The following is a 72089-nucleotide window of genomic DNA, read 5'->3' on the forward strand; positions in this document are numbered from 1 at the left end:
CTAGTGGTGGAAATTGATCCTTTAGCCATCTTTTTATTATTAATTGTTTCTTATTTAATTTTGAGAATTGTTTCTTTAATTTTCTCTTTAATTTAAGTTACTTAAGTTTAGAATTCAAAAACCCCCTTTTATTTATTCACAAAATTTATTACTTATTAGTTAAAAATTAGTCCTCTGCGGGAACAATCATTACTCATTGCTAAACTTAATAACCACGATCTAAGTAAGATTAATTTGAGGTTCCACTAGAATTCCATCGGAGGGTTTTTTTTTTTTTTTTTTTTTTTTTTTTCTAAATATTTTTCCCTAAATAGTTCTCCTTATAAAATATGAGAACTCTAATTGTTTTGATTGACAATCAAAGCCGTAATATTACAAGGGAATGGAAAATAATAATTAATAATAATAACACATTTTCTGTTAATTGAATTTTAGTTCTTACCTTAAGAATCGAATCCAATGCTTTAGACCTTCAAAAGAAAAAAAAATCCAATGATTTAGGTGATGTTTGGTAGAGAAATTCGTTTTCTGATTCGAATCATAATTCGTGATTCGCTACAATATTTTCTCTTATAAAAAATACACGTAAATCAAAAATAATTCTAATCACATTATTTATAAACTAAACAGACTCTTAATATTAGTTTTAGTACTAGACTAAAAGTACATGCTTTACTTGACAACTCTCGACTGGTTAAAACTGAGTTCAAGATATTTATGGGGTGCCACATGTCATTCCACGTATGTCTTGTTGCATAAAACTCCTCATAGCTAATGGACAAATTTCTCTTTTATATCCCAAGAGGAATGAAAATAATGGAATCTGAAGCCGCATTTGGATGAGCATATCGTAATCCAAATGCCACCGCGTAAGAAGACTAGGACAAAACTTCACAAATGACCCATTAATCTCATTAACAAACAAAAATATGGTTCATGAACCGATTTCTTTGGAGAAATGAGGGGTATTACAGTCAGGAAAAGTACGACCAGCAGAAACGACACGGTACAAAGTTATGGAGCCCACAATTCAGATGCCATTCCACAAAGTACTACATATAAAATTCCAATGGTAAATTCTACGTCATACAAAATTACACTAAACTAATTTTTCCGCCGGATTTTAAAATTCCTACACAACGTCTAAAATCTGTCAATCATTTACAACCTGACAAAACTACGGACCGCCTCATTTTTGTCGGCTTCTGTATGCACTTTTGCAGTATTGCTCTGGTGTTTTGTTCAGCTATAATGTAAGCTTTCATTGGGCAACGGCTTTCTAATTAATATGCTTCAATTAGAAAGCCTACATATGCTTTTGCACATTAATTTACTTGTTTTAGTTGTATTGTTAACTTGGTCAGAATATTTGGAAGTCCAGCTAAATTCCTAATTCTACAATTTGGAAGTCCAATATATAGGTAATAAGGTTTTCTCGTTCTATTTATTGAACAAGGACTTTCTGAAAATAAAGGGAAAATGGTTTGCTTCTTTTTATTTTATTTTATTTTATTTTTTACTCCTGCGTAATGGCATAAATTTTACCAAGCCAAGAGCAAGCAAGTTTCAATACGTCATGCACACGGTGTAAGTATTGAAAAATGTCCATAGGAAAACAACAAACAACATACATAATTGTAAAAATGGTTTTCTCAAAAAATAAATAAATAAATAAAGGAGTCAAGATGGTATATATATGCCTTTACATGCTATGCGCTCATCAGTACTTATTGGGAAGCAACCTAGTCTTAGCTTTATATTACATACATAAACAAACAAGCACACACATATATATTTATATACGTGGTATATATATATAGAGCCAATTCCAAACCACATTCTTCATATCCTACTACTTTAACTGTACTACTTTTCTCTCACTACCAATACAAATCGGTAAAACAAACCGAATTAAGCCCTAGTTTTCAATATCAAAAACTCTCAGCGATATTTATAATGGCAGGGCCAGAAGCCACAACAACGGCAACATTCACCGTAACCACTACCACGACGCACCAACCGCGCCGGCCCGCCGCTAGAAGGTTTGTCGGAGTCCGGCAGAGGCCATCTGGGAGATGGGTGGCCGAGATTAAGGACTCGTCGCAACGAGTAAGGCTATGGCTGGGGACATACGACACCCCAGAGGAAGCCGCAAGAGCCTACGACGAAGCCGCCCGAGCCCTGCGTGGCGAAAATGCCCGGACCAACTTTGCAGTGCCGCCGGTTTGCGCCGATACGAGCCCGTTGGTCTCGTGCCAAAGTGACGGCCGGCACAGCCTCATGAGCTTCTCTTCGTTGAAGGCCAAGCTGAGCAAAAATCTACACAACATCATGGCTAGGTCAAACGAGATCAATAACAAGTCAACGTCCAAGAGTAGGGTCAGTGATCACTTCACTTTCGCGAGTATATTCCATTTCAAGAAATACCACTCTAATAATCATCACCAATACCAAAACCCCATGATTGACATGAGGCCTAACATAGAGAAATTAGCGGTGCAGCCTAGTATTGTCGTGCCTTCACATGTGGATACGATGTCGTCTTCATCGCCTTCTTGGGAGGCCTCGAGCATCTCCGATTCTAGCGCAGAGTTGGCGGGGTTCGGGCGGTTTGATTCCGACGGATCGGAGGACGTCGGTGAGGGGTTTAGGGAGCTGAATCCGATAATGGGGTGGAATATGGATAGCCCGGAGGTGAGTGTATGTAGTAGAAGCTGTGAGGGTTTGGTAAGTAAGAGGTTTAGGGTTTCTTCTTCTGTGGTGGTACCTCCAACTTTCAGTAGCTCCTTGTTGTCATCATCAAGTGATGGTGAGACTATCAATTGAAAAATCAATTGAAAAAAGTGACCTCGTGTTGTATTAAAAGAAATGGTAAGCGTTGCATTTTTGTTTTTTGAAAAAACAAATTTTGACTTGTTTAGTTCGCTGATTCGAGTTTTTAATTTGAGTTGAGATGTGATTTTATGTAAGAGTTTTTTACTGTAGTAAAAAAATTAGATGTGACTGTTTCTGAAAGCTTTTTACTATAACAAAACTCGAATTCTAAACTTAAATCAGTAAAATAAACGAGGCTTATAATAGCCCGAATGTACTGTTCAAAATGCTAGGTACGCAGTAGTCCAAAAATAGGAATCTTTTAGGCGTTGCATCTAAGGCATAGAGAAGTGCTAAATACAGGCTCCATTACAGAGTCTCTTTCAAATGTTAGTTTATTTTCTTATCGTGTGTCATCCCACTTTATTAAAATAAACAAACTTGATAACAAGTCAATTCTTTTAACTATAAACAAACTTTATGAACTAAGTCTAGAATTACAGTCACATTTACTTTGTGCACCTTTTTCTTAGCCGGAAAACATATGGAATACTTTTTACACCTATTATTTTTTTACGTGTTGTTTACGAGATAATATTACGTATTTATTTTTGTTTTTGTTTTTGTTTTTTTTTAAAGTATCTGTTGTATCACAATAACAAAAGGTATATTTATGTCTTTCAAAAGAACAAAAAAAGGTATATTTGTATGTATATATAACATATACATATAGTATAAATTAATTATATTACGTATTATGCTCGTAGTTTACAGATTAAATATATATTTGTATATCTACGTCATATAATATATAAATATATATATATATAACGTAAGAGAAAAACCACAGTTACGATTACATATATATGTTATTATATTATATTTATATATCATATACATATGTATGTATATGTATATATATAAGTAATGAATTATAACGTTTTCTTTATACATATTAGTAAAAAAAAATACTTGTTTTAATTTAATATTAATCGGCTTTGGAGTTTTCAATGTTTACATAAAACTGAATTGTAATGTTGTAAATAATAGGTGAAAAAATAAGGTTTCAATCTTTTAAATAATAAGTGAAAAAAAGTAAACATAAGTATTTGTAAATAGTTCCAACATTAAAAACTATGAGATTGAAGAGAAAGTGGCACTCTTGTAATTATAGTTAAAAGAAATGATTCATTGTTAATTAGTTTGTTTGTTTAAAAAAAGTAGAATGACACATGTCAAAAAAATAAATTAGTATATGAAAGAGAGTCTGTAGTGGAGTCCGTATTTATAAGCACTCCTCAAGGCATATTTACACACATTAATACGGTTTGAGAAGTGGTCAACCGTATAGATCAGAGCGTGAGAGCTGATTTGCTGTTCGGAGTGATATATCAAGCTCTTCAAAGAAAAAGGGCGAAAAACTTCCAAGAATTAATGTACAGAAAAAGAGAGAATTGATGGATGGACAGAATAAAGGAGAGATTTATAATGACCAAAGTTGTTTGCTATATTTGTACGACAAAGGGCTAAAGTCTAATTAATTATGAAGTAATATTTTATACCTCTATGCGTGCTTTGGGATGTATGTATATAAATAGATGAAGACATGTACAGTGATACAAATTAACTACTCACTGATGATCAGCTCGTTTGTTTCCCAAACAAGAAAATGAAAAAGGAAAAAAATAAAAATAAAAAGGAACTTAACGTTCATATTGTTGCAAATAGTTCGCCAAACTTATAAGAATAGTGATAACTGTTCTAAGTATAAGATCTAAATTTGTATTTTGGAAATATTAACACAAAATTATGAGGTTTTAATTTACAAATTGAGAAAATGACAATTAGTTAAATAACTTATAGGGTGCGTCTATAGGTGCACTATATTATTAGAGTACATGTGTCAAACAGTGAATGTATTGAGTGACAAAAAAAATACAGAAAGAATGATGCTAACATTTCTCATTGGTATTAAGCTATATAGATTGAGATTGTCATTTGGCTTATTTTCTTTCTTTCTTTTCTCTCTTTCTTTATATAATTTGGAATACGCAGATGCACATATTAGAGCTTAAATCCTGATTCCTGGCCAAGGGTTTTTGTCAAAATTTTTGACCAACTTCGTAGATTGGAATTTGCTAAGATTAAATTTTCTTTATTAAAAAGAATTTTAAAGGAAAAAAACACATGCTTTTTCGTGGAGAGACTCTTTTATATTGAACTTCGTCCCTATTTATTTGGGAAAAAATAGAGCATAATAATTTTTAGAAGGTAATAGTCTTTTTTTCTTTTAAGAAGTGGAGTGTAATAAGTATTTTTTTAAGATACTTTTGTCTACAAAAGTAATGTTATAAAGGGTTTTTAGCACAATTGTTCCTGAACTTGTTGTAGTTTAGTAAATTGTCTCATAAACTGTTAATTTTGATAATTAACCCCCGGCCTTATAAAATTATTGTTTCAATATGCCTCATTTTATTACATTTAAGGGACTAAAAGTTAAATAATTGAAAGATTTGTGTTATATTCAAATTGGGATGTTAGAATTTTCGTCGAATGTGTTTTTTCGACAATAATTTTTCACAATCATTATCAGAATGGGGTATATTGTAATAATTTTACAAGTTAAGGAGACAACATGCCAAAATTGAAAGTTTAGACGGTAAATTGCTAAAGTCATACAAGTTTAGAGGTAAATGTATAAAATACCCTTTTATTATTGGATAATTTGGTAATAGCAAATTTTATTAAAATGGGGTATATAAAAAGTAGAATGAAAAGTGTCAATATATGCACCCTGATAAGTCCATAATTATATATATGGAAGGCCCATTCAAACCTATTTAAACCTAATTACTGTAGTATTTAAAACAATGACACTTTACTTTATTTAGTTTTGTATTTATTTTATTTTATTGGTTATTTGCACTATGTTTTGTAGGTGGGAGAGTGATGGAGAGAGAGTCTCCATATATTATTTGGTCATAGGGAAAGGAGTAAGAAGATGAGAGGTGGAGGGATGTAGTCTCCATCATGACCCACCAAATTGGATGGATTTAAGCAATCCATCATATTTTAACTTTAAAAGACTGTTTTATCCTTTCAATAAATTATTAACAAATAGTTTAATAGACAATATAGTAATTTAACAAATAATTATTAATTTTTTTAACTCTCTCTATCCTACCAAACAACATGAAGAATTACTAAAATATTTTCTATCTTTTATACTCTCTATCGCCCCAACTCTCTCCATCCCTTCAAGAAAGCATAGGGCCTATTTGTTTCCGTTCTTGTTTTCATTTTTCACGATTTTCGAGGATGAAAAATGAAAATGGTTTTACAAAACGTGTTTGGTCTAATAATTTTTAAAAATTAAAAATAAAAACATTTTTGTCATTTTCTGAAAATCTGAAAACAGTTTAAGTCCATTTTCATTTCTTCATTTTCCTTTTCTCTCTTCTCTTTGAATTTTTTTTCTGCCTTGGTGCAAACACCAGATCTCGGCCTCGCCGCACCTTTTTCTCTGCTAATTCCCATCGTCGCAAAGCCCCTCTTTCTCGCCAAATCTCTGCCTAGCCACGCCTCTCCTCTACGAAATGTGGCCATCGCAACGCCCCTCTCCTTCGCCAGATCTTGGCCTCGCCGCGCCACATTCTTCGCTAGATCTCATCTTCATCACGAGCTTGCTCTTTGGAATTTTGTTCTCTTGGATTTTCTGGTTTTAGCTTGGGTCATGGTTGCTTCTTTTGTTTTGAATTTTGTGATTTTTCTGGTTGGATTTAGATTTGATTTTCTGAAACTTGTGAGTTTTTACTTATTTTTTTTTTTTTTTCAAATTTTTTGGGTTTTGGTTGTTTAGTTGTGTCGTGGGAAGGAAGGAGAACAGTTAATCGCATGGGAAAGAAGAAAACCATTGTCGTCAATCAATAACGAAATTTACTGTGGTCTGTAAATTAATTTATTGCCCCATTTAGTATGCAGAAGATAACCATTGAAGATTTTAATTTGTCTTCATCCCCTTTAATCTACTGAAGATCTCCATTGTCTTCAATCAGAAACGATTTTTTTTTTTAAAGAAAAGCAAATTAATTGGAAAATGCAAGAGAGCCTTTGACGAAAAGCAAATTAATTTATTTGCAAAATATTATCTTGATCTGAGTTTGTGATTTTTTTAATATATTTTAATTTTAAATATTATTATATGTTTTTAAAAATTAAACCACCAAACACAATTTCAGTTTTTTTTAAACTGAAATCAATCTCGGAATAAAACTACCAAACACATTTTCAGAAATGATTCCAAAATGAAAATAAAAACATTTTCGTTTTCATTTTTATACAAAAAATAAAAACGTTTTGAAACGAATTTCAAACGCATTACCCATCCTAGAAATTTAATTTTCCTTATTTGTGTATTTAAAATATGTGAAAGGGCTTAATTGAAAAGTAGAATCTTAAATGGGGTTAAATTTATCAAGAAAAAGTTAAAAGATAGAAAATCGGCTTTGGAATTCGCCAAAGCCCACACCCTTGATCGAGAGTGTAAAAAGAAGCGACAATCTCTATATCTGTCGTCGGATCGAGGCCCAGAACCATCCAACACACAAGAGAGCCCACGTCCCACGGAGGCGCATTAAAGCGAATGAAGTAACAAGGGTTAGGCCAATCAACGTGCACCACGTCATGTGGTTGTCTGCCACTCTCCGCAACACCCTTGATCAATTGCTCCACGGCCCATCGAATCGCCCATACACCCTTGTGCTCGACCAGTTGCAGTGTGCCATTCGTCCAGTACTTCCATCTACCCAATAGTGCACCATCGCGTGTCTGTCTTAGTCAGGAGATGCGCTCCAGCTGTGCGAGGAATGAGAGAAAAGGACAAAAAAAAAACTTCGTTCACTTCGCTGATTCGAGTTTAGAATTCGAGTTGAGATGTGATTTTATGTGAGAGTTTTATACTGTAGTAAAAAAATTAGATGTGATTATTTGTGAGAATTTTTTACTGTAAAAAAACTCAAATTCTAAACTCGAATCAGCGAAATAAACAAGACCTAAGAGAACTTTTGAACCCAACCAGAGAGCTTCTTTAATGGAGCCAAGGGGCTTCATTCCGCGAAGCAGAGAGCTAGCGGTTTTGATATAGGATTTTGTTTGAGTTTCAGTTTAGGATTTTTATTTTTAACAACCGAAAGAATCAATTTCATGGAGGAGAGATGGAGAGCTTGAAGATGGGATATTTCTTCCATAAGTGTTTCTAACCCTTACTCTCTTTAATTTGTGCTTAAATGTTGTTTAATTTCTTTGGGTGTGAGCTGTAATTTTGATTATTAATTTATTTATTTTTAATCTAGGATTGCAATTAGCCCTATTGATGGATTTTGGATGATTTTTTTTTCTGTGTACATAAACCTGAACAACCTATAAATTTAATCTATTTCACCCTAATTCAATTTGAAAAAGGTAATTTATAGTATTCTTTTTTATTTTTCAGCCCACCAAATGTCTGGCATGAGGTGTTTGAGGCGGTTTGTGAGTTGGATTTATAATAACCCATATATCTTAACTCAACTTGCACAAACATGCCTGATAAGGAGTCTATGAGTGTGGACTGATAAGGATAGCTGCTGTTACAATGCTTGCTTTAGATAGATTTGAATTGAGCCTCTAATTTATGTTTGTTTTATATTTGATGTTGGATGGACTACTTTGCTTCGTGTTTAATGTTTGATTGAACTTTGAATTGCTATGTATTTGATGATGGACTAATCAATATTATTTTTATTTGATGGTGAACTTTAAATATTGAAGTTATGTTTGATTATTATTATTATTTATATTTGATAATCAATATTATTTGATAATGAACTTTGAATGTTGGATTGAACTTTGATTCTTTGAATGATGAACCTGACCACCCAACCCAACCCACCCCGCCCCGCCCCAACCCAACTCAACCTAAATATCATTGGATTGTAAAATTTTTCTAATATCGTTGGGGCTAAATATGTGCAACTTGTATCTTTTGAGGTGGGATAAGAAAAAATCTTACTCCGTCCTAACCCAACCCATGTACAACCCTATTTTTTCTTATTTGAGTTTTACTTGATTAATTGATATTGTCTATTTTTTAAGAATTTAATGCTCCTAATTACTTGGCTAATAATTAGGGGAATTTTGATGATTATGGAAGAGTGATTCTAAATTTTTACGTAATAGCAGGATAATATATGTGAATATAGAATATGAATATATCTATATAATTACATGTGTAGTCATAATGAGTGCCTTATCTTAATGAATTTATGCTACTATATGCTTCATAGGAATATAGGAGTATAGTTAGTATAAATGTATCTACTTGTTTTATGGGAAGAGGCAAGTAGAGAGTTTAGTGCACTTGACTAACAATTTAATTAAAATTACAATTAATCGATTAGAGGGTGAAATCAATTCGAATGACATTAATCTGGTGAAATTGTAGTTCTAGAAATTTTATTTAATATTGTTTATTTTTAGTTTGGTTTATTTTATTTCCCCTTTAATAACTTTTAGTTTCCTCAAATGTGTAGGAAAGTTGGTGAAAAAATGAAAATAAATAAATTAAAAAGTCATTTTTTATTTATCTCATATTTTATATTAAATTTAAAAAAATATTTTTATTTTTATTTTTTATCTTTAATTGTGTCAAATATAGTTTTAAAATTATTTTTATTTTTAAAAAAATGTGAAAAATAAAAATAAGAATAATTTCAAACATGCCAAATATGTCAACGATTCAAAATTGGAAACCACAGCTCCAGCACCAATCTACGCTAGCCATGCTTCAGCACTCCACCAATCCACTGCCGCCACGTGTTAAAATTGCACAGCGCCTTAAATTGGGTTCTTTCTATTTCTTTGTGTTGCGTGGAAATAATAGCCTTTGACCAGCAGAATTAGAGAGACCCCTTGGAAGCATTCCCTCGCGCAGAGACTTGGAGAAAAGCCCCATCGGAAAGAAGAGCCGAAATGAAAATTTTGGGGAATTCTGTCTAGGAATTTTGGGGTTGATTTATTCTATTTTTATTTTAATTATGTTCTAATTTATTTTATCTGGAGAAACGATATAGCTTTGGCTTGATATTATGTATTTTTATTGTTTAATTTATTTTAAGAGATTTTTCACTCAATTTATTTATATTATCATGCTCTTAATGTTTTTAATTTACTGACCATAGATTATGATTTAGTATTTAAAATCCGACACTCAGAAGAGGGGATTTTAAATGTGACTGTTGGATAATGTAACCTAGGATTTTATAGAGTTTGAGAGACTTATAATTCTTTTGAAGTTTTTTTGGAAGAACCATAGAGCATAATAAATGTTTATTTTCTTGATTTTGAATGGGGATATTGGAATCAAAATTTAGGGATTATTTTTCACTCGACACCCCAGGAGAGTGAGTTGAAATAAATTTGGGTTATTGGCTTATAAACTAGGAGAATTAATTAGTGATAAGTTGACATTGAAAATGCATAATAGACGGCTAGGTAAAATCGAACATCTAGAATTTTCTCATATAGGCCTTTTATTTATTTAAATTTTCTTTTATATTTTGTTTTATTATTTTTTCTATTTTATTTTTGGTTACTCAAATAGTTCTAGAGTTGACCAATTTCAGTACTTAATAAGAATAAACACAATTCTTGTGGTATCGACACTATGTACTCACTCTTATTATTTGTCTACAATTTTGTGCACTTACGGATCTTTTACGACATGTCACATCCTCCAGATCTATCAGACCCAATAATAATTAAATTAATTGTGAAAAATATTTATTTAAGTTTTTACAATAAATGTTAATAAATTTCAAATTAAACTTTGATCTTGGTTATTTAACATATACGATTGTTTTATGAAAGGAAATTGCAAAAAGAAATACAAAATTTGACATATGGAGTGCGCTACACTCCTACTTAAAGGAGGGAGTGTGCGATTTTCACATGTATGTGAGTTTGGGGCTTTTCCCAATCCAAGTTATATTTCAACTACGTTTTTGACTTCATCAAATTTTTTTGTTTTTGTTTTCTTACCTTTAGAGATTAGAAAGTCAAAGCCACGAGCAATGTTTCTACACAGTAGTCAATTTAATGAGAGATAATGACAAGGAAGGTCATATGGTTCTAGAATGTTTCATCATCTAGAGGTTTTTGAGCCCGTTCACTTCGTTGATTCGAGTTTGTAATTTGAGTTGAGATGTGATTTTGTGTGAGAGCTTTTTACTGTAGTAAAAAAGTTAGATGTGACTGTTTACGAGAGCTTTTTACTGTAATAAAACTCGAATCGACGAAATGAATGAGCCCCTAATAGTTGAGATCAATTATTTGATAATTATTTTATATATCAACATAGATGGTTATACGGTTTTAAGAAATATTGTGGCCTCATTTATTTTATCAATTTGAGTTTAAAATTTGAGTTTTATTATAGTAAATTTTTTTTAAAAATAGTTATATTTAATTTTTTATTACAATAAAAAAACTTTTTAAATAAAATTACATCTTAATTTAAATTAAAAACTCAAATCATCCACAGATAAAAACTCATTCCGACTCGTTCTTTACTTTTCGGCTTTGTAATAAACCAACATATCACTATTTTTAATACTTTTACCTCAGAGGAGTACAAGAAAAAAAAAATATATATATATATATATATATAAATCTAGGCCCCGTTCATTTTATAAATTCGAGTTTAGAATTCGAGTTTTGTTACAGTAAAAAGCTCTCACAAACAATCATATTTAACTTTTTTACTACAATAAAAAACTCTCACATAAAATCACATCTCAACTCAAATTACAAACTCGAGTCAGTAAAGTGAACGGGCCCTAGTCTCGTCATACTCAAGAAAAATTATTACATTATAGCCAAAAGACGGGCCCCACCTGGTGGGTACCACGTAAAAAATACTAGTATTATCATGTTTGAAAAAAAAAAAAGAAAAAGTAATCATATTTCAAATTTTTACATTTGATTATTTTTAATTATTTTTAATTGATGTATTTACTTTTTTTTATTTAATCGTCATAATATTATAATTTTCATAGCATTTTAAAATAAGAAATTTGCTTCTACAATTTTCAAAACTAATTATGACAAAACATGCATATAACATTTAAACTAACTTTATTAATAAATTATAAGTATAATAACACATTAACAATATCATTTTAACATTTAATATGATTGACATTGACATTTTTATTTAAAAATGGATTTAACATCGACGTTATAGTTCTCTTAAAAAAAACCATTTAAAATGGAGGAGAGCCTGATTAGTTATCCCAAAAAAGAAAAATTTATTTTCTAAATTAGTTATCCTGAGAAGGGAAAAAAAATTAACTCCTTGTTTAATTTAACAATCTGTATTGAAAATTCCAATTCAAATGATGCTCAAAGTTGGAATTAGTGTTTGATGCGAAATTTATGAGACATTTGGTTCATGAATTAGAACTATTTTCGATTTACGTGTATTTTTTATGAAAGAAACTACTGTAACGAATCATGAATCATGATTCGAATCAGGGTACGAATCCCCTTACCATTTTGGTTCATGGATTAGAATCATGTGATTAGAACCATTTTCGATTTACGTGTATTTTTTTTGTGAGAAAAAACACTGTAGTGAACCATTAACCATGTTTCAAATCATGGTTTGAATCCTCAAACCAAATGTCCCCTAAGATTCCGTTCATTTCACCGATTCGAGTTTTATTACAGTATAAAATTCTAAAAAAATAGTCACATTTAATTTTTTTGCTATAGTAAAAAACTCACATAAAGACACATATTATATCGAATTAAAAACTCTAATCAGCAAACTAAACAGACCTTAAAATTAGGGCTGACAATTCGTGTTCGCGGGCCGTGTTCGGGCCGACACGATTACGGCACGACACGATTATAGTGAGCACGAACACGACACGATTAATAACGTGTCAGAAACCCAAACACGAACACGACACGCTAATAACACGGTTAACACGACACGACCCGCGAACACGATTATTAAACGTGCCGTGACGGGCCGACACGAAAAAAACACGTTTATGACCCGTTTATGACCCAACTAGCAAAAATAGTGAATTTTATATTGTATTCAAAACTATATTAATTGACTACTTATTATCACTTATAGTTAAATTCATGCATAATAGCCAACACACATTAAAATATCTAAAACATCACTTATGACATATGTTTTAAAACATACCAGTTACTAAACATCTAAAGAAGTTTGAAAACATAACCAAGTACATTTAAATAAGTTTAAAAACATAACCAAATATTTGAAAATTTAAGTGCATAAAATATAATCAACCATCTACAAGTCCATTGGCATATTTAAGTGCATAAAGCATAAAACATATTTAAAGTTTAGGTTTATCCATTACAAATCATCCATTGGCATTTTGTAATCAACCATCTACAAGTCCATCTACAAATCCATTGGCATTTTGTAATTTTATCAACATGCCATAACTTATTTAAAAGTTAGAGTGCTAAATTAAGTTAACCCTTTTATCAAACACCCTTCATGCAAACAAGAGAATATAAATAAAACGGGCTGTGAGAGAATGAGAGAGAATGAGAGAAAGAGAATTAGAGAAGCTAGGGTTTTATCTTAAAAATATATATATATATATATCGATTAATAAACGGGTCGGTTCGGGTCGTGTCGTGTCGGCCCGATTACGGCCCGTATAACTAAACAGGTTAAGCGTATTAAACGGGCTGGCACGAATCCAACCCGTTTATTTTCGTGTTATTCATGTTAGCCCGTTAACGACCCAATTAATAATCGTGCGGTCTAAACCCATTTATCTCGTGTCGTTTTCGTGTCGTGTCTGAAATTGCCGGCCCTACTTAAAATGACGTTTGGTTGATGGATTCAGAATCATAATTCAGAACTATTATCGATTTACGTGTGTTTTTTGTGAGAGAAAATAATGTATCGAGCCAGGAACCATGATTCGAACCATGGAATGACTCCTTGAACCAAACACACTCTATCCCCTATATTATGATAAACCTATATGATAAAATAAAAAAACATCCCTTTTATTTATTTTTCTCTCTCTTTCACCTCAAACTTTAAAATTATAATCTTGTTTATTCCATCGATTTGAGTTGAGAATTTAAATTTTATTACAGTAAAAAGCTCTCAGAAACAATCATATCTAATTTTTTTATTATAGTAAAAAACTCTCATATAAAATCACATTTAAACTCAAATTAAAAACTCAAATCAACGAACTAAACAGACGCATAACATTTTCTTTTCAACTCTGATCGAAAGTTTTCAAATCTAAGAAAAAAAAAGTTGAAATCAGAAAAATAAACCCCGGGAAAAAAAAAATCCCGCAAAACAAACAGAACCATTTTGGACGGCGTGAGCCAAATGGAGCCCCTGCCCTTGTTATTCTCCCGCGTGAAGTATGCCCACTCGACAACCAAACACCACCCATACGAATATATTATATTAATTCCAATACTTTTGTTGGTCTTGAGAAAGAAAGAAAGAAAAGGAAAGCCCAAGCGCCGTCTTGGGATTCGCGTTTCTCTGATTAGTCCCTGCTAGTGCCAGACCTAGGGTTTCTCTGATCTTCCGATCGCTCGGAAATCCTGAGGTAACAAAGCTTGGATTCCTGCACAGATCTAGCTTGGTCCCCTTCTTGAATTGATTTATCCTGTCCTCTTTCTTTTTCTCTGTTGATTTTTTTCTTAAATTAATTGTTGTTATACGCGATTTATTCTGGTAATCAAATGCTTAATTATTATCTTTTTTGATCTGTTTGTCAAATTTGATTAATTTTGTTTTTTCGTAAGGTTAGTTGCAATTTGCAAATTTATGAATAGTTTGAAAATTGAAAAAAATGGGGATAAAGAGACTTTAACCCTATGATTTTCTGTGAGTAAATTCTGGGCAACGATGAAAAAGTGTGGATAAAGTATAGTATTCGAAATTACTCTCTTGTGTATTTGTTTTTTAAGGGTTGAGGAAGACTTGTCCTTTTAGAGATTGAAGAAAATGAGGCCAATCTTTTGCGGGAACTTGGAGTTTGACTCGCGCCAGAACGACTTGGAGCGGCTTTTTAGGAGATATGGCAAGGTTGAGAGGGTGGATATGAAGTCTGGTAAGTTATTTTTTATGATTTCGTTATTTTGGTACTGCATTACTAGTAATTCAATTCTCTATGACTTAATAAAGACAATGTTATTTGTTCTGGTGTTCACATTGGATGCTCAAGTTTCATTTGCCGTTGATTTGTTTTTAGTTATCTTGTTTTTGTTGAATGGAGTTGTTACTTTGTGGATTTCGGAGCTGTTGTAAAGTTCTTTTTGTGGTTTCTGCCATAAGTTGAACACTTTGCAAATCCGAATTGAAAGAGGTTGTTTTTGAGCTTATATATGCCCTGTTCAAATTATACGGATTGGTGGTTTTCAAGTTCGTGTTGTCTAGCAAAGCTTCTGGGATCGATGCTTTCAGTTTCAGATGAAGGGAGTTGCAAATCCGTATTGCTTCAGCAACTAAGCATTCAGAGTACAAGTTCCGGGAAAATGACGCAGAATTGCAGAAAGCCTTGGAAACATTTTGGAGCTTAATAACATGGGCATTTCATCTTATGTTGAGTCATAGTGGGATTCTGAAAGTAAAAATATTGTGTACAACCATTGAAACTTACTCATATGAGACATAACTTATTGACCCTTGTCACCCTTCTGCCTAGTAGCAAATTATAACCACAATGATCTGGTTTATGATTATTGATCCCTAGTACTTCAAATAGAGATTATTTGATGACTTGCCGTTTTAGGGAGGATTGCTCTCGGAAGTTTTGACCCACAGAAGTTTTAGGGAGGATTGCTCACAGAAGTTTTAACCCACACCCACTTTTATTGATAGATGTGGGAAAGGGTATGTGAATATCCATGCTAAAGAAGCTTTAACTTGTTCTCTTGGACATAGCATTTGAGTGTATTTAAAATATCTAATGTGTTCTCTGCTTCTGAACATAGAGATTATGGAAATAATCATGGAGTAGTTTATAGGAAAAAGTATCTCGGCTAATTTACAAAAGGGTCAATAAGTTATTCTCTATATATTTCTTTTTAAATGGCTGTATACATTGTCTCCCCTTAAGAGAAACAGGTTTTTTATGCGATGTAAAACCCCACACTCAACAATTTCTTTGGCGCAGGATTACTTGGAACTTCCTTGTTCCTCTTGGATGGGTGTGCTTCTCTGCATTTCTTTTCTAGCATGTGCCCAAGCTTCATCTTCTTGTATTTTCCCAGAAGATTAGTCTGATCTGCCCTAGTCCCGCCATACCACATTCCCTCAGACCATTGCTTTTTCATTCCTCATGACTTTTGCTCAGTGTTCAATTTCCGACATGTTTCAACATTGTAACATCATGATATTGCAGCCAGTGGCAGGTGTTGTGTTACTACCCATGAGTACATTTTGAGAAGTCTAGATTTCCTCATATTTAAGAATGCCCGTCCCATAATGTTTTTGGTAGAAAATAATGTTTAGGTGACTGGTTTTCCTGCACTATTTTCTTAACTTTTTGGTCGTATAGGATTTGCTTTTGTCTATATGGAGGATGAGCGAGATGCTGAGTATGCAATTAGAAGACTTGACAGGACAGAATTTGGTAGAAAAGGGCGTCGACTTCGTGTGGAGTGGACTAAGGTAACTGGATAAGTTTTTACTGTTGTGTTCAATCCCGTAGTTGGTTTTTTAAAAAATTGATAGTAGTATTATCTATTAGAACTAGCTTCAGTTCAAGCATCATGTGATCGCCCTTATCCTCTAGCTACAAACACATAACTAACAGCAATCAATATCATGTTTAAGGTCTGAGACATGAATTGTTTCCTAAACAAATACTGTGGAAATCTGAAATCTTGTCTTGTCAATGATTACTATCTCCTCCACCCCTTGACCCCCTTGCTTTATCTATCAGCTGCGGTAGTGAGCTGACTCATTTAAAAGAGTAATATGATGTCTATCTTCATTAATATTCTTTCAGACAATAGATTCTAGGGGTAAGCATATTGAGACATGCCTCTTAGTAGAAAATGTATGATGAGGAAAAGTTTTATTTTTCTTCAGGGTCAATAACTTGATTATTTCATGAAGTTTATAATTGTTTAATCCCATACAATTTATGGCTTGCAGCAAGAACGTGGGAGAAGGTCTGGAGATTCAAGATCTTCAGCTAACACTAAACCTTCAAAAACCTTGTTTGTCATTAATTTTGATCCAGTTCATACTAAGACAAGAGATTTGGAGAGGCACTTTGATCAATATGGGAAAATACTAAATGTAAGGATCAGAAGGAACTTTGCGTTCGTTCAGTTTGAATCGCAGGATGAAGCTACCAAAGCGCTAGATGGAACAAACATGAGGTTGTACTTTCCTGTTGCAATTTCTTCTACATAGCTACGTTTAGGGTTTAGGTATTAGGTCATAGTTTCTCATTTCCCTCAGCTTCACTATTTTGGATGTCAAAACTGAAATATGCTTGTTAATTTTTTTTTTTTTTTAAAGAAAATCCTAATTTTAAATATTTTTGTGGTTTTATTTTCAACGCGCAACTTTCAGCCTTCTCTTATTAGTATATGGATCTTATAGACAATTATATAAATCTTGACTTTTTAATCTATTTTTGAATTCCAGCAAGTTAATGGATCGAGTTATTTCCGTTGAATATGCTGTTCGTGATGATGACGATAGAAGAAATGGGCACAGTCCTGATCAGAGAGGTCGTGATATATCTACTGATAGAGGCTACGATCGTGGCCGTGGGCGATCCCGTAGTCCACACCTTAGAGATAGGACTAGTCCTGACTATGGCCGTGGATCTCATCCAAATTCCAGACCTCAACCGAGAGGAAGTCCCAGTTATGATAGAGCTACAAGTCCAGATGATGGTAGATATGACAGGTAAGAGAGTGGCCACTTGTTTCTGCATTCTGCGGTCATTTTTTATTTTTTATTTTATCCTTTTCTTTGGTTAGTTTCGCCTTTTGCTTAGTCGTTTATATAGATCAACAAGGAAATACAACTATTAGTACGTATAATGAAACCCTTTTCTCTTGAGGAAACATCAGAAAGAAAATAGAACCCATTAACAACTCTCTTTTTAATTTGATTCTTAAATTGGCTATAATTATAAAGACACTGCAATTACAGGCAGCTTAACACTACTTGTTTTGCTGAAATGCAGCCCGTCGCCACTGCCATTTACAAGGGAAAAATCACGGTCCATGTAGCGTGACAAAGTTTTATTGTAGTGCTTGGTAGGTTTTATATTCTGCGGTTGACATTCTAAATCTTGTTTGTTTGACTTGTTGGTAAGTCTAAACTCTCAGGTGATGAATTTGAATCTTAATGCACCTTTGAATCACGAAGTTTTTAATCTGTGTAGCTAGTCTTGTTTCTGGAGCTTCAATTCGTTTTGCAGGATTGGATTTCTTGATTTTTGAACTTGGCTATTGTTTGGTGTGAATACCGTGATTTGTTTCCTCCCTGAAAAGTCTTTTTCTCGGAATCCCAGCAAAATATGCAAAATAAAATAATAAGGGATGATCTTTTATTTTTGAGAAAAAAAGGGATGACCTTTTATTTTATATTATTTTTTTCTGGATTTGCTCAATGCGAGTTTACTTTTGTCAATTTCCACCCTTGGGGTTCTTGGGTTCTGTTTTGATAGCCACTAGGATGTTCACTGCATTGTATCATTTTTTTTTATAAGTGCGTTATATCATTGTATTATCATGTATTGTTTCTCATAGATTTGATGCGGTTTTAAATTTTGAACGCCCGTAGGATCTGTCTTTGTGAATGGCGTACATAAAATATCTTATTGAGAAGTCATTTATATGCAGTTGTACACGTTAAGAAAACACGCACAAGTCAAATGGTTTGAAATTTAAATATTCGTTTTAGCTTTAAATTATATTTGATATTCTTCGTCATTCATATAGTTCACCTTCAAATGTAGCTTGCGTTCAAAACTGCTAATCAAAGTATTTATTAGGAAACAGAAATATTAGATCGAATAAAGAATTGGGTAAAGGGAAGAAAACAGAGAATTGCAGGAATTGTGAAAACTCCTCGTCATGCTTTCCATCCACTGTGTTGCCTGAGCAATATTTGCTCTTGTTATCCTTTTTTTTTTTTTTTAAATTTTAACAAATATCCCTTAAAATGGTATTATTAAGAATTTTTAAGTCTCAACATTAGTTTATTAAATTGTCTTTTTAGAGGAAGTAATTCGACATAATATTATTGATAATTTGACAGATATTATGAGCGGTGGGTCTATTTATCCGTGACGAACATAATTTAATAGATTAGTATTTAAAATTTAATAAATTATTATTTAAAAATTTAACAAATTATTATTTATAATTTGATAGATTATTATTAAAAAGATAGTGTATTACAGTAAAAGAATAGAATTCTAAGAAAGATGTCAGTTTTTGTAATTTTTTTATCTTTTTTTTTTAACATTGTTTTGTAATTGTCTTGTGTTGTAATAGATATTTTTTCCATTCTACTAACACAAGTTTTCCAAATATAAATTGAAAACCAAAAGTGGCGATAAGCCGGACGGATTATCTTCTACCAAAAAAAAAAAAAAATTATAGAGCCGTGGAATATCAAATCAAAATGAAACAATTCAGGAAAAAAAATTCAAAATGAAATAATTCAGAAAAAAAAATTCAAAATGAAACATTTCAGAAAAAAAATCAAAATGAAACAAAATGGCGGAAGTGGAAAAAGAAGACAAATAGGCAAGCCGACAGGAAACAGCGTCACGTCCAGGCACGCAAGGCCAAAACACCACGGGATCGTTCTTTTATATTTTTAAATTAAGGTGATTTGAGTGATAATATTGAGTTTAGTTTAAATTATAATTTGAGTTGAAGTTATAATTTGAGTTTGTGTTTAGATGTACATATTTAAGTTATGATTTAAATTAAGAATTTTTTTGAGTTTGTGTTCAGGTGGGTTAAAATTTAAATTTAAATTTATATAATATTTTAATAAAAACTCAATGGTGATGAAAAATTTTAATAAGATATATGAGTGAGATTTTATTCGTCTTTTCGTTGTGAATGCATAAAAAAAATAATCTCAATCAGAATTAAAAAGAAAAAGTTATGACATTTTTAAGAATAAAAAATTTTTGTTCATTAACTTGAGTTTAAGTTTATGAACTAGAGTTGAAAGAGAAATTTAAACTCAAATTTAGCTCTAAACTCGAGTTCAAATTTAAATTTTATAAAAAAATATGAACTTAAATAAAGTTGTAATTCAAGTTTAAATTTTTTTTTTAGTTTCGTTATAAAATGAACAACCCACGCGACTCGTTGATCCGTCCCCAACCCAATATTCCATCACACAATCCAAGGCACTGCTTTTGCTTTCTACTACTCTATTCCGCAGATATTTGACATTTTTGTAAATAGCATCACTTAAAACAAGTCAGTTTCCATTAAAACCGTAACCACATTAGTTTACTTTGCCTTAGTTTACTAACCAAGTAAATGCCACAAAAGAAAACAAGAAGAAAAAAGGGCCTTTGTCCGTGTCTTTTTGGTTTTTTATGCTAGTGGGTTTGAGTTAATAGTTTTTACTACCACGAGTCTCAAACTATCCTTTTTTTTTTTCTTTTTTTTTTTTTTTGCTTCAATCAAACAACGCAAGCGGTGACCACAACAGGGGCCGAGTCCTGAATGGGAATGAACCCAGAGGTTGAAGACTGCCAAGCCCAATTACAAAAATTATGAGCACTTTGGTTCCTGGATCTAGAGATCCACTTGAAGGAAACACAAGTAAATCTAGAAGCTAAACTACGATTACAATCAACATATGAAAGGCACCACCAGACAATAATATCGTTCAAGCAGTCTATCCCTAACTTGGAGTCACTATAAATTGATACCTCCTTCCACCCTCTCTGAAGAGCCTCCTTGATGGCTGAGAGCTCAGCATGAAGAGCGGAGAAACAAGAAATTTGAAGACAATGAAGATGTATCACTTCTCCCCCTTTCCAGCAAACAACGCCTGTTGACGCTTTTGCCCTCCTTCCACGCCGCGTCCACCGTCAACACATAGGAATTCTGACCCTCCTCCTCGCACGGTCTCTGCAAATCAGAAGACAGGGCCAGAGGAACAATAGAATGACGCCTAAGAGAGAGAGAGAGAGAGAGAGGGCTGCACCCTATTCACATAGCCACACGTCTCTCGGAGCCTGAGCATGATTGATCTCAGCATATCATGCGGTTGAGAAAGAATCTTATCATGCAACGCAACTATAAATTCAAATTTTTAATTTAAATTGAGATGTGATATTTTTTTAGAGTTTTAAATTTTTAATTCGAGTCCACACGTTATATTTTCTTAAAATTTTTGACTGTAATAAAAAAAAAATTAAATGTAATATTTTATAAAAAATTTTAACTATAAAAATTTAAAATTTAAAATTTAAAATAATAAAATAAACGATGATTGAATTTTTTGCCCTCCAAACTTGATCCCAGCAAAGAGCACCAAAGAGGATAAATTCATTACGATCAGGTGCATTGATCCTAAACTCAGAAGGAAATTTTAAAAGCCACTCAAAGAGATCATTACTCGATGCTATCTCAATTCCATACCAATGAATTGACCACTTGCTCGCAAACCAGATATGGCCCCGTTTATTTCACCGATTCGAGTTTAAAATTTGAGTTTTACTACAGTAAAAAGTTCTCAGAAACAATCACATCTAACTTTTTTGCTACAGTAAAAAGCTCTCACATAAAATCATATCTCAACTTAAATTACAAACTCGAATCAGCGAAATGAACGGGCCCTAATGACCCTGCTTTATGCAAAAAGATGGCGCACCGACTCCAGATGCTCGTCACACAAAAGATAGGTTATACTATGCTCGTTCTCCACCCAATACATCTCATCCCTAGTAGGCAGGGAATCCGTTGCTAGTCTTTATAAGAAAATTTTCTGGACGTGTTTAGAACTCATTCTAAAATAATTTTATTTTTTATATGAAAATAAAAATGAAAATATTTTTAATCTCAGACATAAATTATTTTTAAAAATGCGTTTAGTAATTTTATCAAGAGATTATTTTCAGTATAAAAAAATTTATTAATGTCTCTCTCTGCTATCGAGAGGAGGAAACAAAAACAAAAAATAAAAAATGACTAAAAATTATTTTTTATTTCTCTCTTATTTCACACTAAATTAAAAAATTATTTTCATTTATGTTTTTTATCTTTATTACGCCAAATACTGTTTTAAAAATGTTTTTATTTTTTATTTTTTTAAAAAATGAGATCAATTCTAAACACGATCTCTATATTTCATGAAGAGGTGCCTTCCAAAGAGTTTTCCAGCACTCCTGTTTAGAGAACATGTCCGCATTTGCTACCCAATAAGCACTTTTTGTTAGGAAATTTTATTTTCTATTATTTATTATGGGTAATATATTAATTGACAACTATATTACTACTATTTAAATTGATTGGACAAATTAAGTGGTCAATTTAAGGAAGTTTAATAAGTTTTTTAATTGGGTATGGACTAAATAGATAGATATTAAATATTGATCTAATTAGGTTAGTGGATGTCTAATGTAACAATATATTAATAAACTTATAATATGATTCTCAATAGGTCAAATCATATAATTAATAAAGAAAACACTCATTCAGAAATCTAGTGATTTGATTGAAGAAGACAATAACTTTAATAACACGTTGTTGAAGAAATTTTTTGTTAAAGATTAAAACTGTACTAATGAAGACTGATATTTATTATAACATATTTTCTTAATAATTTAGTGTGATGATTTAGGTGGGTTTAAGGATTAAGGCTAACACTTTTGACGGAGAAATCATTTGAGCCGGGACCAATCCACACCGCTTTATCTTCTCCCGGAAATAATAGAGGGACAATATTCAAGATCCGATCTGCCACCGGCATATCAAAAGCAGTTCGCACAATATGTTCGCTCTAAAAGCGGGTGTTAGAAAAAAAGAGCGAGGAGACAAAAGAGGTGGGAAGGTTGTTTGTTGGGCTGAAAGGAGCCTTTCGCACATCTCTTGGTCCCCAAGGCACCCAAGGATGATTCCAAAGGCCAACACTGTCACCGAACCAGATTATGAAGGCACACCTTTTGAGAAGGAGATCCCTTGATGACAAAATACTCTCCACACATAAGAATCTGAACCATTCCCTTCCACACACCAAACATCCACTGAATGGCAATATTTTGATTGCAAGGCTGAACCCCAGAGCGCCTCTTTCCTGGAGACTAAGTTCCAATCGAGTTTAGCAAGCAGAGCGAGATTCATGTCTTGGAAGCGTCTTATCCCCAGACCCCCACAACTTTTTAGTTTGCAAATCTCCTTCCAAGCAATTATTGCATGACATTTACTGCATTCTGAGGAACCAGTCCACCAAAACCGACGAACCACCGCATCAAGACCCTCACATATAGCAAGAGGAATCTTAAATGTAGACATAACATAGGACGGGATCCTCCGAACCATAGATTTCACTGGGGTCGTTCGTCCTGCACGGGATTACAGTTTTGACTTCCATCCCTCGAGCCTAGCCAGCACTCTTTCTTAAAGAAATTTTAAGTCCTGGATTCTGCTTTTAGAGAAGAAAAGCGGATTTCCAAGATACTTCTCATTGCCCTACATTATAAGCATATACAAACTAGCTGCAATATCCCTCGCCAATGAGCTCTGAGTGTTCTTAGAGAAAACCAGAAAGGATTTTGCGACATAGGGTTCGAATTTCCGAAAGGTTAGCACGCCCAAATAAAAAAGTATCATCCGCAAAACACAAATACGAAATCGGCGAGCCATTTCGAGAGATCTAAATACCAGATAACCGGCCCGCAATTTGTATTCTCAAAATTAGCTTAGAGAGAACTTCACTGCACAAAATGAACAAATATGGAGAGATCAGGTCCCCCTGCCGAAGGCCTCTGGAGCTTTTAAAATGAGTTAAGAGGGCTGCCGTTAAGAAGAACCGAAAAGGACGCTGTCGAAACACAAGCCATAATTAATGAGCAGAAATTATCACTAAACCTATTAGCCCGTAGCATTCATTCCAGAAATGGCCACTCAACACGATCATAGGCCTTGACATATCAAGTTTTATACCCATGGGTTCTTGATTTTTTCTTCATAAGCTGCATAATCTCCTGGACTAGCACCGAATGTTCAGCAATCCATCGGCCCGAAACGAAGGCAGATTGGAAGGGCGAAATGGGTTTAGCGAGCACCTTCCTGATCCGGTAGCTTTGAGAGAACCTTATAAGAAAAGTTACATAGGCTTATCGGCCTGAAGTGATCCAAGTTCACCGAGCCTTCCTTATTCGGAATCAACACGACAAACGTGTGGTTGATACTATTGACAAACTTGGCCGAGGACAAGAAATCCTGAATGGATCCCACCACTGATGGGCCAACAATATCCCAGTAGAAAGCCCCTACCATGCCATCCGAGCGAGGGGATTTCAGAGGATTCATGTCCTAGACAACCCTTTTAATTTCCGCCGCAGAGGGCACACGACAAAGCTCTACATTGTCCTCTTCGGTGATCTTTTCATCGAAGAGATCTTCTAATTCGTCCCCAATAACCGGATGGGCGGAAGAGAAGAGCTCTTTGAAATTCAAATTCACATGCGAGCCAATAAGAGCCCTACCCCTAAGCCAAGAACCATCGTCCCTTTGAATTGCCAATATATGGTTGCGCTTTTTCCTGATTATCGTAGAGGCGTGGAAAAAACGTGTGTTTCTATCATCTTCCTTGAGCCAAATTTCCCTAGAATTTTGCTTTCAAATGCCTTCTTGACAGTTTTGGACCTCCTCCATTTCCATCTGGATTGCAGCTTCCTCTGCTAAGCTTTCCGCAGAGATAGGTTGGTTCTGGACTTCGACAAGTTTATGTTCAAAGAACCTTAGCATGTCCTTGTAAAAACCAAAGATCGTCTTGTTCCAAATTCTAAGAGCGAAACCAGTGACACTTGTTTTCCTCGTCAGGCAGAATCTTTTGGATCCAAGAACAGGGACGCTCCATGCATTGACATTATACTTAAGCCTCGTTCACTTCGCGATTTAAGTTTTCAATTTGAGTTGATACGTGATATTTTTTAAAATTTTTTTATTGTAATAAAAAAAGTTAGATGTGATATTTTTTAAAAATTTTTTACTGTATAAATCTAAAACTAAAAATTTAAATCACTAAATGAACGAGACTTAATGATATGAAAAAAAGAAGTAAAAAGTGCATTTATTTTTCCTTTTTGTTTGTTTGTTTTTGTTTTTGTTTTTGTTTTTTATTTTGATTTTGATTTTGTTTGTTTTTGTTTTTGTTTTTGTTTTTGTTTTTTTGTTTTTTGTTTTAATGCTAGAGTGTTTGAGTTGGATAATGGCTAATAAGCATTTTGAACTAAGCAATGGAAGTACAAGTTTTTACCCTTGAAAATGGTCGAGTCCGGATAACTAAAGACTGGAAAGTAGAAGAAAATAATATACGGTCTATTTTGATGATAAATTGATAATATGCAATTTCAAGAGTTGGGTTTTCTTCCAAAAAAAATATCAAAAGTTAGGTGTACGTTTCCTAAAAAAAAAAAAAAAAAGAAAGAAAGAGAAAGAAAAGAGGTTAGGTGTACATAATATAATTATGGCTCTTATCATTTTGATGAACATGTACTTTTTTTCTGTCCCTTATTATTATATGCGTTGTCTTATAAAAAGTCAGTGTTGCATGATGATGATTTTCAAGCGATATCATTGCATGCATTAAATTAAAAATTTGGATTAAAAAAAATCCCTTAATTAATCTGACGCCATCATTTCGGGTTCTAAAATAAATGCATGGAACAGAACCAAAATGTTTTTTTGATAGAAAAAAATAAAATGGATGCTTTCATGTTTAAACCATCATCACAATTGGAAATTATGTTAAAAAAATTAGAAAACTAATATTTAAAATAATCTCTTGAAATTTGCATGAGCCATTGAGTGCACAGATATTCATCCAAAGTATTATCATAACAACCCACATAATCAATGTTGGAACTTGGAACCTTCGAATATTTAATCCAAAAATTGAAATTAGGACAACAAAGATGGTGGTCCACTCACCTATTTAAAATAGCAATTTCTTTAATCCAATATTTCGATTTAAAAATTTTTAAAATAAAATAATAAGGAACAGTTTGGGGAACCCATCCTTCTCTTGCTGCCTCCAATTCAAAAAAGAGCAGTGCGTCACATGATAATATGGGATGATCGACCAAATATACATCAATGACAAATTTGAATTTTAACAGCAAGATCAGGGGCATATTCATAGAATTCATTTCACAATTTAAGTTTTCAATTCTAAGTTTTTATAATTAAAAATTTTAAAAAAATATTATATTTAATTTTTTTTGTTACAGTTAAAAACTCTAAGCCTCGTTCACTTCGCTGATTCGAGTTTAGAATTCGAGTTTTTCTACAGTAAAAAGCTCTCACAAACAATCACATCTAACTTTTTTGCTACAATAAAAAGCTCTCACATAAAATCACATCTCAACTCGAATCAGCGAAGTGAACAAGGCCTAGAGTCTGTTTAAAAATTATAAGAAATTTTTACTATAATAAATTTTAAATTTTAAACTCAAATCAATAAAATAAATAAGACTTACAAAAAATATAACATCTTAATTCAAATTTAAAGCTCAAATTCTCAAATTCACAAAACCAACAATATAATTTAAAGGTAAATAGTAAAAAATAAGCCAAAATAAAAAGTTTAAGAAAGTATATAAGTCAATTTTTAGTTATAAAAATTAATAGACTATAACTTATCAAGTTATGGTTCATAATCAGATAAGTTATGAATAAATTTGTCACGTTATAATTTATAGTGAGATAAGTTATAAACAATTATAGATAATAACTTATCAAATTATAATTTATAACAAAATAAATTATAAATAAAAACAATAATTTAACCTATTTATTAATTTATATGAATTATTAACCTATTAATTTTAATTCATTCTATTTTCCTATTTCTCCCTAATTCAAAAAGCGAACTACTTTTCCAGTAATCAGTCGCTTTCACACGTGGGACATTTTTGAACCGTTTAAAACACTGCCTCGAAAAGTAGCAAAACGTCTCCACCTCACTCGTGGCAAAATGCGCCACGTCACCATTTCGGGAACGGAAAAAAATAAAAAATTCATGAAAATCATATTCAAAATTTTAACGGTCGGATCTTCCGCCCAGACCGGCAATGACAGCCGTACGATCGTAAATCATGTTCGATCTTTAACGCTTCTTGTCCGAAACATAAGCTCTTTTTATCTCCTTTAAAGGCCAAAACAGTAAAATATAACGCATTGTTTTTTTCTTCTTTGTTTTTTTACAGAGAATCCAGAGAAAGCGAGAGATTGACAATTTCTTCGATTTAGAGAGAGAGAGAGAGATTGAAGATTTTTGAATTACAAATTTGATTGTCTCCTTCACTGCTTGCTCTGTCTGTGTCTGTTTTATGTTTGGGAGTTCGAATAGCTTAACTGGGTTCCTCATATTTTTGATCTTTATTGAAGATTCTTCTATTTTTTTTTTCCACTTTTCATTTGCGTCTGTTTTTGTATTAGGAAAACGATATAGCTTTCTGGGTATTCTCTGATTCTTAGAAAAATTGAGGGTTTTGGAATCTTTGGTCATGAGCTGCTTCGGGAATTCATGGAAATAAATTAGATTTCAAGCTCAATTTTTACCCTGATCACTGATACTTAAAGTGAGTGAGAGAGAGAAGTTTCGAGATCAAGCTTACTAGGTTGCTTTTCTCAGAGAAAAGGACAACTTTCTGGTTTCTGAGTCGTAAAGGTTGGTGCTTGACAATTTTCTTTTTAATCACTACTTCAGAATATGAATAAAGTGATTTTCTTTTCTTTTCTATTTATTACCCCATAAACGTTCTTAACTGGATGTGATTAATTTCATTTATTTATTTATTTATTTTTCTAATTTTGTGGCCTCCATTATCAGCTGAGACGAGAGAGAGGAGGAGAGAGAGAAAATGAGGGGGAGGTCAACGTCCGATGGCTGTTGTTAACAATGGAGTTCCTTTTGAAATGACAAGCAAATTAAAATCAAAATTTTGAGGTATTTTTCGTACTTATTAATATATTCTTTTTGAATTTTCCTGAGAAAAATTAAATGTGGGAGTCGGTCCATCTAGAGAAAAATTTGAGTACACTACTCTATTTATACAACTGTTGATAGAGGCTTCTACTAAGTCCTATCTTTTCTTCAAAGAAAAATCTCTCTCTCTCTCATTCATCTTACTTAGCAGATAGTTACGTTAATTTTGTAAATTTGAATTTAAAATTTGAGTATATTTAAATTATTATAGTAAAATTTTTTTAAAAATAATCTTATTTAATTTATTTATTATAATAATAATTTTTCATATAAAATCATATTAATTTAAATAATAAAGTTATTTAATTTTTTTATTATAATAAAAATTTTTCATATAAAATCACGTATAATTTAAATTAGTAGAGTGAATTAAACGGCCTTTAATCTTAGATGGCAATATCCCATCAGAATGTAACTTTACTTGCCCCATCTCTCTCACGTATGTTGACCGTCCGATTTTGATCAAAATCTAGTCAGATAATATAATATCAGATATCTCCACTTCCATCGTTGAGACGTAGAGCTGTAGGCTGTAGCTCTTAGTTTCTGTATGTACCGATATACCTCAAGATCACGCAATGGAGAATTGTTTGTATGTTGAAGGGTATATTCGGTATAGCATAACTATGGCCGACGGCCTTCTTAATTATTGGTGAAGCACTTATTTTGCCATTAAAAGTAGCGTCTTTCATAGTTATCACCAAGAATTTTATATCCTAACCCCCAATTATTATATATTTATTTGTTTACTCATTTCTGCCGTTCAATTTTCATTTGGCATTAAATGAATGATCACTTGCAAAAAAGCAACATAATTAAGAAAGGACTAAGGTGGGTCATCTTTTAGGTACTTTGATGGCTATCGTTTCTCAGCAAATAAACATGTTGTGGTTTGTACAAGATTCTCGAAGCTCTTTGTTGTGGCTGGCCAATTGTCTTTTTTCATTTTTATTTAATGTTTATCTTATACACATATTAAATTCCATCCATATTTTTTTTGTTTTTATATTATTATGACTTTTATAATTGTAACTGCTCCACTTGCCTTTTACTCGTCTATAATACCAACTCAATATCATTCTTAGAAAAGGTTTGGTTTTCTTCAAATTTCAGTTGGTGTAGCTCTCTCCTCTGTTTACCAATTTCAACACATCAAAACCATGGTGGAAGAGAGTGGGAAGGAGGTTTTGGTTGATACCTTGTCAGCTGAAGATTGGTTATCACGCGCACAACAGCTTATCCCATTGGCATTATCCAAGGCTAAAGTGGTTAAGGGATTTCCTGGCCGATGGAAGATGATAATTTCGAAGTTAGAACTGATCCCATCACGGTTATCTGACTTGTCGAGCCATCCTTGCTTCTCCAAGAACACTCTTTGCAAGGAACAGTTGCAGGCGGTTTCGAGGACGTTGAAGGAGTCAATTGAATTGGCAGAGCTCTGTGTTGAGGAGAGGTATGAAGGTAAGCTCCGGATGCAGAGTGACCTTGACGCGCTTTCGGGGAAACTTGATTTGAATTTGCGAGATTGTGGGCTTCTGATCAAGACTGGGGTGCTCGGTGAGGCCACTTTTCCGTTATCTGTTTGCGGTTCTTCAACAGAATCCGAGGGTGCTGCTCATGGCAATATAAGGGAATTGCTTGCGAGGCTTCAGATCGGGCACTTGGAGGCGAAACGTAGAGCTCTTGATAGCCTTGTTGAAGTGATGAAAGAGGATGAGAAGAACGTTTTGGCGGTTTTAGGACGTAGCAATATTGCTGCTTTGGTCCAATTGCTTACTGCAACCTCTCCTCGTATTCGGGAGAAGACTGTGACAGTGATCTGTTCGCTTGCAGAATCCGGGAGCTGCGAAAATTGGCTTGTGTCTGAAGGTGTTCTTCCTGCTCTAATAAGGCTTGTGGAGTCGGGAAGTGCGGTTGGAAAAGAGAAGGCCACAATCTCGCTTCAGAGGCTGTCAATGTTGGCTGAGACTGCTCGTGCAATCGTAGGCCATGGTGGGGTTCGTCCCCTAATTGAGATATGTCGAACGGGTGACTCTGTCTCTCAGGCCGCTTCCACTTGCACCTTGAAGAACATTTCAGCCGTCCCCGAGGTTCGACAAGCTTTAGCTGAAGAAGGGATCATAAGGGTCATGATCAATCTCCTTGATTGTGGCATTTTGTTGGGGTCCAAAGAGTATGCAGCCGAATGCTTGCAGAATCTCACTGCCAGCAACGACAACTTAAGAAGGTCTGTCATCCAAGAGGGTGGAATCTGCAGCCTATTGGCGTATCTTGACGGTCCATTGCCTCAAGAATCTGCGGTCAGTGCATTGAGGAATTTGGTTGGCTCAGTTTCTATGGAGGTTTTGGTTTCCCTCGGCTTCCTACCACGTTTGGTTCACGTTCTTAGGTCAGGGTCACTTGGTGCACAACAGGCTGCTGCGTCGGCAATCTGCCGAGTTTGCACCTTGGCAGAGACAAAGAAGATGGTGGGTGAGACGGGGTGCATTCCCTTGCTCATCAAGATGCTCGAGTCTAAGTCAAACAGCATCAGAGAGGTCGCCGCACAGGCAATTTCTAGCTTGGTGACCCTTTCACAGAACTGCCGAGAAGTTAAGAAGGATGACAAGAGTGTGCCTAATCTGGTTCAGTTGCTTGACCCTAGTCCACAGAACACAGCAAAGAAGTATGCAGTGTTTTGCCTCGCTTCGCTTTCATCGAGCAAGAAGTGCAAAAAGCTTATGATTTCTTATGGGGCAATTGGGTATCTCAAGAAGCTTACTGAGATGGAAATCCCTGGGGCTAAGAAGCTGCTTGAGCGGTTGGAAAGAGGGAGGTTCAGGAGTTTGTTTATCAGGAAGTAGAGGGAATGAAGTTGCTAAATGCAAACGTCTTTTTCGTATAATGAAAGAAAGGCGCTTTAACTTTTCGTATCTTAGCTGTCTCATTGTCTATATGAAACAAAAGTAGTTAGTTTTAAGGACATGAAATGAGATGCTTATCAATGTTCTCTCACTTATTTATGAAATGAGATGCCTTTGTTGCGTTGGCAGGGGAAAGTCTGACCGAATTATACCACTTACTAATTTGATTGCTTTACAATTACAAATGTTGCATATATTTAAACTATGATACCAAGAGTTGCTTCAGAAAGATTGTAGTTTGGACAAGGTTTATCTATATCATTTCCGTTTCCCTTAGGTTTAGTTATATTAACCAAGTTATATCTAAATATAGTACCCTAGTGTATATTATGTCTTTCTTCTGTGTTCTTAGAAGTTTGAAAATGTAAAGGCAGCTAAATTTTAGAGCATGTATACAAAATCATAATTGAATCTTTAGTTGTCACGCTCAAAAAGTTCTATAACAACAAGCTTTCTTATCGACCCATTTCTTTTTTTTTTTTTGGATTTTGAAGTCTTGTTTACAAACAAATTCTACTCGCCGACAATGTTGCAAAATTAAAGATCATTTGCATTAGAAAAGTTTCTCATGAAAAAAAAAGAAAAAAGAAAAAAGAGAAAAAAAAAAGAAGGAAAGATGATAAAAGACAGATTGGATTGGTTTAAAAGGAACTGTCGTAAGTTTCCCCTAAGTTTTAAGAATCCATATATGTCAGGAGACAAATTATTACAGAGAATATCATAGTTATGTATTGCATTATATTTAAAATATCAAATATACTTTTAGATCCGGCCACGATATTAGTATCCGACCGAGATATCCGGCAGCATCCGGTCACAAAACCAAAAGAAGTGGCAAGGCTGAACGATAGCAGAGCTACCCACGACGACGGCACGAGTCGGTATCCATTTAGATATCGGCCTGATACCAAACGGTAATTGCTGCTATCCACCTAGTTACCGGCACCCAGCTATGATACCAGTCGGTATCCACCACAAATACTCGCCGATAACCGGCAATACTGGTGGCACCACCACCGTTCTCGTCATCGGAACAATAAAAAATCACAAAGTTCACAAATACATGCCAGAGAACAAACTAAAAAATCAAAACAGATAAAAAAATGACAAATAGATCAGAAAAAGAGGAAAAAAAATTGAGAGCTCCGTCGAAGAGCTTCGGCAGCGAGACAGAGTCCTCTGCGCAGCCGTAATATCGTGCAAGGGTATGGTTCTCTCAGATCTAGTATTGGCAGCCCACGAAGATGTGGTTGAATCGGGGGAAGGGTGCGCAACGTACGACGCTCCCGGCCGGTCTCCTTTGCGCAGAACTATAGTGCCATGGGGAGATGTTACGGCCTTGGTGTTGGCGAGCTCTTGCTCGGCCTCTGCCACGGCGAGGTATTGTCCCTGACGTGAAGAAGCTCTCAAAGAGATTGATACTAACGTCATTTACTGCAACTGAATTGTGGAAAATCAATGGTGCCCTTTCATTGATCTTCCCTTTTCTTAAATACAATGGAAATATAAGCACTACGTGCACAATCAGTTGTACACACCTAAAAAAAAGGAAAACATGCAGAACATAGAACATGGAAAAATGGCCAATAAACACACTGAACAATGGCCACTTGAAACAGTCAATAATGACAAGATAGGAAAACATGTGCTGGAAACTAATAGAAATAAACAATAATATTAAAATCAACAAACTAACAAGAATTCCTAAAAAAAAGCCCAGTAGTTCTCTGGGCACGTAACAATCCTCCCCTCTTGAAAACGGCCTTGTCCGCAAGGCATCAGGAAACATTTTCTCCTTCGTCAGCTATCTCAGGCAAGGATTCCTCCACGCTAGTGCTACAGTAATGAGACATGCACAACAGGATGAACTTTACTTCCTTCCGGTAAAAGTAACTTGTAGGCAACTGGACCAATTCGTTCAATGATCTTATATGGCCCGAAATATTTTGCCGCTAACTTGTGCCTTCGATCGCCAGACAAAGAAAGCTGCAGATATGGTTGTAGTTTGAAATACACCCAATCTCCAATTTCAAACTGGCGATCCTTCCTTCTCTTATCATATGTTGCTTTCATTCTCTCTTTAGTCTTGGAAAGGTGTTGGCGTAGTTGGGCAATAACCTGATATCTTTGTCTCAACTCCAAATCCACACTTGCTTCCTTAGCTGAGCCCAGCTCATAGAACGTTAAAACTGGAGGAGATCGACCATATACCACTTCAAAAGGTGTGAAGCCTGTAGACGAATGCCAACTAGCGTTGTAACAGAACTCGGCCCATGGTAACCAACGAGTCCAATACTTCAGATTATCTCTTGCAAAACAGCGCAAGTACATTTCAAGAGTACGATTGGTTACCTCCGTTTGTCCATCCATTTGCGGATGATATGATGACGAAAAACGGAACTCGGTCCCTTGTAGTCGAAATAACTCCTTCCAAAATGAACTTGTGAAGACGGGATCACGGTCGCTTACAATTGACTATGGCACTCCATAAAGTTTGAGGACATTCTCATAATAGGCTTGGGCAGCACTGTTGGCGGTGACGGGTTGTGACATTGCAATAAAGTGCGCCATCTTCGATAACCGATCCACAATTACCATAACTATTGTCTTGCCTTTAGAAGATGGAAGGCCAACAATAAAGTCCATTGAAACTTCAGTCTAAACTTCTTTGGGTGTAGGAAGCAGCTAAAGAAGTCCAGACGGTGCGCCTTGTTCCCTCTTATTTCTTTGACAAACATTGCAAGCTTTAATGGCCTCTAACTCTTGTCATTTCATTTCCTTCCAATAAAATTGAGACCTTAGGCGTTGAAGAGTTTTGTGTAACCCTTCATGAGTGGCTGAATGAAACCCCTGTATAACGTCAACCGTCAATGGAGATGAAGGAAGCAAATAAATTCGCCCCTTAAAGAATAATAGCCCATCCTTGCAAGCCCATGGGCCAAGAAGCTCCCCTTCCTGAAACATTTTATGAAGCCTCTGCATATCTATTTGGCTTTTGTTCTCCTCGTGAATGGTCTTCAACCATGTGGGAATCAATGCTGATATTGCCATCATTTGCGCCGATTCGTCTCTTCTAGAAAGAGCATCTACCACCGAATTATCTTTTCCTTGCTTGTACTCAATAGTGAAGTCGTACCCCATTAATTTACTAAGCCACCTTTGTTGTGCCGTTGTTGTAATTCGTTGACTCCACAAAAATTTAAGGCTTTTATGGTCAGTGTGAACCACAAATGCCTTCCCCAATAGGTATGGCCGCCATTTCTGTACCGCTAGTACCAGAGCAAGCATTTCCTTGTCATAGGTGGACAAAGATGCATTCTTCCCTTTTAAGGCTTGGCTGAAGAAAGCTATTGGCCTTTTTTCCTGCATTAGAACTACACCGACACCATTATTAGAAGCATCACATTCAGTAACAAAGGTCTTAGTGAAGTTGGGTAACGCCAAAACGGGCCCCTGAACCATCACTCATTTGAGTTCCACAAATGCAAGCTCCGCTTCATGAGACCACTTGAAGTTATTCTTCTTCAACATTTCAGTTAATGGGGCTGCTATTTTGCCGTAATCTTTGACGAATTTACGGTAGTATCCGGTGAGTCCCAAAAAGCCACGCATAGCTGTCACCGTGGTTGGTTTGGGCCATTCTTCTATTGCGGCTATCTTATTGGGATCCATCTTTACTTCTCCTTCTTTGATGAGATGCCCCAAATAATGTATTTGCGAAACTCCAAAGCAACATTTTTCTTTTTTGACAAAAAGCTGGTGAGTAGCTAAAATAGAGAATACCACATCCAAATGTTTCAAGTGAGATTCCCATGTAGAGCTATATATCAAAATATCATAAAAAAAAGACCAAAATAAACTTCCACAAATATGGTCGAAAAATGTCATTCATTAATGCTTGAAATGTGGAATGAGCATTAGAAAAACCAAAAGCATTACCAGAAACTCATAGTGCCCATCATGCGTGCAGAATGCTGTCTTCTCAACATATGCTAGATTTATGGGTATTTGGTGATAGCCGGCAGGCAAATCCAATTTTGAGAAATATTTTGCCCCAAATAGCTCATCGAGTAACTCGTCTATTACTGGTATAGGAAATTTGTCCTTGATAGTGGCCAAATTCAAAGCCCGGTAATCGACACAAAATCGCCACGTTCCATCTTTTTCTTGACTAGTAGAACTGGCGAAGAGTATGGGCTAGTGCTTGGCCTGATGATGCCACTCTCCTTCATCTCGCTCACTAATTTCTCTATCTCATTCTTTTGATAAATTGGGTAGCGATAGGGTCTCACTGATATTGGTCCCGTACCGGGTTTCAGTGGAATTTTGTGACTATGGGCCTTATTTGGGGGAATTCCTTTGGGCATTTGAAAAATAATTACGTACCTCCCAATAAGAGCCTTCATTTGTTGCTGTTGATATATTCCCCACGTTGGCTTGTCATCTTCTCCAGAGGAGGTGACCCCGTCGAGCAAAAGAATTTGCATCAAGGTCCCTTTATTGCCATTTCCCCGTATCTCCTTCTCCATCTTTCGCCGATCAACCATTTCCGGGCGATGAGATTGAACACCAGTGAGGTTAAGTTCCTTCCCCAGCCAATTGAACGTCATTGTTAGTCTCGCAAAATCCCACACAATCGGTCCTAAAGTCTTTAACCATTGCGCTCTGAGGATAGCGTCACAACCTTCTAGTTCTATCACAAAAAACTCCACCTAGAATGGGTTCCCTTGGATCGTGATTGAAGTGTTCGGTAGCCGACCCATACACGGAAGCTTCTCTCCATTGGCTACCATGACAATCATGCGCGCCCCTTCCTCTGTCTTCAACCCAAATCGCGAAACCCATGCTCGGTTAAGCAAGTTGTGTGAGCTTCCGGTATCCAGTAATACTACTAGCGGACGTCCATCAACCTTGGCTGGAACCCGCATAATTTGAGGAGTGGATGCTCTTGTAATGGCGTGGAGAGAAATTTTGGCCATTTCACTTTCCGGTTCAGGTTCGACTTTTTCTTCCTCCACATCTTCATCATAGCTATAGTCAATAAGGAATAGGCGTTTGCAACGATGACCCGGTGTGTAAATTTCGTCGCAATTGTAGCATAGGTTGCGTCGTCAACGATCTTGGATTTCTTCAGCCGTGAGTCGCTTGATCGGCAGTGTTGAAGGTTTTTTAGTCTAATTTAGCAATTGTGTGGTTTTTGGGAAATTTTGGGAAGTTAGGATGAAACTGGAATGCTTGCCTTCAGTGTTGAGTGGAGTTTTCCTCTGATTTTGATATTTTGTTTCGTTGAGGCGGGCAAGACCAGCGACGTGTGGCAGAGTTTGTGGGTTCGCCGCTCGAACATCGGCTCGAATGGATTCCTTGAGACCGCTGACGAAGCAACTAATTTGTTGTTGTTCCGTTAAAGTCCCGGCCCTTGCTAGTAGGCGATCGAATTGCGCTTGATAATCGCGTACGAAACCAACTTGAATAAGTTTGGTGAGCTCCCCATAGAAGTCATCCAACAAGGTTGGTCCGTAACAATCGTTTAGTGCCTGCCTGAATTCCTCCCAAGTTATCCATACCCGAGTCCTTCTAATAGATTGAAACCAGAGATGCACTCCCCCCTCCAGATGATAAGCTGCTAATGCAACCTTCTCATTGGTAGGTGTCTTGTGGAACTCAAAGAACTACTCCACCCGATCAATCCAAGTGATAGGATCATCAGTACCGTCGTATCGCGGAAAATCCAAGCAGACCACCCGAGGTACGATTGTTCCCTGTGCTTGCTGAAAATTGGCTTGTTGATGTGGAGGTCCGGTGTTGTTGCATCTTACACTTAATTCATCCACCTGTGTTTGAAGTTGGATGAACATCTCATGCATTTCGCGTTGCATCTGTAACATTTGTTGTTGGGTTGCTTGCAACGAATCTTCTACCGGTTGTTTGGATTGGTTACGATGAGCGGCCCCGTTGTCGGACCTTGCTCTGATACCATTTTGTTATGGCCTTGGTGTTGGCGAGCTCTCGCTCAGCCTCTGCCACGGCGGGGTATTGCCCCTGACGTGAAGAAGCTTTCAAGGAGATTGATACTAACGTAATTTACTGCAATTGAATTGTGGAAAATCAATGGTGCCCTTTCATTAATCTTTCCTTTTCTTAAATACAATGAAAATATAAGCACTACGTGCACAATCAGTTGTACACACCTAAAAAAAAGAAAAACATGCAGAACATGGAAAAATGGCCAATAAACACACTGAACAATGGCCACTTGAAACAGTTAATAACGACAAGATAGGAAAACATGTGCTGGAAACTAATAGAAATAAACAATAATATTAAAATCAACAAACTAACAAGAATTCCTAAAAAAAAACATAGTAGTTCTCTGGGCACATAACAGGAGATCTGTACATCTTCTCCATGGCGACGGTGACACGAGGTCAGGGGTGGTGGCGCTTGAGAGAGAGAAAGAGAGAGGAAGAAAGACTGAGGACACAAGGAATTGTGAGAGAAAAAAGTGAAAGAGAAGGTGAGGTGACGATGATGGCAGAAGCAACGTCTTCTCCATGGTGGCGACGGCGCCGACGTAAGAAGAAGAGACTGAGAGGGAGCAACTGGAGTTTGGTGAAGAGAGCGAGAGACCGAGAAAAGAAAAAAAAAAAAAAAAACCTAATTAGGGATATTTTAGTCCACACAAAAAATCAGCGTTGCAGAAAATGTGACAGTTTAGTATGCAGTGAAAACCTGTGGTATTCCTCCTGAATATCTCGATTCTAGCAAACTCCTGTATGCTTTCCGAAGATTAGAAAAACTAACGTGACGTCATGGAAGATATTGTTAGTTACAATGTCAAGCAAGAGCACAGGAGTCGAACCACAGCGTTATTTCTCATGGACGATATGTTCAACATCAAGCATCCAACAACTTTGTGTAAATCATAAATTTCTTTGATCTTCCACATACAGACCGTGACCGCCATTATTCTCGCGGGGACAAATTTTTCATAAACTTTTGTCAATATCTTACGTTGCCCCAAAAATTTTCAAGTGTGGTTTATGCATTCTCTTCTCGTTAATAAACATAATTATTAGTGTGACCATGGTAAAATTAATTAGTACCCGTTGAATCCCTTTTCCCACCAAAAATTATTATTATTATTATTTTTATTTTTTGTTATCCTCTTCCTTTGGTTGAAAATGGAACAATCACTATTGTAATAAATACAGTGTCAATATAATATGTAATGAACGTATGAAAATTGACATATTTTTTTAAAACAAAAAATTGGTTATTTGATATGTTATTTTATTTGTACTCTAATGTATAATATTATTTCAAATATTATATACTTCTTGTCATAATCACTATAGTTTTGAAAGTTCCGAAGTTGTAAAACTTTTTAAATAATTTGAAAATAATAATGTTGTAACTATTAAATGAAAAAAGTTATCGCATTAACCGATAGAGATAATATGTTAAAGTTGCTATACTTGATGTCTAATTATATTTGTTGCAAAAATTGATACAAAGTAGACCATATGTCAAATTTAGGATTAAAAAAAATACTGCATTGAGAGTGATTTCCTATCCAAAAGTCAAAATTAGAGATTGACACAGCCTCTTAGTATGGAGAAAGAGACCAACTGGTCTTTCAAGTCGTTGAACAAGAAATAAAGAAGATGCACAGCAAAAAGTTTGCCAAAAAGAAGATGAAACAATGGCTTTTCGAGTAGATATATTTGAGAACAACAACAGAGTTAAGATTTGTAAGCTAGAGTTGGAGACTAATAAATTGAACGTGGTGTTAATGATTTGTGGGATATATATATATATATATTAATATTGTTGTTTCGGTGAATTTTTTATTTGAATGAAGTATTAGGCATTTTCACCAAACCTAATGAAATGTAATGAAAAGGTAAACGAATCGCGGGGACGGGGTAAAAGAATAAGGGTTGTTTTTTTGCAACAAAACTCAAAAAAAGTTCAAACTCAAGTTATAACTTTATTCAAGTTCACGTTCTTTTAAGTTCTAATTTTATTCAACTTTACTTAACTTTATTCAAGTTACAACTTTATTCAAGTTATAACTCAAGTTATAACTTAAATTCAACTCAAAAATTACACTCAAGTTACACTCAAATTACACTCTAAAAGAACAACCCCTAAATATTTGCTTACTTATTACAAGTTGAATGAACAACCATCTAATTCATTTTTTAGTGTTCAGTAAGTATAGGAATAGGAATCTTCATTGTGTACGGTCCCGAAACTACGGTGTTTAGTTTTGTAAGTAAACACGATTAAATAGAAAAGGGAAACACTCCTCCCATTTACTCCAAGCAAGCTTGTCCGGTGGGAAATTTGTATTGTTTATCACTATAACAAATTATTATTTATGGAACTGAGTTTTATGAACTTCCATGTCTAGATCCTAAAAGCCATTGTGACTTTTTTTATTTTTTATTATTTTATTTTTAAAAGAAAGTAGAAAGAATAAGAACATATAATCAAATCGCTCCATTTTCATTTAATTCATGTCAAATGTTTTCATATCGGAAAAAAAAAATTAGAAACTCTAACTAGGGTTGTGCACGGTTTGGTTCAAACCGCAGTTTGAACCGGACATGTAATTTTTTAGACCGTCGGTCCAGTTCCACGTCAACATCATTAATAAACAGTTTAAAATTGGCGTTCAGATTGGACCATTTTCTTAATAGTCAAGTCTAGTTTGTAATTTTTTTCCTGATGGATCACTAAGGATATATATTTAAAAAAATTAAAAATCTTTGTTATTTATATTTAGACTTTGGATTAATTTTAAAAATTCTCCCCAAATTATGACCCTTATAACATTTTGCCCCTCGAATTTTAAAAAATAACATATGTTCCCCCGAACTTTGTTTAGTTAACAAGTTTTATCCTTATGTTACAACGAGTGACGGAAATCGTCACGTATCAGGTACATGACTCATATGAGGAGGGTATTATCATAAATTAACCTACAACAACCCTAGGTTATTAAAAAAGTGATTAAAAAAACTCAAACGCGTTTAAAAAAACCCCATTTTGTTGATTTTTTTGGTTGTGTTAGGGTTAGAACTTTTCCCCCAAAAAGAAAAAAATGCGGAAAAATCAATCTTCATTGTAAATTTCCGTGGTGAATCACTCCCAATGGCTGCAACATGGGGAAATATTGGCGATTTTAATTCTATTGACAGTGAGTTTGCTCATTCTTTCCTTTATTTGTTGCGTTTTTCTGAATACTTGCTAAATCTGTTTGTTAATTGCTAAACTTGTTTTACCATATTATCTTTGTCGGGGTTTGTTGTTTTACCATGCAATCTTGTTGGGTTTTCTTGTAAATTTTTTTTTTGAGTTAATATGCCCATTGTATTGTAGGAACTTGCCATAGATGAATGAGGTGAGGGAAAAAAAAAATAAAATGAGAACGAAGATGGTGAATTTTTTCAATAAAAATTGAGAATTATCTGATTAGGATGGTATAAACGTAATTGCGCTTTCAATTCTCACTAAATAAGTGACAAGTTGCGATTTCCGTCACTCATTGTAACAGAAGGATAAAACTTGTTAACGGAACAAAGTTCGAGGGGAATCGATATTACTTTTTGAAATTAGAAGGATAAAGTATTACAAGGGTCATAGTTCGAGTGAAAATTTTGAAATTAATCCTTAGACTTTAGATGACTAAAATATTATTAGTTATAGATTGTTACTTTGGATTGCATGTTATTGTTATTTGTTATCCTTTTGTTTTGAATGAATGTAATATTACTAGTGATGGACTTTTTATTTTGTTTTGAATTGCATGTTGTTGTTGTCACTTTTTGGCTGACTGTAAGATTATTAGGCCTCGTTCGTTTCGATGATTCGAGTTTAGAATTTGAGTTGAGATGTGATTGTATGTGAGAGCTTTTTACTGTAGCAAAAAAGTTAGATGTGATTGTTTGTGAGAGCTTTTTACTGTAGCAAAACTCGAATTCTAAACTCGAATCAGCGAAACGAACGAGGCCTTAGTTAATAGTTACAAACTGTTACTTTTGACTGCATATTATTTATTGTTTGTAACTTTTAGAATGCTAACTTCAAAGAATGATATGTATTATGTAATATATTATATTATTTTTGTTTTAATTTTTTTATTTTAAAAATACACACACTAATAGTCCAAATCACAGTTTAACTGACCCGGATCGTTTACTAATAGTATACGGTCCGGTACCATCTTATAAATGGTCCGGTCCAGTCTGAGTTTTTTAAAACCATTAATAATAGTCCGGTCATAATGATTTGGGACCGAACCAGAACAACCCAAACTCTAACCCTCAATTTCAAGCGAACGCATAAGATAAGAGTTCCTAAGCTTTTGATCCAAATCTATTAATCTAAGCCCCTTACACACTGTTGCAAAGAAACCCAAAAATTCAAAACAGATCCCATAAAAAAAGTCAAAACATTTAGAATTTATCACAACAAAATACAAAGAAAATGCTATGAGAGGATTCCATATTCCGAGAATATATACAAAACGTAATTTAAAAAGAAACAAGTTTTGAATATCTTTAATTTTTTAATACACCCCGTTTGTTTCATATACTCAAATTCAAATTATTGATTCTGTTATAGTGTTTTTCTCTAAAAAAAATTTAAATTTTAAACGTCAGAATAAAAAATTATAGCTTAAGTATATTTTTTAAACAGGAAGTGTTAAGCCTGGATGTGGACTTTAAGGGTGTGTTTGGTTGCAGTGGGGGAATGAAAATGAGAATGATAATGGAATATAATGGAAAGGAAAGATGATTCATTTACTTGGTTCTACTTTTACAAATGCAATGAAATGAGATATGAATATATTCATGTTGACAAAATTACCCATCATGCTAATATAACTAATATTATATATATATATATATATATATATTAATATAGATTCATGACGAGTAGAATCAAGTCAAGTTACGGACTTCATTTTTTTCAAGGGTTGTTGCTGTCTCTTTGTATTAAATATCACCAAATTGATGCCCCACCATATATATATATACAAATTGGTTTAGATCGGACATATACTAATTAGTCAAAAGAACATAATTACATGATTGTAACTGTTGTAATGCTGCTTTTTCTCTCTTTTTTATTTTATTTTAAATTTCTTATCATCTCCTTTGAAACAAAACGAAAATATTTCTAATTATATATCAAACAATTAAAAAGTTGGGTAGTTTTTCAAAAAAAATTAAACTATCGGTAATTTTTTACTTTCACTTATTAGATATGTATGAGAAAAATTATCAGTTTGCGTACTTTTTTAATTTTATATGATTTTGATCAGATTTAATAATAAAAAATTAATCTTAAGGCCCCCGAAGAAAGTTGTAAAAAATTAATCTGACAACTAAACAAAAAATTCCTACTTATAAGAGAAAAGAATAGTGCCTATCGTAAATCTCTTGTCGAAGATAATGGATCGATAGATGTAGACCTCAAATGTTTGGTAAGGTGGCAACCATTTTTATTTGAAACTTCTTTTCGAAAGATATATTATATTATATGTTATAAGATATAATTACATTATATTATAAATTATTATAATATAATATTAATTATATTATAAATTTTAATATTATAATATTTAAGGGTAATGATGGAAAAAAAATTAAAAGAGCTTGGAATAAGCATTCCTCTCATATGAGGAAGAAATGATGATTCACCAATTTGATGAAAAAGTCATTCCATTTTAAATGACCATTCCTTTTCTTAAAACTAACTAAATATAAGAATGAACCTTGATTCCTTTCAATTTCTTTCTATTCTTCCAATCAAACACACCTTAAGTACAGTAACATGTTCCGCTAGGTGTTAACCGTTTTAGTCGCTGTGGTCTTGAAGTGTGGGCTTCCTACGTATAGTGTGATGACAGCTGGGTTGTGGGAAGTTTCTACAGACGAGGAAGATCAGAGAAAACAGAAAAAAAAAACAAATTCAGAAGAAACTGAATTAATCTCTCATTAATCAGACATGAATTACAACCATGTATAGACGTTATCATAGTTAATTTAGGCCATTCGGTTAATACAAACACGTAAACAATTAATTTGTTATATCGCATTGCTAGTAACATAATATCATGGTAATTGCGACGTGAGAACGACTAACATTATTTTTATTACGAAGATTTGTTTATACTCAACGTGATTTAGTGAAGAAAAAGAAAAAAAAAAACTGTAGCACGAGAACCGATGCATGCACACAATCATTTAATTTGTTAAGTAACATATTGATAATGGCACGAGACTAAGGTAAGTGTGACACGAGACGAGACCATCATGGTAGGATACCTATGGTCATCGGAATTTTTAATGTCTCTCGTATCAACTTTATATGCAAATTAGACGTTATTTTTAAATGATGTACTCAACCAATTCTCCAAAAATGACATTCCTCTAACTTCACCCCAACACTCCGCCGAGTAAAAGCCCAATCTTGGCCTATACCTATTCCATTGTAAAAATGAACAAGTCGAGCCACTTTGACATGAGTATCTTTTTAGATACTGACCTAGTCAAATTAGAAATTGTGAATTTTAGTCAAAACCCCAGCCTCAGTTTGACCTAGCTAAAACAATATCATGCATTTTTGCTGAAGAACAGTATCATGCATTTAACAATTAAAAAAAAAAAAAAAAGACAATATCATAGTACTATACATATCTCCAGTACAATTTAGCTCCAACATATTACTTCCTAATAGTTCAAAAAATTAATTTCCATACATTTTGGCAAGTAATATTACTATGAATCTCTCCCATAATATCTTGATCACACTTGCCTCTCACTTATGCTTTTCTGAGATTTTGATTTGTAATCCATTAGGAAATATCACACCAGGTTTTCGGATGACGTCTCCTCCTTTGATTATTGTCCACCTAACAATTTCGAACCATAAGGATATATGTATTGATAATACTAGTAGTACTTCAAATGCGTGCGGTTTTTTTTTCCCCTTCTCTAGCTAAGAGAAGTTTATAATATAAATTCAATAAAAAATTATGTAAAGGAAAATTGATCTTACTTGTAATTTGAAACCAAATAATGAAGAATGATGGCCACTTGAAGCTTTGCAAAGTCAGCTCCCACACAAACTCTTATACCACCGCCAAAGGCCATGAATGTCTTCGATCCTACATGCAATTTCTTTCCCTTTTTTTTTTTTTTTGTGTGGCGGGAACAAAATAAAAGGGGGAAAATCAGGAACTAATTTTTTAAGGGGATTCTTAGCAAATAAGTGAATGCTAAATAATGGTTTACCTTGCATCGCCGTGGGTTAAATGCAGATGGCTTATCGTAGTAATCGGGATTTAAATGAACTACTGACGGAACAATCATAACCAGCCAATCTTTTGGAATTGTATATCCTGCAACGTACATGTTTCTTTCAGGCTCTCTTTAAATTTATGATTTCTACTAGAACAACATATATGAGGAATCTAGCTAATGATATTGTAAGAGTAATTCCACAAAACGACAATAATTTTTTGGAGAAGGATACACCAAACGACAAGTCACTTTACTTGAGGAAGCATATACAGTACATCTGTTTTGAAGAATAGATCTTTGCTCTACACGTGGAGCTCTAGTATGCCGCTAGATCTAAGTTAATAAAGATACTCATATGTTGTATTGTGGTTAGATAAAAAGACTGTATCTTCGGTGGAGTTCATTCAGTTTTTCACAGACTTGTAGAGAGAGAGAAGCTCCACCGGTGTATAGAGAGAGAAAGTGTAAGAAGTGTTTGGGTTCCAAGAAAATCTGGGTAGAAATAGGTTCTTTATCTCCCACTGACTATTTTTTTTAGGGAAACACTTGGGTCTCTTCTCTGGGAATCAATCTTTGTAATTAGGTGTGAGTTTTTTTTTTTTTTTTTTTTTTTTTTTTTTTTTTGTGGAGCTGTGAGGGTGTAATTTCTTCTCCAATAGTGAAATAGAGCTTTCTGTGGGATAGCTCAACGGGGACGTAGGACATGTTTTTGTCCGAACCTAGGTGAAACAAATCTTTTGTGTTCTTGTTGATTGATTTCTGAGATTTGGGTAATTTAAGTCTGGTGTTGGCAATCGGCTAACAAATATATTAATTTAGGTTAATTTTAAATTTGGCCTAAAGACTGTTGTCTTACTTTTTTCTTTATAATTTAAAATAATACAAAACTCTTGTCAGAGCTTTTCATAAATTGCAACTTTAATATTTCTCTCAATCAAACGTCAATTGTTGAACTCTTTTAATCATGTGCGCCTGTTCGGGTCACAAGACTAGCTAGTTGGAAAAGGAAAATATAAGAGGTGGTGGCAATTAGGGAGTTGCAAGCAAAGGACAACGAGATAAAATTTGTGAATTCTATTTATTATTATTATTATTTTTTTTGTTTTTGCAATTGTAGAGATTATTTTGTTTAATTTTACTTTATAAGCCTTTACTACGTAGGCATGTGATCATAAACATTAAAATTTCATGCATCAATGATGAAAGTAATAAGGTTTGCAACTTGTTTTAAGCTCGCGCGGAAGTTTTGTGGGATTTTAATTAATGAAGAGTAAACTTAGACCACCACTATTCTTTCAAGGTCAAATTTAAAATTAACTTTATTAATTTTATGCTAGTGGCGTGGTTGTAACAATGAAAAATGTGAAAAAAGTTCAAAGTAAATAAAGGAAAAAATGGAAAAAAGGATTAAGAACTTCGGTGCATATATAGATATGTACAAAGACATGTATATACACATGCAAAGGAATTAGATTACCTGTTACATTTTTTGGTGTCCCTAGCGTGTCATGTTATTTATCACACTTTGACTTAAAGCATAACAATCAGTTAATTAACAAGTATTTTAAATTTTCTAAATAATTTTTTAATTATTTGATTGATTGGACACAATTTGAAGTATCATAAAATTTCAGTCAAATTTGAAGAATATTTATTGTTGGGACAGCTTTCATTTTTTTCCATTGCATTTATAAGAAGAAGAAAAAAATTAGTTCGCTCATGTTTATAAATTTTACTTAATATATATGCAAAGGGTACGGCATCTATTGACACTCCTCATTCTACTTTTCACACCATATTTTTAAACCATCTCCTTTCTACTTGTTACATCTCTCTTAAAATATTAAAAAAGTCTTTGCAATTAAATCACCAAACATTGTACTTTTACACATATTTTTGAGCCACCCCTCATTCTACTTGTTACCCCCCTCTTAAAATTTTAAAAGTCCATACAACTAAATCAAATTATTTTTATTTAACAAAATTCAAAACTTTCAAATTTTTTCCCTTTTTTTTGGAAAAAAATGTGCAACATTTTCCTATAAGAATTATACATGCTAATCATCGTTAATGATCAATTTTCTTGCTCTCCTTTTATTTATTTATTTATTTAGGAGAAGTTGTTTTAAAAGGATGATTTTTTTTTTTACTTGTTGGTCTTGCACTTTTATAATATGACTAAATAAATTATACAGAAAATTTGATCATTTGTTCTTATTTTGAAGGTAGTCACAATTTGTTTACATGGAAAAAAGCCTTATAAAATAAGATCATAAGAATTAGTTTTGTCAAACATTAACAAGTGATTCAAAATCTCAAGACCTCAAAATAAAGCGTAATACTTTTTATGATATCCTAAAGGAAATACCATAAATAGTTGGGTGTGTAATGAGTATCTTTTTTAATAATGGGGTGTGATTGAATAGTTTTGTCAAACATTAATGGTAGGGTGTGTAATGAGTATCTTTTTTAATAATGGGGTGTGATTGAATAGTTTTGTCAAACATTAATGGTAGGGTGTGTAATGAGTATTTTTTTAAAAGTAATGTTGTCCTTAAAAGTAATTTTATTAATGAATATTTTAATAATTTTGAAAAGGGAAGTGTGAAAACTAGAAAAGGGGTGTCGTGTCATAGACCCCATATGCAAATTGTCCTCAAAATTCAGTGAATGCACGTAATGGGATCTTCTAGTACTTTACGTCAAAAAAAAAAAAAAAATAATTATTCTAGTACTTAATAATTAAGAATAAAATATAAGTTTATATAAAGGAACTTGCCTTTCACCTCAACATCTTTCGCAGCTCTTCTGAAAACCGCTGGCACAATATTAGCAAGCCTGACTGTTTCGTTAATAACCTGCATGATTACAAAGGGAGGAACACATTGATTAAGAAAAGGAAATACACTACCCATAATTAATAATATAGGAAGAGCTTAAAGCCAATAATATTCATAAATAACCAAGGATCCTATACTCACCATGTGTGTAAAAGTCATGGATTTATATTCTTGCCATGTAATCTCAACGTCCTTCTTGTCACGCTTGTTTATAATTTCCTCATGCTCTTTCTGGAAAATATTCAATTAATACACACCCTTTTATCATAGATAAAATACTGCTGAATTTTCTAATGAAGAAGAATAATCTGTTAATTACGAAAAGATTGAAGAAAATACAAACCGTTAATTCAGCCAGCACTTCGGGATGATCAGAAATAAACTTCACTGCTAATGTAATGCGGTTGACGTGGACTCATAAGCGGCAAAGAGAAGTAAAAAGAGCAAGTCTATAGCCATTTTCTCATTCAAAATTGTTTTTTCTTTCTTCAACTCCTCCAGCAAATGATCCAAGTAATCGCCTTGATTCGCATCTGATGCTTTCCGCTTTTCAAAGATATCTCTGATCACCTTTATGGCATTCTTCTGACCCTAATTTCAATTAATGCATATAAATTTTACGTTGTTGTTCAAAATTAACGGTATCAAATTTTTGGTGTTTGAAATGAGTCTAACCAACCACATAATTTCATCCCATTTAATGGACACACGTAAAAACACGTAAGAGCCACGTTAAGAGCATATTAAAATTCTTAAATGATGTAGCATAATGTTAGTTAGACTACATCTGAAGTATTAAAATTGGATAAGGAATCTGAGTTCAAAATTCACTATATATGATAGACATAAGCACTAAGATAATTTATTGATGAAAACGTTTTTTATACTTGTAAACATGCATGATAAGCAGTTCCTGGGATGTGCAAGGGAAACGAAATAAGCCCGTCCAGAAAAGCATCATTGTAGTTCTCCTTAAGTTTCTTTGAAGTCTTTGTTTCATCGTAACTGATAAGCTTCTTAGCAAAGTATTCGAATAGCAGCTGCATGCCAAATAAAAGGATGTTACATATAATATTTATCGAGTCAGAAATGGAAGCAAGGAAATTCATCAAATTCGAATAACATGCCTTTCTTTAATAACTTTCACCTTAAAAATATCTATTATGAATCAACATCTACAAGTTTTATTTCCTAGAGTTGCACGTATCATATAATTTCTTTTTAAGTAACAAAAGGTTTCGAAATTCGAGGTCTCAACTTATATAGAAAAAGCAAAATTTCATTTTGTTATATCGAATATCTTGTGATTTTAATAAATATTAAGCTAGTATATTGACCTTTTAAAATATATTCTTTTAGTATCTCGGTGTATTTTTTTTTAGGACACGAAAAGATAAACTCGTCTTAATTAATAAATATCTCTTTATTCATCCAAATTTTAAATTAAGAAAAAAAAAAGATTTAAAAGAACTTATCCTTGCAATCAAACACCCAAGTTTAACAAAAACTCTTTTCAAACAATTTTTCGCATCAACATACAAATATTTATAAATAAGGGTAATTTTATCTTTTCGTGTTCTAAAAAACCGCCTTAAGGTATTAAAAAATAATAATTTTTATAAAGTCAAGGTATCTGCTTGATATTATAAAAAATACAACGTACCAACCACATATTTTGATATAACATTAGGGTACCAAAATGAGGTTTTCCCTAAAGAAAACTATATATGTTAAATATATATGCTTACATTAGCACAGACATGTTTCGTTAATCTATAGTTGCTAAAACCAAAGAAGATATAATTCATTATTCTGATCATCTTCAGACTCCTCTTTACAACTAATACATAGAAACAAAAGGTATCCGGCCAGCTTATGAAAACTAAAATGAATCTCATCTTGATCTAAACACTGTTTATCCTATGGCAATTTATATATATATATATATATATATATATCTACATAATATTCTACATATATACATATATAATATTCATGACTGTACAGGAAATTAGTATTTAACTTAGATTTCTGATGATAAAACTTACACACAAACACAGACAAAAGATAGGTTAATTATTATACATAAGCCAAAGTAAAGAATGACTTACATTAGAGGCTACTTCTTTCATATCTACAATGCCTTGACTAGCCCATGAAGGCAGATGCATCCTAGTCGCTTTATCCATTTCAGACAACATCTTTTCCTACAAATTTTCCGGGTTAACAAGTCCTAAAACCTGGTTCTTAAGATACTTATGAATCATTCCATGATGCCCCAAAAAGCTATCTTTTCCAGAAATTTCCATAAAACTCTCTGTATAACAAAGGACGAAAGACTTCCCTTCTTGCTGAAAGATGTAGTGGTTGATTTCAGGATCTGTTGATACAACTATCTGCCGGCCAACTAGATTAGTTCGAAACATTGATCCATATATGTACAGCGTAATACACAAACATGCATATTCATACATGCATATATAAATGTAAATATGAATATAAATATAAATCTATATATATATTTAGCCCGGAAAAAGAGTTATTTATACATTTGCAGTATACTGTTATTACTTGTTCATAAATTATGAACAACATATATCTAGGAGGTATTTTCAGGAAAAAAAAATATATCTATACAGAAATTAAAAGTGGAAACTAGGTCGAATATATGATTATATATAAATACTTCTTTCTGTTTATTATTATTTTTTATTTTTTACCTCTTTTTAAATGAATGGAATAGTAAACATCAAGACGAGTGAAAAAAAAAAAAACGAAATTAGAATTAAGATGAATATAATTGAATTCTATTTACCCATTCAAAACAAATCGTATTGTATATATTAATTAAATCAATACGACTAAATTTATAAAAATTTTATTATCTTATTGTACCCCTAAAAGAAAAAAATTCTTAAACTCCACCACTGCATATACACACACTTAACTACATGCATATGTACATTAATTATAATACAAAAATACAAGAACATACCTTGCTATTATCTTTTTGATGAATGGTGGGATATCATACGACGAATGAGGAGTAAAGAATTCCATGGTCTCTCCGATAATAGGTAAGCCCATTGAACCAGGCGGTAGCTTTCCATTGCACTTGGGATTCTGCCAAGTATGAACCCAATACCATATTATATTAACAAGGATACTAGCGTGGCATAGATCAAGGAAATCCCACATCTTAATCTGGTGAGCTTCCAAGGGATTTGAGTCTAGACGACAATATATACTGATGCTGTGCTTGATAAGCGAGAGGCGAAAGACATATCTATATATATCTGCATATATGATATATACACACACATATATTTATATTTATAGTAACTAGCTATGCAGGTCGATCGGAATATATACTACTAAATTATACAAGTTACAAAATGGCGGAGTCAAAAAAATTAGTTAGGTGGTTTAGAGTATATTGAAATTTTCATTAAGGGCGAGTTCGCTGATTCGAGTTTTTAATTTCAGTTGAGATGCGACCTTGTATGAGAGTTTTTTACTGTAGTAAAAAAGTTAGATGTGACTGTTTCTAAGAGCTTTTTACGGTAGCAAAACTCGAATTCTAAAGTTGAATCAGTGAAATAAACGGAGCCTAAATTTTACTTATAAGATAGTGACATATTTGCCACTTGAGGCTAGCTTAACTAGTTGAATGTATGAATATTGTGTGATTCAAGATATAAATTCTAGCGGTTTTATTTCTTCTTGATATAGTGAAATTGTGAGAAATAAACTTGTATCTTATTGTTGGGATTTGTTTCCCAATTTGTGTATTGATTGTAATCGGATTTGATTGGCATTATTTTAGAAATGTTTTGCTGGGATGATTGCATTTGAAAATATCTATGTAGCTGGCAAGTTTCTTTTGGCAAGTTTTAAAAAATCCAGAAACTTGTTTTAGTTTCTATTTTTCTAAGTCAACCATTTATTCAAAGATGGAAAATTGATTTGATTGATTCTTGATTGAGATTTCATAGCTGGATGATCTTCCTATGTTGCCTAAGAATGTGTCCAGGTTCGTTTATCAATTTTAGAAAGATTTCAGAATTAAAGAAGATTGATTCGTCTGGTTTTGAGAAAGTTGGCCATAACAGCTATGTTGCAGTGTTGTTGCAGCAGGATCTGCAACAGATGTGGTTCAGCGAATTAATTGAAGATGTGTCAAGCTATTCACAGCTTGCTTATTTATTAAAAGTGTTCCTTAAGTCTTGGTACGCCTCTTGATGAGTTTTTACTGGGTTGTGAGACAGGGGTGAGCACTTATATTGAGTGAGATGATTTGAGTGTTTTTCGGGAGAAAAACTTTGTTGGAGGGATTCCAATGTTAAAAAGTCGAGGGGATCTCGTTGTTCAAGTCCATTGGGAAATTGCAAGTTCATAGGCGTCTTCTTAGAGAGGGAGTCTCGGGTAGATTAAGTCCAATTGAATTGTAAAAGAGTTCTTAGTGGATTGTTCATCATCTAAGCGTGGCCCCGCAGAGTAGGGTGTTACCGAACCGCGATACCATTTCTCTCGTGTTCTTTTATTTTATGTCTCTACATTATTCATATTGTCTTATAAATTATTAAAAGACTAAAACCGGTACTAACAGTTGGTATCAGAGCGGGTCACTGACGTGTTTTTCGGTGAGGTCCTAGTGTACTGGTTGATTTTGTAGGAATGGATGTCTTGAGAGAAGGAAGATTTGTGAACAAACCACCACTTCTGGAAGGTGTCAATTACCCCTATTGGAAGGCTCGCATGAAAGCTTTTATTAAAGCTATTGACGAGAAGACATGGCGATCTATCTTAACCGGATGGACTCATCCAACAACTAAAGATGATAAAGGCAATTTCGTCCCTAAGCCAGAAGAGAAATAGTCCAACGATGAGGACAAGCTTGCAAACAGTAATTCAAAAGCTTTAAATGCCATTTTCAATGCTGTGGATGTTAATCAATTTAAATTGATTTCCACGTGTGAAACCGCAAAAGAAGCTTGGGACATTCTTCAAACTGCACATGAAGGCACGGATACTGTAAAGGCTTCAAAGCTTCAAATGCTCACAACTCGCTTTGAACGTTTACGAATGGAGGAGGATGAGTGCATTGCTGATTTCAACTCAAAGCTTTGTGATATTGCCAACGAAGCCTTTGCCCTTGGAGAAAAATATACTGACGCCAAATTGGTGAAGAAGACCTTGAGATCACTTCCGGCACGTTTTGCTTACAAAGTGACAGCCATCGAAGAAGCAAAAAACGTGGAGAAGATGAGACTTGATGAACTCATAGGTAATCTTCAAACCTTTGAGATGAACTTTAAAGCTAAAAAGAAAAGTAGAGGCATTGCTCTTAATGCAGATTATGATGAGATGTCCACCAAAGATGAGACCGACGAAGATGAGGACTTGAGTGAGTCTCTTACTTTTCTCACCAAAAAATTCAATGAAATGCTGAGAAAGTTCAACAAGAAAGGGAGATTTGGAGAGAATTCAAAGAACAAAAATTCTCAAAAGAAGAATTTTAATTCTCAACGGTTTGAAGATAAGAAAAGAAAAGAGGGAATACAATGCCGAGAATGTGAAGGATTTGGACATGTTCAAGCGAAGTGTGCAAACACTCTCAAGAAGAAAAATAAGGCTGCCACGGCGTCATGGAGTGATGATTCAGACGAAAATCAAGAGGATGCAGATGATCACACCAGCAATTATGTGGCTTTCACTGTAACAAATGAATTCTCGGATAAAAATTTATTTTTCACTGATAATGTTGTTACAGAGTCTGTTGCAACAGTGTCTGCAACAACCTCTGGTAGAATTGTTGATGATACAGATTTCGGGGATGAAACTGAAGATGACAGTGACGATGATGACCTAAGCCTTGGGAAGATTCAGGAGGCTTATAAGAAGATGTACAGCAAATGGCTTGTTGTTTGCAAACGAAACAAATCACTTGAAGATGAAGTTGGTGTCTTAACAAAGGAAAGAGATGAGTTGAAGAAGGCTGCAACAAATTATGAAATCTTGGCAACAAAGCATCAAGGAAAGCTTGCTGAGACTAGACTCGAATTGGAGCAGACCCAGAAGAATTTAAGGATGCTAAACTCGGGCACATCAAAATTGGATCACTTACTCTCACAACAAAAAAACTTGTGGTGATCATTCAGGCCTTGGCTCCAAGAAATTCTGGGAAGACTGTCTTTATGAAAGGAGCCACCGGTACTATGATGCAGTCTTTTAAGAAATCTCGGGTAAGATTAGACAAGAAGTTTGTTGTAACAAGGCAAGCAACAAATAGGTTCGTTCCTATTTGTCACTGTTGTAGTTTGCCTGGCCACATTAGACCTAGATGTTACAAATACTTGAATGCTTTAAAAAGAGGTATGATTATTAATCCATCAAATTCCGCATTCACAAGAAGGACACCTAAAGCAAAGATTGATGTGCAAAATAAATTTCCTAGACGTGTGTGGGTAAGGAAATCTGATTTAAGGTGTCTTGGGGCTTATACTTCTTTTAGAGCATGTACTAATAAATCTGAGTATTGTGGTAATGGTCACTTCAAGCTTTTGATAGGTGATAAAAGTAATATGCATCGGAGAATACCATATTCAGGGGGAGTATGACTCGTGGAGGATTCAGGGGGAGCGATTTGCAGGAAGGTGTTGCTCATTTTCTAAAATTTTTGGCTTATTTTTGTCAAAAAGGGGGAGTAAGTAGTCTGGAAACTTGATTTGTGCAAAAGTATTGTGTTTTAGTTGCTATTATTAGTTTTGCCAAAACAATGTCAAAGGGGGAGATTGTTGGGATTTATTTCCCAATTTGTGTATTGATTGTAATCGGATTTGATTGGCATTATTTTAGAAATGTTTTGCTAGGATGATTGCATTTGGAAATATCTATGTAGCTGACAAGTTTCTTTTGGCAAGTTTCAAAAAATCCAGAAACTTGTTTTAGTTTCTATTTTTTAAGTCAACCATTGATTCAAAGATGGAAAATTGATTTGATTGATTCTTGATTGAGATTTCATAGCTGGATGATCTTCCTATATTGCCTAAGAACGTGTCCAGGTTCGTTTATCAATTTTGGGAAGATTTCAGAATTAAAGAAGATTGATTTGTCTGGTTTTGAGAAAGTTGGCCGTAACAGCTATGTTGCAGTGTTGTTGCAACAGGATCTGCAACAGATGTGGTTCAGCGAATTAATTGAAGATGTGTCAAGCTATTCACATCTTGCTTATTTATTGAAAGTGTTCCTTAAGTCTTGGTACGCCTCTTGATGAGTTTTTACTAGGTTGTGAGACATGGGTGAGCACTTATATTGAGTGAGATGATTTGAGTGTTTTTCGGGAGAAAAACTTTGTTGGAGGGATTCCAATGTTAAAAAGTCGACGGGATCTCGTTGTTCAAGTCCATTGGGAAATTGCAAGTTCATAGGCGTCTTGTTAGAGAGGGAATCTCGGGTAGATTAAGTCCAATTGAATTGTAAAAGAGTTCTTAGTGGATTGTTCATCATCTGAGCGTGGCCCCGCGGAGTAGGGTGTTACCGAACCGCGATATTATTTCTCTCGTGTTCTTTTATTTTATGTCTCTACATTATTTATATTGTCTTATAAATTATTAAAAGACTAAAACCGGTACTAACACTTATTAACAAAAAGTAAGACATTTCATATATTATAAGATGAGATAAATAAAGAATTTAAGAATTTTAATGAGACGAGATTTCATTAAATTTCACATATGAAATGAAATTTCACTTGATTTCAGGTATAAAATTAAAAGAAAAAACAAAATGGGAGCCGGACTGTGGTCTAACAGCTCCCCCGTTGAGTTGCAGTAAACAAAATATACATTAATATCATAACTAATATAATGTATCTTACCGCAAGTAGTCACTGAATAACAAATAAGTAATGCTTAAAAAAAAATAAATAAGAGACAACACTGGTTAAAAGAAAAAGAAATAAACAAAATATAAGTTAAAGATGAGAGGTTGGAGGTGGAACACACATCGATGCGCATGGGGATGTGCAGTTTCCCAAGAAGGGGTAAATATTATAGAAGGGAATATAGTGGTTGGATTCAAGTTGCACGGCACATCATGCAGGAGCATCTCCAATATAAATATTGTAATGTCAATTGTATATTTAGTATTAAAAAGTATAATGTGGTATAAGTATTTTTAATGTGATGTTATAATTGATGTGTTAATTGTAATTTAATATTTGAGTGTAAAAAATACTCTCCAATACAATACTATTTGTTGTGTTAAATTTTTCATATGCTATATTTTATGGTAAATTTCTCACCAAGTATATCATATAAGAAATTTAGGGCTTGTTCTTTTAGGGATTGTTCTTTTGAGTGAAAAACTTAAAAAAATACAACTCGAGTTACAACTTTATTCGAGTTCATGTTCTTTTAAGTTTAAACTCGAATTTAAACTCGAGTTCAAACTCGAGTTTAGAACTAAAACTCGAGTTCAAGTTTCCCCTTCAACTCGAGTTCAGAAACTCAAACGCAAATTAATGAACAATATTTTTTCTATTCTTAAAAATGCTATAACTTTTTTGTTTTAATTCTAATTGAGATGATTTTTTTTCTATGCGTTGACAACGAAAAGACAAATAAAACCCGACCCATGTACCATATTAAAATTTTTCATCAGCATTGAGTTTTTATTAAAATACTATCTAAATACAAATTCAAGTTTTGACTCACTCAAACACAAACTCAAAAAGATTCTTATCTCAAACCATAACTCAAATGTACACAACCAAATACAAACTCAAGTTACAAGTTCAACTCAAGTTATAACTCAAATTCAACTCAAGAATTATACTCAAGTTAAACTCCAAAAGAACAAGCCCTTAGAGTTTAACTTAGGTATAATTCTTGAGTTGAATTTGAGTTATAACTTGAGTTGAACTTGTAACTTGAGTTTGTGTTTGGTTGTGTACATTTGAGTTATGGTTTGAGATAAGAATCTTTTTGAGTTTATGTTTGAGTAAGTCAAAACTTGAATTTGTATTTACATAGCATTTTAATAAAAACTCAATGCTGATGAAAAATTTTAATATGGTACATGGGTCGGGTTTTATTTGTCTTTTCGTTGTCAACGCATAGAAAAAAAAGGGCCTGTTCTTTTAGAGTGTGACTTAAGTGTAGTTTTTGAGTTGAATTTGAGTTATAACTTGAGTTGAAGTTGTAATTTGAGTTTGTGTTTGGTTGTGTACATTTGAGTTATGGTTTGAGATAAGAATCTTTTTTTGAGTTTGTGTTTGAGTGAGTCAAAACTTAAATTTGTATTTAGATAGTATTTTAATAAAAACTCAATGGTGATGAAAAATTTTAATAGGGTATATGGGTGGGGTTTTATTCGTCTTTTCGTTGTCAACGCATAGAAAAAAAATCATCTCAATCAGAATTAAAACGAAAAATTTATAACATTTTTAAAAATAAAAAAAATACTGTTCATTAATTTGAGTTCACGTTTCTGAACTTGAGTTGAAGGGAACACTTGAACTCGAGTTGAAGGGGACACTAGAACTCGAGTTTTAGTCACAAACTCGAGTTCAAACTCGAGTTCAAATTCGAGTTCAAACTTAAAAGAACATAAACTTGAATAAAGTTGAAACTCGAGTTGATTTTTTTGAGTTTTTTGGACACCCGAACACACCCAAAATCATCTAAATCAGAATTAAAACGAAAAAGTTATAGCATTTTTAAGAATAAAAAAAATATTGTTCATTAATTTGAGTTTGAGTTTCTGAATTCGAGTTGAAGGGGAAACTTGAACTCGAGTTTTAGTCCTAAACTCGAGTTTAAACTTAAAAGAACATGAACTCGAATAAAGTTGTAACTCGAGTTGCATTTTTTTGAGTTTTTCACTCAAAAGAACAAGCCCTTAGTATTTGATTTTTATTTGTTGAAATATTTATTTTTTCATGTAATCATTACAACTTTTACATTTACTAAGTATTTTAAAAATAAATGTTCACTTTTCTTTCAAAGTTAATGATTATAAAAAAAAATGTAGATTAACATTTTAAATAGCATTATGTATTGAAGTAAAAATGAAAATAACATATCATATCATACTTTTTAATGTTAAATATACATTTAATATTAGTATTTGTATTAAAAATAGTAATAATAATAACAATAACAATAACAATAACAATAATAATAATAACAATACCAAATAATAATAATAATAATAATAATAATAATAATAATAATAATAATAATAATAATAATAATAATAACAATAACAAATAATAATAATAACAAGAACAAGAACAAATAATAATAATAACAATAATAACAATAATAACAATAATAACAACAACAATAATAATAATAATAACTTTCCCACCCTAATCAGTCCGCCCCTTTTTGAACACGACCCATGTGTGCTTTTTCGTGTTAGAAAATCAACTCTAACCCAAGTAGTTTATTAATCGTCTTATTCCTCTCAATCCGATTATAACTCAAATCTATTTATAGTAAACTCAAACTCACTAAGGATGGATCTATTCACACTCATTTTTTATTTTCCACACCCCCTTTAAATTTTAATTTCTTATGAAAGACCTCGCATAAATGACAAAAAAAATACAATTATCATGTCTCAATTACATAGTCAAATTTTATTATAAAAGAAAAGTAATTACTTTTTTTTTCTCTCAACATACCCCACATATTATTATCTCAAATTTTAGTTTTTTACTAATTATTTTGTTTTTAAAAGACGACCATTTCATTTTGGCCTTTTATTATTGTAACATTGCATTGTTTTTCTTCTTTTTGGCCATGTTTATTTCACCATTCGAGTTTTGTTACAGTAAAAAGCTTTAAAAAACACTTACATCTAACTTTTTTACTACAATAAAAAGCTCACATAAAATCACATCTCAGCTCGAATTAAAAACTTGAATCAGCGAACTAAATGAGCTCTTTATGTTTCATTCTCTCTCTTTCTCTATTCTTTTTATACTCTTTAGCATTCGCTTTTGATTTGTTTTTGTTTTTTTTTTCCTGTTTTGTCTTTTCTATCAATACCTCAATAGATATAAGAATTATGGTGTCATTACTCTTATATTTATGTCCTTTACTTTTCTAAAAGAAATGTGCAGTAAATTTTCTTTATGTATGAGAAAGACTTCATGTCCAAAACTTCAAAAAAAAAAAGAAAAAGAAAAAAAAAGAGAAATAAAGAAATGATAATATTAAAATATAAAATTAAAATAAATTTGTGGGTCCGGAAAGAAAAATAAAATATTTAAGAATTAACAATTTTGTGTGCAGTAAATTTTCTTTATGTATGAGAAAGACTTCATGTCCAAAACTTCAAAAAAAAGAAAAAGAAAAAAAAGAGAAATAAAGAAATGATAATATTAACATATAAAATTAAAATAAATTTGTGGGTTCGGAAAGAAAAATAAAATATTTAAGAATTAACAATTTTGTGAAAATAGTTAGGGGAGAATCTTGAAATATTAAGAGTGTGTAAAAAGTAAAATTAATTCTTCAAAATTAAGTGGGGTGTGTATTTAGAAAGTGTGTGTCAAAGAGTAAAAGAGGGGGTGTGAATAGAACCACTCACCCGTTAATATCGTATGGATTTCGAGTCGTGTTGTCGTCTCAGGACTCAAATTGCCAGCTCCACCCAATGAGAAAAATAATAAGTCAACAATTAAGAACTTTTCTTTTCAAACTATTATTGTTCGCTGATCAGAATGAGATTTGGCAACTATACACATATTTGTGCAAATGCTTATCCTATACCATTAAAGATAGATTGTCAAAATATATAAAGAGATTTGATGCGCAAGTGCTGCATTGCATTGTGGTTTGGAGGTTTTGTTAATCAAGTAACGACATGATTAAGCCAGCTGGTTTGCTTAAAACAGAAAGAGAGGGGGCACAGAAGGGAAGACAAAGGTCTCGAGTCAAAGACAAACCAAAGAATAAATAAAAGGGAGACAGATTTTCAACTAACAAATAAAGAAAGAAACCCAAGTCGACATAGAAAAGAAGAAAAGAGTCAAGAGACAGATTTATGTGAGTTAAACAACTGCAAGATTATTATTGCTCTTCCTGTTATTAAGAAAGGATTATTATCACTAGTTATCTTGAATTTTAGGATCATTATCATTTCGTAAACTTTAAAAACTCTCAGTTTACCTCATAAATTTTGAATCCTTCCCACTTAATCTTAGTGTTAGAATTTCTATTAAAAACATATAAAAAAAGAGAGAAAAGCCCTCACGTGTTTTTTAGGTTTGAATTTATGTTGAACCAAATGGATAAAAACTACATGGTTAGACTTAATCATCTCTTTTTCTGTATGATTTTAACAAAAATTCATACAAAAGAGTATAAGTGGAATTAATTCAAAATTTGGAAGGCAAAATGAGACTTCTTAAAATATAAGAGGCAAATAGAGAATAAACTAAAACTTCAAGAGGCACTATGGACGGAGCCACATTTAAACTAGTGCGGGGCTTAAGCCCCCACTCACATTTTTTATTCTTGAAAATATTTACCTATATCCTTGTTATTTTAACAAATATCACCCACAACAATTGAGAAAAACTATTTAATCACTCCCTCAAATCTTTATATATTTTATTTAGTCCCCACAAGAATTAAAAATTTTAATTTTACTCCTACTCGAATCTACATAAATTTACATTAAATTAAATATAACCCTTCTAAAATTACAAAAGTCAATTTATCTTAAAACAAATATTCAGATAAAAATTTAAGCCCCCACTGAATAAAAATCCTGCCTCCGTCGACCCGTACATAATAATTCATTAAAAAATGATGAGAGAGACTTAGATATATCAGTGTTACTTAGGCACCAATAATATTTAGCAACTTACTGAAGAATAGTCATCCATACCCAATATTCTATTTTTTTTTTCTCAATGATCGAAATGGCTACCGATAGTAATAATTACGTTTGGGACGAATTTTATCCTTATTAAAAGTTGAAGAATGGAAAATAATCATATTTCAAAAGCGTATGTATGTGCGCGTATATATATGTGTGTGTGTGTGTGTTTACTCTTTAATCCGGCAGCCAGATTAGATACGGCACCCACATATAATGTCAGTTGGATAAAATACATAAAAATAATGTCGATGTTTGTTGTTGATTCACCAGTGTTTTTCTTTTCGCAGGAGGTCTTGATCTTTGACCAAAGAAAAAACATATTCAATTGATACGAGGGGTACAAAGGTAATTCTATAATATCTACAAAATGAAATTAAAGTTTTTTTAATATGTGAAAACAACGTGGTAACTTTTGGCTATTAGAGTGTAATTTGCAGACGTGACCCTATGTTACATCGTATGTCTACCAAAAAAAAAAAAAAAGTGACATTGTATGTACCATAGGTGATTCTCTTGGTAAAAATTGTTAAATCTAATTATTGTCAATTTGTGTGTGACATTGTATGTAATATTTTATGTAAAATATATGAGACCCTATTAGACATGATTTTTCGACAATGTAACAAGATAGTTGTTTAGAAAAATAAGGAATAATCGTTTCAAAAAGTTGTGTCATGGTAAGAATTGTTATGAACTTTGCAACTTTTTAAGATGTTTAAAATCTCTTAAGTAATTCATTTTCTGTGTCTCATACATAGCTAGTTTGATGGTATAATGCATAGACAAACTGTGATGTATATGTAAGAAGTTTGATACGAAACCTATCTAATAGTGAGCAATAAAGAAAGTAGATCACGACAGATTTTATCCAAACATTTTTTAGCCACACATAAAATTATGTGGGTAAATCTTATTTTTACCTGCATATATTTTTTAAATGTGTTGGTGATAAAAATGTGGGCAATTAAAATTTTTCATACACATGTGTAGGTGAGTACAATTACTTACACATTTTTTGCGCCAGTATCTGGCGCCAAAAAATTACACCGGCGGCAAAGTACCCGGAATATATATTGTTGAAATGGCATTTATAGTACTTTTGCCTTGGATCTCTCTCTCATTTACATTTAATAAAAGTCTGGAATCTTGGGTTAAGAATTGGTGGAATACTAAGCCCTCCGAAATTCTTTTGAACAATATTCAAGAAAAAAGTGTTCTAAAAAAAATTCATAAAATTAGAGGAACTCTTTCTCTTCGACGAAATGTTAAAAGAATACTTGAAAAGGCGTTTATAAAAGCTTCACGTCAGAATCTACAACCAAACTATCCAATGGATCAAGATGCACAATGAGGGTGTGGGTAAAACTTATAATTTTTACCCACAGATAATTTTTTAAATGTGTGGATATTAAAAGTGTGAGAAAATACACTACTACCTACATATATATATGTATGTAGGTGACTAGAATTACTTACACATTTGTGGCACTTGTATTTGGGGTAAAAAAATTTCTGTGACGGTAAAAATCCTGCCACATAAAATTGCTGATGTGGTAAAAATGTTGGGGTGTAGTTTATGTTTACTCAAACATAATTTTTTAAATGTGTAGATAATAAAAGTGTGGGAAAATAGACTATTATCTACGTATAATAACGTGTACAACTTGAAAATGTTCGACTCAAATATGCATAGAATTATTTGTTGCAATTTTTGATTATTAATTTATAAGTGGTAAACAAATTGACGGTTTTGGATGTTGCACTAAGTAGGAATTTAAGGTGGATTGTGGCATGTATATTCGTTTGATATAAAAAGGGGTTAATCTCTTGAGGTCTACTTTTAATCTCATTTTAGTCTTTAATTTTTAAAATGTCTCACAATTAATCCTTAAGATTTTCTTTATTTCAGTTTTGGTCTGTCTGTTAGCTTGGCGCTAAATATTTGACGAAATCTATAGAAATATTTAGAGACAAAAGTTGGAGACATATAAAATTTAGGGATTAAAATAGTAAGAAAAATAAAAATTAATTTTTATAAATAATCCCAATATTTTAACTGTTTCCAATTCTAGTCCCTAACTTATACAAATTTTATCAAATTTTAATGCCTAGTAAACGGAAGAATCAAAATTGAAACAAAAGAAAAACTTAAGGACCAACCGTGTGACATTGAAAATACAGGAATCAAAATGAGATTTAAGGTAAACTTCTGGGACCATTGTGAATTTAACCTATATAGAAACAAAACGTATAGTCTATTAATCTATTAGCCTGACATATGAATTAAGACATCAATTCATTAGGCTAGTGTATCAGTTTTATTATTAGCTCTGTAAGAGCATCACTGTTTTAATTAATGTACCAATAACAAATTTAGTATATGAGTGTAAAATATACTCTCTAATACAGTACTATTTGTTGTGTTAAATTTGTCATGTGTTATATTTTGTGATTAATTTATCACCAAATATAACATATCACAAAGAGCAATATTATATAACCTGACTCATCTGACTCACGACCCACATGTCCTTGCATGGTATGTGTGATGTGGCTTGTCTGCAATGGGTGGAAATCGCTTCTTTTTTTTTTGAAAAAAAAAAAAAGATTAAAAGTCTCCATTAAGAAAAAAATTACAAGAATAACCACACAAAAAAAAAACCCCCCATTATTTTCAATCAACCTATTAAATGTCATTAAAAAAATATTTTGGTTGAATATAAAACGTATTCTTGTAGAATAAAAAAATATTCTGTCAAAAAATATATATTATGATAGAATATGAAAGATATCCAATCAGAATATTAATGGTATAAGTGTTAAATTTAAAATTAATGGCTAAAATAATAACTTAGTGTTATTTTTATGATATTCTTCAAAATTTTCCATAAAATTTCTATATGATTTTTTTAATTTTTAATTTTTAACTTTCATCTCCAACACAGTCGCCAAGAACTTTGCACCAAAAATGGAAAACTTTTGATCCGGCATCAGCGACCACCATATCCATATTGACTTCCGCCCCCTCTCCTTCTTCCTTGTCAGAGTTAATTCATTGACCCCCTCTACTTCATCCTCCCTTCGTCACCAGCTTCCCCATCAGCGTCCGCTTGGGAATCGCATACTTATGAAGCTTCCCACAGCTTTTGTTGCCCTCAGTTCTAGGTTGAATTAACCGTATACATTATACATTGGAGCACAAATTAAAATAACATATCCTAGTATATTTTTTGATGCCAATCTTATTAATACTAATTTGAAGGGCATCTACATCATCATAAAAATAGTGTTTAATGATGTTTGACTAATTTGACTACACAAAGTGGGAAAATAACCCGGTGTTTGTTTAGTTAGAGGGTTTAAACCATTTTGATTTTGGTTCAAACAATGTTTTTTTCAAAAAAAAAAAAAAAAAGTTTTACTATAATGTTTTTTCACAAAATATAAATTCTATTTCAAATTACTTGATTGAACCCACCTTCTAACTGAACGTAAGCTGGCTCGGTAGCTTCAGAAGTAAACATTTTTAGTGACACCAAACGCAAGCGTATTCAGTAGGCTTGCACGTAATATTTTGGCAAGACCGTACGTAAACTTAGTCCTCAAAACGGGACGTTAAATACTGGATGTAAGCTTATTTGACATGACCAGACACATTCTAGTTCAGCATATCCGCACATAAAATGATATGTTGAGTTTGTGCTTATAATTTGATTACCTCTAGTTTGTTATTTTGTTAGTTTTTAGTCATTTTTAGGAGTTATTTACTTGTTTTTAGTTTGTCTTGTAGGTTAGCGTTATTTTGGAGTTTGTGGGCAAGTTTTTAAAGATTTGATGGAGCTAAATTGAATATGGAGCGCCATGGCCTTGAAAAGTAGCGCTTAGGCGTTGAAACGAGTCATTTTTAGTACAAAAACCCGATACCAGAGAGCTTTGGCTCCCACACAGTAGCGCCATGAACCCAAAATACGGAAAAGTGAAGTTTTCCACCAGGAAATAGTAGAGCCGCGGTGCTACTTCAAATTCTTGTGCAAATTGTGTTCTTTCAACCTCCGAAAATTTACAAAATTGCCACTACGACTCAAGAACTATAAATTGGACTTTCTAGGGTTATTTTCTGAATCTTTTGACTGAGAAAAGAGGGAGAGATTATAGCAAGGCAAAGGAGAAGAAGCTTCATCTGAGAACGAAGTTTAACTTTAAATTTGACAAATAGTTTTCTTCTTTCCTGAATTTCTTATGTTGAATTTTATTTTTAGCCTGTTTTTATTTTTAATTATGTTCTAAATTTCTTGACTAGGGCTACAAGTGTAGCCAAGACATGAATATTTGATTTCAGTTATTTTCTTTTAATGAAGTTTATTCACTAAGAATTTTTCATTGATGTATGTGTTTCTTTTATTATTCTTAATGCTTTCAATGACCTGATCAATTATTGAATTGAATTGAAGATCTAAATTGAAACCCAAAAAAGAGATTTTTAGGAACAACTTCTCATAAAAATAATATGCGTATGATATCGAGCGATAGTCATATGACTTGTGAGAATAATTTGGAAAAACCAGAATGCGTAATGAATTTCTAGGATGTTGGAGTTTACATTGAGCGATAGTAAATTTATATGTTAGGAATATGTTTGATAGCATTCCTATAAGGACTATCAGACAAAGTAGGGTTTTTTATTTACTGCATGAATGTAAAGCGATGTCAGCGAATAACTGAAATAAAATAGGAATTGTCTTAGTGAAACTGGTATGCTTTTGTGTTTTCTTATTATTGAATTTCTCTTCGAATTATTTTGCGTACCATTTGTGCTATTTTATTTATTTTCCTTTTTAATTTTATCAATCTTAAAAATATTTTTTGTCTAAATAAAGTTGAAAATATTAATTTCAATAATTGTTAGACTAGTCGCCGAGGGAATGATCTTTACTCTTTTATTATATTACTTGAGCGATTCGTGTGCTTGCGACAAATCACAAACAATTAAAGTAACTTTGCTAGACTGGGTATAAATTTGCTCAAGTTCCTTTCACTCAAAAAACAGTATAGTTGTGCCCCTATTTGTACTCTTTTTTTTTTCTTTTTTTTTTTAAATGTTCTTAGTCTTCAACGAGTTGTTCATACACCGTTTTTGGTTAAGAGGTTTGTCCAATCTGAATTAGTTTAAGGATGTTCATTTGATATTGGACGAAATTTTGCACCAACAAATAGTATATGCACATATGCACTACTATACGCAAAGCGAAACACAATTGTTATTTTCAAACAAACAAAAAAAAAACACAAAGTTTTCAAATTATGCTATTTTCCTTCTTATTCCTAATAATAGTCATTAACACTAGATTTTGAGGGGAGTAAAGGGGAAAATTGATTACTTTAAAGGACTTTAGCATTGTTAGTCATTGAATTATTAGTATTATGAAAATATTTAGTCTGTAAATTTGTTATTTAAATTTATATACGCGGCTTATCAAAAAACAAGAAAATCTATATATAACATGCGATATAATTTTTATTTTAACTTCTTTCTTTATGATGATTTTCTTTCTTTTTTTTTTCTGTTGAGAATTTTATTCGACCAAAATAATGCATATTTAACTAATATACGCAGACACATATGATAATCATTGCATGTGTCTTGACCTTTCTAACGCGTGTGTACTAAGTTCAAATATCATCCTCATTTTTATATTTTTTTATATGTAATACATAGAATTATGACCCTATTTATGCACCTACATATATACAAACATATATATGTGTGTATATATATATATATGCATGCATGCATGTATGCATATTGAGGGCATATGACACACGTAAGCACAAAAGGCCACTTGTATATATGATGTACAAAAAAAAAAAAAAAAAATCTTGCATATGAAAAGAAGAACTGGCAAGATGGATCAGCCATGAATGAAAATATTAATGGAGTGAATATTAGGTGTTTTTGTGTGTCATATCTGAAATCTAAGAACAAAATTTAGAGAAAACGGAGGGTAGAGTTTCTCATTGAATAATAATAAAAAAAAATACATCAGAACATAAGGTTTATATTGATTTTCAAAATAAATGAAAAAGTTAAAATTTCAAATTAACAGTTCTTAGTGATAGACTGATAGCAAACAAAGTCTACAAAAGATGGTAGCTCGAATACTATGAAAAATTTTAAAACTAAACAGACAAAAAACGGAGGCTATAGTTTTTTGCTTCAAAAATAAAAGCATGAACATAAGGTTTATATAGATTTGTAAAATAAACAAAAAGACTGATCTACCTTTATTAAAGATAAAGACTAATAATGATAATAACTATTATTTAAAGATAAAGGCCGATAATGATAATAACTAAATTGGACATGATAGACGTACTTTTGTATTCTGTTTTTGGCGAATGGTTGGATGTCATATGATGGATTTGGGGTAAAGAATTGGATAGTCTCCCCAATAATGGGGAAGCCCATGGAACCAGGTGGTAGCTTGCCATTGCATTTTGGATTTCGCTAAGTATAGACCCACCAACTGATTATCGTAACAAGAAAAGCTACAAGAATTGGATAAAGGGTGTCCCATACATATATAACATTTGCAGCTTCCAATTGGAGTTTGAGTTAGAATATACAACGTATATGAATGTAGTTATACCCTACGAGTAAAGGGATGACATGTTTATGGAGAGGCTAGTACTCATTTTTTCTTTTGTTAATAAGTATATTTCCGACCAATACTGTGCTTGAAATAATAGTCTATCAATATGTCTCAACTCATGAGGACGTTAATATAAAACATAAGTAGTATTATATTAATTTGTTGTATTTTAAAAATTTTATTATTAGCAGGATCTAGATCCCCCTTTGTCCATTTGTTCCTCTTTTTGATAGGTTTCTTTCTCAAATCTTTATCATTTATAGGTTTGTTTTGTAGCTAGATGTTCAGCTAATAATTAATTTAAATCTCTAGTGGTATTACTCTAGTCGGATCTAGATTTGTGATGCACGGTTTACTTGTTTTTTGTTGTTTTTGTGTGGTTTGGTAATAGTTTCCTACTAGATCTGACGTTTCTGAGGATTATATCTGAAGATTTTTAGCTCTTAAACATCAAATTAATCGATATAGGAGACCCATTTTATTAGTTGGAAAGAGCTAACTTTCACACGTAATTCTCTAGCGGAGCTAATTTATTTTGTTAGTCATGGCAATTTATTGGCAACGTTTAAAATTTAAAAACAGGTTGAAGACTTTGATGAAGAACCAGAGATGCGTTTTGAATTAAGATAAGGCTGCTCAGTTTTGATAAGGTTGCAGTAGAAAATATGATTCTTGGATTTGAATTTAAAAGAGGATGCAGTTTTTCAAACGAGGAGATCAAGTTGTTACCCTGCAGATAAGAATTCAGATTTTAATTGGTTGCACAATACGAATTATATTTAAAAAAAAGCAATGGAGATCAAGTTGTTATGTTGCAGTAAAGAATTCGGATTGAATTGATTGCACAATCTGATTTTTATTTAAAAATAGACAATCTGGAAGATTTTGAAAGAAGTTAAAAACCATGGAGATAATTATGAAGATAATTTGAATGAGACTTAGATTGTGCGAGTGTCAAGGAATACAAGTTCTATATAAAGGTCTTGCTCACTTAGATATATGGTTTTATAGAGAAATTATTCAAAGAAAAGCGTGTGAGTTTGTGAGCCTTGAGTGTGCATTGAAGATCGTTCTTCAAGAGAATAATGAGAAGCTTTCGGAAGAGACTGCATTATCAACCGAAGGAAGTTCATTGTGTAGTTTTTAAAGACGAGTGGTGCTCGCTGAATAAGGCCATCAAATTGATTCCACATGACGGCTGCAAAATTATGCCCAAATTTTTCTACCATATTTAGTATAAGTTTACAAGGATTTAAACAATTGTTTACTCTAATACTTGGTCATTTCTTCTGGTTTAAGATAGAAGTTTTAGTGGGTGTCAATGATGTTCTTTAACTCCTTGATCTCAACTGTCTTCACTCTTACGCTATAGACATAACTGGATGGAGGGGGTTTTTAGAACAGTTTTTTATAGGTCAATGGATGTTTTGAATGGTTTTAAAAAATTAAAGACACTTTTAAAAAAATTTCATATTTTAAGGGGCGCTTACAAAAATAATTTTTAAGTTTTATTTCCTCGTTAAGATTTAATTGTCCTTGTTACTCGTATCAAAGATACAAATGGAGATGCAATGGATAATCTTCTTTCTTCGTCATCAACAAAAGTCATGCGATCTGTAGAGAAGGACTCGTATCTTAGAGATGCATGAGCAACAACCTCTGCGTACCTTGTACCAGAATAGAGAGAATATCAGAGAACATCTGAGTTTTTGTGCTAAAGTCATTTATGGTCGATGTCAACTCGAAAAAAATATTTAAAAAAAATGAAGAAATAGAGTTTAAACCCAATATGGATATCTTTCCGATTGTCATAACATCGAGAAAGGAATGTCAAAAGACAACTGGGTATAGACAGCTCTTAGCTCTGCTTTTTTTTTTTTTTTTTTTTTTTTTTTTTTGCTTTTAATGGAAAACGGCTTTCAACTTGTTAAATAACTACTACTTATAAAAATGACGTAACACTTTCACATTAGTAATAAGAGAGCATTTTTTTTTTTTTTTTTTTTGAAAATGAATTAGAGAGGATTTTGGATAACATTTTCAGATAGAGGTTCCGTGTCTTTTTTTTTTTTTTTTTTAAATGGAAATATATTCATTCAAACCAAAATCTGAGAGGACTCAATTATAATAAAATCTGAAATACAAGATGAGACCTCTTCTAACCAGAAGCGATCACTAAAGACGTTAAACGCGTTGCGAGTTAGTGTGTGAATTGTCACGTTCTAAGAACCAGAAATATAACAGCAAGAACCACCATGTCCCTAACTATAAGTAAATTAACATGGTTTACAATTGGACCAACCGCAATTAGCAGATTTTTGGCTTTAATCCTGCTAACTTCATTGACAGAGTCCCATTCAATTTCATGAACATAAAGACCTCCCTTTAATGAAACTATATGAGACATATTAAGAGGCCTTTGAGTAAAAACTTACAATGCCCAATGCTCTTTTTAACTTCTCCCACTTAAAGCATCTTCATTGCAATTCTGAATTACTATGTTAATGCCAAAGTGTAACATTTGAATAAGAAAATAATTCTCCATTGCAATATTATTCTTAATGTTAAATTTTGCTCCTTTTTTTCTTTGCTGCAATGTTAAATTTTGCATATGCTAATCTTAAATTTACCACCAAATATAGTATATTTCAAATTTTATCATTTAATTGTATTGGTTCATATGTTTACTTTGTCATTTTTAAATTATTTTAAAATTAAAAATTTATTATTACAACTTTGGAAGTTAAATGACCTAGACAAAAAAATAAATTTAGCTTTTGAAATGACTATATACATTAGAGTGTAAATGAAAATAACATATAAAATATATCGTTTTCACAATTTTCAATACCAAATATGATATTGGAATTAGCATTTTAATTGGAAGTAGCCTTACATCCTATGTCTTCTTAGAAAATGGCCTTATCTTTAGTTATACATAGCCAACAAAAACTGCTAAAAAGATTTTTTTTTTTTTTTTTTTTTTTGTTGAATAGCTAGAAAGTTGATAACACATGCACTATAAGCTCCTTATAATTATGAAAGAAATAAAAAGAAAAAAAATAAAACAATAAAGATAAAGATTCATAAGATTAATGTATTCCTATCATATACATCCCTAAGCTAGTTTAATATAGAAACTAGGATATATTCAAAAAGGAAAAAAGAAAAGAAAATCTAAGATAATGTACGGAGCTATTTTTGGTTAAAACAAAAAAGTAAAACACCAAAATGGACTAGTTAAAACAAAAAGTAAAACACCAAAATAGACTAACACCATCAGAATCTACTGGCTCGTTCTTAATAAAAATTTAAATTTTGTTAGAATTGAAACCTATAAAACAAACACGATTCTGGTCATTATATAAAAAGATGCTCTGATTTGGTGCACCTAATACAATAATAGGACCTCTATTTAAATTTTAGTTCCCTAACAACGTACGAGATATTGAGATTGGAGTCATTGGCCAAATAATATATTCATGGTTCTATTAATCTTGAACGTACGTAGCATCAATAGTGAAAAATATTGAACAACTCCTAACACTACAAGAATTTGAATCTTTTGTTACCAAAAATTTAGTAACTAAAAGCCCTGTTTTTAGTAGTAAAATGTTTTTGTTACCAAAAAAGTTTGATAGTTGAAAGTTAGTAGCAAAAAGTATTAGTTACTAAAATTTTAGTAGCAAATAATTTTTACTACCAATAAATTTTTTAATAACAAAATGTATTTGGTAGCAAAATATATGATATTCAAGGACAAAAAATTTCAGTAGCAAAAGGCTTTTGGTAGCAAAAAGTATGAGCTTTTTACTACTAAAATTTTAGTAGCAAAATATATTTGGTAGCAAAAAGTACGCGATTCAATCACTAAATATTTGATAACAAAATGTATTTAGTAGCAAAAGCCATGAGATTTAAGGACTAAATATTTGGTATCAAATTGTATTTAGTAGCAAAATATATGAGATTTAATGACCAAATATTCAGTAGCAAAAGGTATTTAGTAACGAAAAATATGAAATTTAAAAACTAAATTTTTGGTAGCAAAATGTATTTGATAACAAAAAGAACAAGAATCAAGTACCAAATATTTAGTAACAAATAACTAATTTGTTGCTATCAAATCTTTTTGGTCACCAAAACTGAAACAGATTTATATACCTGTATTTTTTGAAAAACTATATATAAATGAAATACCAAATATTAATTTAAAAATCTCTAAATATTTCAATACATATTAGAATCCAAACAAAATACTAAAAAAGTCATACTTAAGCAAACCCAAACACTTATGCAAATATTGTACAAGTAAAATCTTAATATTACAAAAATTAAACGCTCTAACAAATTGAGGCCGGTGGTGGTAGTGGCGGAGGATCTTCTCCTAATGGAGGTATATTGAGAAATTTCCTAGGTAAAATATTCCCATATGCTGCTGTAATACAAAGTTCTGGCTTCAATTCTCTTAAGTTGGACAAGAAAATCTCCTGCACAAAAGTAAAAAGGAAAAATGAAACCACCATAATCTAGAATTGGAAATCCTTAATGGTATCATATCAAAATTCTAAAAACACTCCTTCAATCATTCTAATCAAAAGGAGGCATTACAGTAGATGCTAAAATGTTACTTCCAACTGCAAACATATCAATTGCCTCGTGGGTACAATAGATGCTCAGTAAAGAAACCAGGAAAGCATGAATAATGGACAAACATACATCTAGACAAACATATAAAAAGCTCATTGATGGTTAAATCTAATGCTTTGTATGATAAGAGAGAAGAAAAGAAAGGTATATAACCAAGGTGAAGAAAATAGAGAGGAAGGAAATGATCTTTCTCTTATTATGTTCTTTTGCAGTTTGATGTAAGGAATGTGTGGTGGCCCTAAGGTTCCACGTATGGAGCAAACTTCATAGGCAATAACAATTACGCTACTAAGGTTTAGCTAACTTCGACATATTGGTGGGGATGGCCGTTAGAGTAAAGTAAAGCATACTTACCAAGGAGTTCTGAACCGAAAAGGTTTAACAATATGCCAAGCGAAATGGTATACACCGGCAACACATTATTGTCATAACTTCAAATATCACTCGACATAAAGAACTAGGCCATAATACACAAATTAAACATCATAGCCACGGAAGAACTTTCAATAATAGAATCAAAATACTGAAGCAGTTCAAAACATTTGGAATTCTTCTAAAAAATCAATTATTTTCCTTTCCTTTCTTTTCTCATCAGTTTTCTCCGCAACCAAAAAAAAAAAAAAAACACACACACACACACACATAATCTGGCAGTTACCTTTGGCGTTGGAGGCTTGAAACCGGTCAAGAAGTAATAAAACCAGACTCAT

At 32.9% G+C, this 72089-nt stretch overlaps 5 protein-coding genes across 9 annotated transcripts; 4 read left to right on the forward strand and 1 right to left on the reverse strand.

Moving 5' to 3' along the window:
* The first annotated feature begins 1956 nt into the window (after nucleotides 1-1956).
* On the forward strand, nucleotides 1957-2826 carry LOC21387228 (ethylene-responsive transcription factor ERF086). Its single transcript, XM_010093786.1, has one exon. It carries the CDS (start codon nucleotides 1957-1959, stop codon nucleotides 2824-2826), a length of 870 nt encoding a protein of 289 aa, XP_010092088.1.
* Nucleotides 2827-14339: 11513 nt separating this feature from the next.
* On the forward strand, nucleotides 14340-18292 carry LOC21387229 (serine/arginine-rich splicing factor RS40). 4 transcript variants are annotated; one of them, XM_024162808.1, is made up of 6 exons: nucleotides 14340-14489; nucleotides 14854-14996; nucleotides 16446-16558; nucleotides 17048-17277; nucleotides 17549-17815; nucleotides 18099-18292. In XM_024162808.1, exons 2-6 carry the CDS (start codon nucleotides 14891-14893, stop codon nucleotides 18142-18144), a joined length of 762 nt encoding a protein of 253 aa, XP_024018576.1. In that variant the 5' UTR covers nucleotides 14340-14489; nucleotides 14854-14890; the 3' UTR covers nucleotides 18145-18292. The 4 variants fall into 4 exon arrangements, with proteins under 4 accessions (XP_024018576.1, XP_024018578.1, XP_024018579.1 ...); XM_024162810.1 differs by lacking the exon at nucleotides 14340-14489 and adding an exon at nucleotides 16062-16299 and having other exon boundaries at nucleotides 14920-14996; XM_024162811.1 differs by lacking the exons at nucleotides 14340-14489; nucleotides 14854-14996 and adding exons at nucleotides 15052-15778; nucleotides 16062-16299.
* Nucleotides 18293-27337: 9045 nt separating this feature from the next.
* LOC21387230 lies at nucleotides 27338-31152 on the forward strand. Of its 2 annotated transcripts, XM_024162812.1 has the most exons (3): nucleotides 27338-27796; nucleotides 27959-28075; nucleotides 29228-31152. In XM_024162812.1, the coding sequence occupies exon 3, from the start codon at nucleotides 29275-29277 to the stop codon at nucleotides 30955-30957; it is 1683 nt and encodes a 560-aa protein (XP_024018580.1). In that variant the 5' UTR covers nucleotides 27338-27796; nucleotides 27959-28075; nucleotides 29228-29274; the 3' UTR covers nucleotides 30958-31152. The 2 variants fall into 2 exon arrangements, with proteins under 2 accessions (XP_024018580.1, XP_010092090.1); XM_010093788.2 differs by lacking the exon at nucleotides 27959-28075.
* A 3330-nt stretch (nucleotides 31153-34482) lies between these two features.
* On the reverse strand, nucleotides 34483-35627 carry LOC112090761 (uncharacterized mitochondrial protein AtMg00860-like). The gene is made up of 2 exons (XM_024162816.1): nucleotides 35404-35627; nucleotides 34483-34837 (listed from the first exon to the last, which is right to left on the reverse strand). Exons 1-2 carry the CDS (start codon nucleotides 35625-35627, stop codon nucleotides 34483-34485), a joined length of 579 nt encoding a protein of 192 aa, XP_024018584.1.
* A 16226-nt stretch (nucleotides 35628-51853) lies between these two features.
* On the forward strand, nucleotides 51854-53329 carry LOC112090762. The gene is made up of 2 exons (XM_024162817.1): nucleotides 51854-52022; nucleotides 52200-53329. Exons 1-2 carry the CDS (start codon nucleotides 51854-51856, stop codon nucleotides 53327-53329), a joined length of 1299 nt encoding a protein of 432 aa, XP_024018585.1.
* The last annotated feature ends 18760 nt before the right edge of the window (nucleotides 53330-72089 follow it).

The sequence above is a fragment of the Morus notabilis genome, unplaced genomic scaffold (assembly GCF_000414095.1).
Source record: "Morus notabilis unplaced genomic scaffold, ASM41409v2 Scaffold1658, whole genome shotgun sequence".
Taxonomy (NCBI): Eukaryota; Viridiplantae; Streptophyta; class Magnoliopsida; order Rosales; family Moraceae; genus Morus; species Morus notabilis.

Bases quoted from the DNA above. Each gene is read 5' to 3' on its own strand.
- LOC21387228 (XM_010093786.1), top strand. From the start codon at position 1,957: ATGGCAGGGCCAGAAGCCACAACAACGGCAACATTCACCGTAACCACT.
- LOC21387229 (XM_024162808.1), top strand. From the start codon at position 14,891: ATGAGGCCAATCTTTTGCGGGAACTTGGAGTTTGACTCGCGCCAGAAC. The intron at 16,559-17,047 runs GTAACTGGATAA...TATGGCTTGCAG, and splicing joins TTCGTGTGGAGTGGACTAAG to CAAGAACGTGGGAGAAGGTC. The intron at 17,816-18,098 runs GTAAGAGAGTGG...GCTGAAATGCAG, and splicing joins GATGATGGTAGATATGACAG to CCCGTCGCCACTGCCATTTA.
- LOC21387230 (XM_024162812.1), top strand. From the start codon at position 29,275: ATGGTGGAAGAGAGTGGGAAGGAGGTTTTGGTTGATACCTTGTCAGCT.
- LOC112090761 (XM_024162816.1), bottom strand. From the start codon at position 35,627: ATGACGTTCAATTGGCTGGGGAAGGAACTTAACCTCACTGGTGTTCAA. The intron at 34,838-35,403 runs GTACGTAATTAT...TTTGATATATAG, and splicing joins ATGAAGGCTCTTATTGGGAG to CTCTACATGGGAATCTCACT.
- LOC112090762 (XM_024162817.1), top strand. From the start codon at position 51,854: ATGGATGTCTTGAGAGAAGGAAGATTTGTGAACAAACCACCACTTCTG. The intron at 52,023-52,199 runs GCAATTTCGTCC...CTGCACATGAAG, and splicing joins AACAACTAAAGATGATAAAG to GCACGGATACTGTAAAGGCT.